This window comes from Oryctolagus cuniculus, chromosome 1, assembly GCF_051225735.1.
Source record: "Oryctolagus cuniculus isolate XC-2025 breed Fujian yellow rabbit chromosome 1, ASM5122573v1, whole genome shotgun sequence".
Taxonomy (NCBI): Eukaryota; Metazoa; Chordata; class Mammalia; order Lagomorpha; family Leporidae; genus Oryctolagus; species Oryctolagus cuniculus.
Genome location: NC_142867.1, coordinates 120,964,621 through 121,036,709, shown reverse-complemented (window position 1 = coordinate 121,036,709; position 72,089 = coordinate 120,964,621). Strand labels below are relative to the sequence as shown.

At 40.6% G+C, this 72,089-nt stretch overlaps 1 long non-coding RNA gene across 1 annotated transcript; it reads left to right on the top strand.

Annotated features, from left to right (window-relative positions):
• The first annotated feature begins 43,335 nt into the window (after positions 1-43,335).
• Positions 43,336-44,562, top strand: LOC149128597 (uncharacterized). The gene is made up of 3 exons (XR_016221689.1): positions 43,336-43,620; positions 43,709-43,758; positions 44,028-44,562. It is a non-coding gene; the product is annotated as an uncharacterized LOC149128597 (long non-coding RNA).
• Positions 44,563-72,089: the final 27,527 nt, after the last annotated feature.

The following is a 72,089-nucleotide window of genomic DNA, read 5'->3' as shown; positions in this document are numbered from 1 at the left end:
TGCATCTTTAAATATTGAGATCTACATGCCTCAGTGGGAACAGAACTCTCGTCATTATTACAGCAATGTCTGTGTTAAGAGGGAACATTCTTCAGCATTTCATTAACGTGAATCGGGCCTCTGTGGCCAGGAACAGTAGGTGAGCATCCCAGTGTAGGAAATGCCTTGTCCAAAATGACCCATTCTTTCATGCCCATCCAGGAGCACAGCTGGCCTGTTATTGCAGCATTCTTATTACTGTCGTCATCACCATCAGCATCCCAAATTAGCTAATTATTCACAGTGTGCAAGGCAAAAAGTGATATTCCTCTCTGGAAGCTTGTGAGAGAACAGAGCAGTAGCGGCCATGTGTTTTCAGAGCTCACTTTTCTGCATGATGGAAATAACTCATGAAGGCATGCGAGTGCACTGCACTTATTAAGGAGCTCCCAGTGATTTATCTCCCAAAGGCCACAATGATTTCTAAGACCCTGATATTTTTGCAGATTAGCAGCTATGGCCTTTTCTGAGCTCATATGCCTGCGTGAGGCTTTTAATAGTGTTACGATGATATGCATTTGCCACTTGAATCAATACTACAGATTCCATTCATCTGTGCTTGGCATCCTGTTTTCTACCTACCCTTGGTGACCTCCTTTTTCTGCTTCCATTCTCAAGCCTCCACAGACAATGTGCAAGGAATCTATTAAGTGGCCAGAATTAAGGAGGATTTATGCAAGTCTCTCTCCCGTTTCTCGGCTCTGAGCTTGGGAATCAAAGTGAGCGACACTCTAGGTCCACAGAGGTGGCCCTGCATGTAAGGTTTGATTCTCATTAATAGCAATAATAACCAGCAAATGAACATAGCTTGAGCATAAAGTTCTGGGGCTGACTTCAAACCCATGCCTCTTATGCCCACTTATGGTGACAAATTCACACATAATTCTGACATTGTCTTTTCTTCTAGAAAAAGTAGTTCTCATTTTCTCTCCTTCCTTCCCTTCTTTCTATCTTCCTTCTTTCTTCCCTTCATTCCTCCCTCTCTCTGATATTTCTTCTGGGATTTGTTACATTACAGGGGGATATCAAGAAGACACGGTAACTTTGATTCTCTACTTAAAATTAAGAGACATCTTCCTAGAAAAATCCATTTGTGCACATATGAAAAGCTTTGTGTGGGCTGCAGATGATTTCAGATTCCCTTATGTCCACCAAAGGACTCCTCAGGGATTCTATGGGCCCCAGGTCCCGGGAATGCCTCTGGAAGACCCTCAGCTTCTCACAATGACAAGTCATATCCCTCTAGAAGGGGGTGGTAGGAATAGAGAAAAGTTACATTTGCCAACTTTTTAAAAAATCATGCTTATTGAGATACAATTTGCATGCAGCTAAAATCCTCCCTTTGGGGGTATGCATTTTGAATGTAACTATCATCACACATACAGGAAGATGCATTACAAACCCTGCCAAGTTCCCATGTGCCCCACTGCAGTCAGTCCCCCTGCTCAGGTCCCAGCCCTGACAACCACCGATATGAGTTTTGTCTCCAAAGTTTTGTGTTTTCTAGAATGTCATATAAATGGACACATGGAGTATGTAGCCTTTTGTGTCTGGCTTAATTCATTTAGCATGAGGCTCTTTTACCTTCTCTGAGGGAAAAGATAGAACAAAATGAGAATTTTTGAAGGAGTTTGTCCCCTTAGACATGGGAGGTGATATTTTGAGGTCAGCCCCTGAGGCTTAGCACCAAAGGCATACAAGGAGCTGATAGCTACTCATAAGAAGGACACTCATCTATATCATGTATATGACCATATTTATAAGTAGTTCATTCCTTTCGCCATTGAGAAGCCTTCTATCCTACGGATGTATCACAATCTGTAATTTTTTACTTCTTCAGTAATGCCTTTTACTTTCATGAATATTGTTCTCTTATTTTAGCTCAAAACAGGCACAAATAGAAGTTCGGTATCCTTTGACTTTTTTCAAAAAGTCCTTCTTACTTCCCCAATGTGCATGCAGTAGAACCGACTTTAATTAAGCTGACACCTACTGACAACTTTAGAAGTGCAGGTCTGATCTGATTTCATCATCATTAAAAAAAATCATCTATTATTTTTCACTTTATGTTTCTGTGTGGGAGCAAACTGTTGAAATCCTTACTTAATGTATACTAAGCTGATCTTCTGTATATTAAGATAATCGAAAATGAATCTTGATGTGAATGGAAGGGGAGAGGGAATGGGAAAGGGGAGGGTTGTGGGTGGGAGGGACGGTATGGGGGGGAAGCCATAGTAATCCATTATTCGTACTTTGGAAACGTATATTCATTAAATAAAAGTTAAAAAAAAAAAAAAAAAGAAACGAAAAAAAAAAAAAAAAAAGAAGTGCTGAATATCTCATGAGGCATTTTCCTATTTAGCCCTACAAGCTTCCCATGAAGGAGGATTTAGTATTCCCATAATGTTAGTTCAGGAAACTGAGAGAGATGAACTGAGAGAGATGAACTGATTCCCAAGGCCCAGTTGATTCCCAAGCCCAGTGGCAAAACCCAAGCCAAGTTATGCAACTCTAGGTCCAGCGTTCTTTCTTGAATGCCCAGCACCCTCCACCAACTTTGGCCATTGGCTTAGGATGGAGAAGCATCTAGAGAGAAAAGATCATTTGGCTAGAGCCCATTTGGAATCTATCACCAGCCTTCCCATTCCTATCCATGCCCTCACCTACTCTCCGCACTGCCAATCAGTGGCTTTTCTCAGCCACAAGCAGGATTCGTTGAGTAATTCCTAAGGGTCACCAGAAACAAGCTCAGATCCTTCAGGAAAAAAAACTGGCAGGCTCTCCAGGGCTGAATGACTTTGCTTTTCCGTGGAGTGGAGGTAGGGGGTTTCATGGGCCCCCTCTAGTTCAGAGAGGATAATCTTGAGTCAATTATTCAGCTCATTTAAGTCCTCAATGGGACACAATAGATTTCCACCCTCTCAATTTCCCAAAACAGTAAGAGGTGTTGGGATCCAAGCAGAATTATGTCTCTGGGAGTCAGTCAAGCTCAGCATAAAATACACTCTTTCCCCTCACTTGTGTGGCCTGAAGGTTAACATTCAACCATCCTGAGGTCTAAGAAATTGCCTGCTTTGCCTGAATTAATGAACTCTAATGAAACAGAAATCCAGGTCAGTGTAGTTCACCCTCAAATCTTCAGCTCCCGCATTGCTGGCAGCTCTCCTTGTAATCATTAAACAGAAAGTCGTAGGCAGGCAACAGTGAAATTCATTGCTAATCTTGCCCCTCATCAGCCTATCTTCCTAAATGTTCTTTAATTAAGGTTTCTAAATGCTCTGTATCCCTTCTGCACCCAGGGTACAAAAACGAAGTTGACTGCTTCAGGGATGCCCAGCAACCAGAGGTGGAAGGCCTTTTAGGGATAGTTCTCATCCCAAACGTTTAAAATCAAAGATAAAATCCAATACATGGAAATGCATGTGAGCAACGAGCAGGGAGATGGGGACAGAGTGTTGGGAGGGGATTTTTTTTTTTTTCTGGAGGATTTCATTTTAAGAATTCTGAAGGCGTATCACTGGCTTTATCACGGCTTCTCCAACACACCAGGGAGTGAATGAAACAGCTGTCACATTTAAACACACACAGCGGTAATCCTCCACTGAGCACAATGCCAGGACAGAACAGAAAATCTATCAACACTTACAATGCATTCTATTTATTTAGCATCTCGTGCCCCTTCACCGAAAGTTCCATCTGCAAGGCTGAATCTGGGGCCACATGCCACCAGTGGCTTTTTGTGGTTCAGCAGCTACTGAGGAAGGGGGTGTCGGGAAGCGGTCAGATCCAGGAGGAGGCTGTTTAAAGACAACACGATCACAGCAACTGGATTTTACGATGACCAGAATTTTACAGCCAAATGGAGCCACAAACTCTTCACATCCAAGAGGCAAAGGGCATGTAAGAAATGCCCCTAGGGGTGCCCCGTTTCCTTCCTTACCCAAGATTTGTATTTCAAACACCAAGAGCTCCATTTCTCCACCCAGGAGCCCATCTTGGGGTCAGGCTGATCACAAGGGTCCAGGAGGGAGTGCAAAGCTGCTTCAAGGCTCTGTAAACACGCTGCCAGTCAGAACACTCTGGAGGCTGCCCCAGAGTTCCTCTATATCAAATAAGATCTAAATTTTACTTAATAAATATGGAACATCAGCAATGAGAATTGTACATGGGACATCTAGCAGGGAATTTTAAAATCACCTATATAGTTCTCTATAAGGAAGTCAAAGCTCAATGAAGTTGGGGCTGTCCTGAGCCCACACCCATATCCCTAGCTAAGGAGCAGACTCGCAGAGGCAGAGTGAGAATTGAAGACCCACTGCAGCCAGGCTTCATGGTTATTGTAAGGACTCTTCCTATGACATAATGAATGAAATTTGGGAAGTAGAATTGTTTTTCATATGGAGATATCAAGTGGAGAAATGACTCAAGTAGAGAAAATGGAGAGAAGGGGTGGATATTTGGTGCAGTGGTTAGGTCTGCACTTGGTAGGCTCACATCCTATATTGGAGTGCCTGGGTTCAAGTACCAGTTACTCTACTTCCAATCAAGCTTCCTGCTAATGCACAACCTAGGAGGCATCAGATGATGACTCGAATACTTGCATCCTGACCACCCATGTGGGAGACCCAGGTGCAGTTCCAGGCTCCTCGAATTGTCCGGGCCCAGCCCTCGCTGTTGCAGGTATTTGAAGGGTGAATCAGGAGATAGATCTCTGTCTGTCTCTCTGCTATGAAAATAAGATAAAAAATGTTTTTTTAACTTTTATTTAATGAATATAAATTTCCAAAGTACAGCTTAGGGATTACAGTGGCTTCCCCCCCATAATGTCCCTCCCACCCGCAACCCTCTCCTTTTCCACTCCCTCTCCCCTTCCATTCACATCATGATTCATTTTCGATTCTCTTTATATACAGAAGATCAGTTTAGCATACATTAAGTAAAGATTTCAACAGTTTGCTCCCACACAGAAACATAAAGTGAAAAATACTGTTTGAGTACTAGTTATAGCATTAAATCTCAATGTACAGCACACTAAGGACAGAGATCCTACATGAGGAGTAAGTGCACAGTGACTCCTGTTGTTGACTTAACAAATTGACACTCTTGTTTATGGCATCAGTAAGAACCCTAGGCTCTTGTCATGAGCTGCCAAGGCTATGGAAGCCCCCTGAGTTCACTGACTCTGATCATATTTAGACAAGGTCATAGTCAAAGTGGAAGTTCTCTCCTCCCTTCAGAGAAAGGTACCTCCTTCTTTGATGACCCGTTCTTTCCACTGGGATCTCACTCGCAGAGATCTTTCATTTAGGTTTTTTAGTTTTTTTTTTTTTTTTTCCCAGAGTGTCTTGGCTTTCCATGCCTGAAATAGTCTCATGGGCTTTTCAGCTGGATCCGCATGCCTTAAGGGCTGATTCTGAGGCCAGAGTGCTGTTTAGGACATCTGCCATTCTGTGAGTCTGCTGTGTATCTCACTTCCCATGTTGGATAGTTCTCTCCCTTATAAAAATGTTTTTAAAATGTGAAGAAAGACACTGATAAAGAAATCTACCATTGTCATCCTAGAAAAGTTTTCTGTTGGGCACAGCTCTGGGGCCATAGAGAGATTCAGAGAACAAGTATGGATGGCAAGAGAGACACACGGAGATTCTTCAAGGGACAGCAAACAGAGCAAGCAGATTAAAATCTACTACACAGGAGGCTGAGGAAAGATCAGTTAATTAATAGCCTTATAAAAACATGTTCGGCCTAATTCAATTATGGTCAAAGAAATCTAATTTGGATAGTATTTTTTCAGGTAGTTCACATGTGATTCTGTGACAGCCTCTGTAGGAGGCACAAAGGTGACAGGCACAGTGAGTGTGAATGTGAAATTGGGGAGCAAATTCATAGTTGTGCGACCTGGGAGAAACTACTAGATTCAGACTCAGAGAGAGATCTGAATCTGGGCTTTGGCGCATTGGAGACCTCAGGGAAGACCACTGCTCTTCTCACACCTTACACAACCAGAGTTTTTATGAAATCCAAATAGGAAGTGACAAGTCAAGAAGCTTAAAGAGTTCTGTTAGCAAGTCCAAACAGTATTAGCTTCTTTCCCCCCCAAAATTAGTATACAGTAATTTTTCACTTAACAATGAGAATATGTCCCAAGAAATTTGTCATTGGGCAATTTCTTAGGAGTGTGAGCATCAGAATGTACCCACACACTAAGATGGCTATGTCACTAGGGACCACCGTATATTCAGTCCATTTTTGACTGAAATATCATTACACAGGGTATGACTGTAGTATGTTTCAAAAGATTCATGGAAAAGGGAATTAAAAGATAACTTTATTTTAGTACAAAATAATTTTGAATCATTGCATACAGGAGATTTTCCAATAGTTCATGGAAAGTGTATATTATGAAAAAAATATACATGGACTTACAAAATATTTTGCATCAAAATAAACATCTTTTTTTTTTTTTTTGACAGGCAGAGTGGACAGTGAGAGAGAGAGAGACAGAGAGAAAGGTCTTCCTTCTCCGTTGGTTCACCCCCCCCCCCGCTGTGGCCGGTGCACCGCGCTGATCCGAAGGCAGGAGCCAGGTGCTTCTCCTGGTCTCCCATGGGGTGCAGGGCCCAAGCACCTGGGCCATCCTCCACTGCCTTCCCGGGCCACAGCAGAGAGCTGGCCTGGAAGAGGGGCAACCGGGACAGAATCCGGCGCCCCGACCGGGACTAGAACCTGGTGGGCCGGCGCCGCAGGTGGAAGATTAGCCTAGTGAGCCATGGCACCAGCCAATAAACATCTTTTAATTCCATTTTTCTTGGACATTTTTTGGGTTTCCACATATAAATAAAGAGCAGGGTATGCTGGAGAATAATCTCAAATTCATTCTGGCTGAGAAACAGGGATTGTGAAGCACAGGGAAATGGAGCAGAAACAAACAAAAGTATACACAGGACCAGGCTAAGGGGTGTAAGTTCACCAGTACATTCAGTAAGACTCGCTCGGGGGGCTGGCACTGTGCGGCGGTAGGTTAAAACTCCATCTGCGATGCCAGCATCCCAGAATCCAGTTAATGTCTTTTGTGCGCCACTTCCAATCCAGCTCCATGCTAATGTGCCTGGGAAATCAGCAGAAGATAGCCCAAATCCTTTGGCCCCTGCACCCCCATGGGAGACCCAGAAGAAGCTTTTGGATCCTGGCTTTGGTCGAGCCCAGCCCAGTCCTGGCTGTTACAGCAATTTGGGCAGTGAACCAGTGGATGGAAAATCTCTCTCTCTCTCTCTCTCTCTCTCTCTCTCATTCTCTCTATCTGTAACTCTGCCTTTCAAAACTATAAAAAAAAATAAATCTTAAGAAGAAAAGACTTGTTCACATCAAACTGATACTTGAGTTCGGCTGCAGGCAGAGGTGGGGCACCCTAGAGACCACCATCACAGTTTAAGTCAGATTTGTGAGATGCGACAGGGTCTGATCCTTTCTACTCTGCTCTGCATTTTCTTTTCTCCTTAGTATTTAACACTTCTTCCCTACCACATTATTCACGTATTTGCCAAGTAAGTTCCATAAGGGCATGAAGCTTGGTTTTATTCACTGATGGAACCCAAGCACCTAGAACAATGTTGGGCACCTGCTAGGCAGGCATGAAACAAATCTCCTCAAAATGAAAAGAAAGAGAGCTAGACCACGGTGTTCCCAGGGAGAAGGAAAGCAAGTGAATGCTTTGGACTGCAAGCTAACCAGCTTGTTTTCTGCTTCCTCTGAACAAAAGTGGACTTAAATGCAATTGTGAAAGATTGAGGTTAAAGATTTTCCAGCTGGGGCATGGTCAAGTTTCTGTTTCTGGTGCTTGTTGGGAAGCAGGGATCACGGCCAGAGCCTCTCTGTTGCTCAGGTGCTCAGATGTCCACACACAGGGGCTTTTGGACAAGCCTGGGGAAACAGAGCAGAGGGTGATTAAGATTCAGGCCAGTCTGTCCTCCCCAGGCTGGCCTCCCTGCATTGATTACCCCTCGAGGGAGATAAAAGTCACCCTCCCTGCCCTCAGGTGCCCCGTGCTGAGAACAGTGTGGCCCAGGCCTGGCTGGCAAGGCTGACGCACCAGGCTTTGTCTGTCCCTGGATCTTAGGCACTTCTCAGCACCACCCCCGTTAGCAGCTTTGGAAATGTGGAACACGTTGTAATCCTTAACTCCACTGTTTTGAAATGTCCCTTCAATGGCTATAATAATCATCTTACAAACAACCTAGAACAAGCTCTAATTGCTTCTAACGTTGCATTACGGCTGGGATGTGGGGAGAGCTGAGACATGCTGGCTGTCACAGCCCAGCTCTGATTATATGGTACCTCCGGGAGCATTTTCGTGCAGGAAAAGACAACAAGCCTATTGTTTTTTTCCCCTGTTTTTATGGTGAGCACAGTTTTGCAGAGCTCTCCCCACACCCAAGCAGCAAATGGAGAGGCAGTGGAGGCACCAGAACCTTGCCGTACTCAGTGAGCAATAAAGAATAATCTGATCTACAGACAAAGGTGTGGTAATGCATTCTTACTTCCCTCAATGACTGCCGGGGAGGACGTTTATGAGCCAGCTCTTGCTACCACTGAAAAAGTCCTTAACTGTTAATGACTCCTGGGTGTCGGAGTTCTGGATCAATGAGGGAATAAATGAAGGAGCAAGTGGATCACCGGCAGCGCTGACTCCTATGGAGATCCTGAAGTGTGCGGAGGATTTGCACAAAATGGCACAGGTGCCCTTCCTGCAATTCCAGCAGGCAGGCTCCGAAAGCACTCCCATTTGACAGATGAGACAACTGAGGCTTGGAAAAGTGATGTGGACCTTATCGATGATTATTACAAGCGTTACAGTGGGAGGGACAGGATTCCAACACTGAACCCTGAGTTGTTTCTGTTGTGCTATGTCACATGCTCAGAATCTCTGGCTTGGGGAAACAGGTTCAAATGTGCTGCAAGTGGCTGTCTCTGGTACAGCCATGAATACTGGCACCAGGTTTGACCTCACAGGTCTCCTCTGCCTCCCCAAGTGCTTGCCATCTACACTTCAGCTGTAGGGCCTTCTGCCTCCTCTAGAGGGTTCACTTTCTTACCTTTGGGCTGTGGCTAGGAAGATCTTGCCCTCTGCCTCTGGCAGCCTCTCTGTTTTGTCTTTCCAGTTGGTCCCCTCATTATCCAAAGTCACAGGAAAAGCTCTGAGCACTGGAAATTCCTTACAACAGCCCTGTGAGGGTCATAAAATCAACTACCATTGTCCATCATTGTATGGTCAGGGAAACCAAGGCCCAAAGGAGGAAAATCTCCAACAGGAGCTGTACAGTAATTTGATGGCAGAATCAGGGCCTCCACCACCTGCTTGACTGTGGAAGCCAGTTCTCTCTTGTAGACACCACCCCACCTGGATGGAACCCACTCCCTCGAGCTGGGTGCTCAAGTCCTAAGGCTGCTGGAGCACGAAAGGCTTCTCCACAACTGGAGAAGCAGAGACGGGTGACAGGGGTAGAATCTGGCAGAGCAGAGAGACCAGTGTTGGTCAGATTCTTGGCACCTTGATATACTGCTTTGCGTAATTTCCTATCCCAGGGAAAAATAAAATCACAATATTAAAACCACTTGCAGCGCCAGCACACCGGGTTCTAGTACCGGTCGGGGCGCCGGATTCTGTCCCGGTTGCCCCTCTCCCAGGCCAGCTCTCTGCTGTGGCCCAGGAAGGCAGTGGAGGATGGCCCAGGTGCTTGGGCCCTGCACCCCATGGGAGACCAGGAGAAGCACCTGGCTCCTGGCTCCTGCCATCGGATCAGCGCGGTGCGCCGGCCGGGGTGCGCCAGCTGTGGCGGCCATTGGAGGGTGAACCAACGGCAAAGGAAGACCTTCCTTCTCTCTGTCTCTCCCTCTCACTGCCCACTCTGCCTTTGGAAGAAATATCTATTAAGGTCCTTCACTCATTCTTTAGTCAGGTGATAGGGTTTTCTTGTTTGTTGCTGCTGAGTTGCAGGATTTCCCTATACATGCGCATTTGGCTATTAATCCTTGATCAAGTATATGGTTTGTAAATATTTTCTCCCTTACACTGCCGTCCATGTTGCTGACTGTTTATTGTTATCTTTTGATCAACTCTGCACAGCAAGCATGCAAAAGTTTTTGAGTTTCACATACTTCCACTTGTTGATTTTTGCCTCTGCCACCTGTGCTATGGTGTCCTATACAAGAAAATCATTGCCAAGACCAATGTTATGGACTTTTTCCCTATGCTTTCCTCCAGGAGTGATGTCCATTGTAGAATCATCCACAATAGTTATGACAGAGAAACAATCTGTCCATCAACGGATGAATAGATAAAACATGGTGTGTATACACACAATGGAATGCTATTCAGTCTTTAAAAAGAAGAGGATCCTGTCTTTGCAACCACCTGGATGAATCTGGAGAACATTATGTCAGTAAAATAAGCCAGAGACAGAAGAACAGTTACTGCATGATTCCACTTATGTGTGTCATTTAAAAAGCTCAAACATAGAAGTGGAGTAGAACAGTGGTTGCCACAGGTCAAGGATGAAGAGATGTTGGTCCAAGGGTGCAGACTTTCCATCATTAGAAGACGAAATTCAGGGGCTCTACCATATGGCATTATGCTTATAGTTCATAATATTGTATTGTTTACTCAGCATCTGTGAAGAGAGTAGATTTTCAGTTGCCTCCCCCAACAGAACTATAACTAATTGGGGTGATGGATGTGTTAATTAATTTGATTATAGAAACTATTACACAATGTATATCAAAACATTACATTGTATACATGCAGCATACAAAATTTTATTTGTCCATGATACCTCAAAAAGCTGAAGACGTCCTAAAACTTCTGACAAAAGCTGTAGCAACTAAGTCCTGCGCCCTGCTCAGTTGCATGTAAGAGTAGGAGGTTGTGAGAGAATAAACAGGACTTGCTCAGCTCCCTGTCCAGACGCCTCCACAGGGACTATTTCTGCAACAGGACCCAGGTCGTCTGGGATGTGTGCCCAGAGGTGAGGCCGTGTGCCCTGGCCTGGGTTCCCAAAGGCTGAGTTCGTTAGTGTTCACAGTGGGCACTGAGGGCTTCTGCTCCCTTCTCTGGGAGCTGTCTCATCCAGGCACTGTGGTAATTATCCACTCTGCTATTCACACACATTAGCCGTACTCCCACACTCCTCAAGCACTCTGTAGACGTTAACCCCTTCAGATGCTGTTATGAAACGAGGTAGAGAGGATTAGAAGCACTTAGGGAACCAGCCTTCCACTGGATGAGCCACCCTGTGCACCCACAATCTGTAAACTGGAACGCTGAAGTATGAAAGGCACCTGCTGTCTATAGTTTGACGGATTGGGAGTAATCACAAGAACAATTGAAGATACTGAGTTCTAGGCACATATTTCTCTCATTTACTCCATAAATATTCGTTATCTGAAAATATTCAGCTCCCAAGTAAGATCAACCGCTATGGTTTCTTGTTAAAATGTATTATTCACCTATTTGAAACTCTAAAGTTATAGTAAATCCCAGTGAAAATCTGAAAATCAAGTTGATAAAAGCAAACACAATACTTGGGGGTGAGGGGGGAAATATGTCTACAACTGACATGCAAAAATCTCAGCCTTGCTGCAAAATACCACCTCATAAATAAATAAATAAACATGAGAACAAACGACAACAGGAAAATCCAACTCGCTCCTACCGGTTGACACTTCCCATGGTGCACTGCAACGTCAATTTGTGTACACACCCACAGAAAGACTCGCATACTCCATGGCAGATCGCGGCAAACTCTGCATTTCCTTTATGTTAATTAAGTGAACGTGTCAAAACAATTACCTCGGAGATACAGGACTGGCAAGCAACTTCTCTCCTTTTTCAAGTTTCCTTTGAGCACCGTGATCAAGTAAGCTCTCTGCAGAATGTGGGGGCCTCGCTTCCATTCAGCTTCCCTTTCCAAAGGCCACTGCTGCAGTCCTCACCTGGGGACCACGGTGTTGGCAGCCCTACCCCACCGATATTGCGCGCGGTGAGAACTGGTGTCAGCGACGTGTGATGCCAGGTGTATGAGTGACAGGAGAGCAATTTAACAAACAATCCAGGGTAGCGTGGGCAACAACCCTTTTATAAATGAATACAAGCTGTTGGTGGCTGCAACGTCAAGACATCTTGTGAGAGTGCCGAATAAAAAAAGCAGTCAAGTCAGGTGAGGCGTTTGACACGGGAGCTATGAATGCTACAACAATCTATTACCGAGGGAGGCATCCTCTATTCTAGGTGTTTGTTTGTTATAAATCACTCGGTTCCTTTCTCCCACCATTAGTATATTTCCCTACAGCAAATATTATTTGCTGCATATTACCAGCTATGTTCGGCTGTTAACATTTGTGTCTAGAGTTAGCATTTTTATTCAGTTAATATTTTCATTCAGTAACACTCACCAAGCGTCAGTTTCACTCTCATCATATTTGCTAGAAATATTTTCTTCTGTTAACGTTTGTTTCTCCCTTTAAGTTTTTATTTGCTAGGTATTTTTATCCTGCGAGGACTGTCAGCTTCAGCTAGCGTTACAGGAAATTCTGATCACTTGCGGCAAACTGTTCTGAGTCAGTGGCTGCTTCCCAGGTGCAACGTTATCTCTGGGCCTTGTTCTGTGGCATCTTGAAAATGGAGCTAATAGGAGGTGAGCATTTGGCACAGTGGTCAAGATAACACTCGGGATGTCCACATCCTATATCAGAGGGCCTGGGTTTGAGTCTCAGGTCCATTCTGAATTCTAGCTTTGTGCTAATGCATACTCTGGGAGGCAGCAGATGGTGACTCAATTACTTGGGTCCCTCCAATCACAGGAGAGCCCAACCTGGCTTTGACCTGGTGCAATCATGGTTGTTGAAGACATTTGGGGAACAAACCAGTGGATGAGAGATCTCGTGCTCTTTATGTGTCTGAATCTGTCTCTCTGCCTTCCAAAGCAGTAAAAATTAATGAATTAACTTTAAAATGAGAGTAATAAGGGTATTATAAAGATAAGTGAATCAAATGCAGGACTTATCTGTACTTATCTATAAGTATATAAGTCTTCAAATAAAGGGATGGGAGAATTAGGGGAAAATAGGGTGGGAATCCCATGGAAATACATGGCATTAGGCTTATTATAAATAATAAAAAACTATTACAAGACAGCTATACAAAGATATGTAGGTACTTCAGAATTTTCATGAAAATAGAATGAAAAGCTAATTTTAATTTGCTACAAAAATGTGCAACCCACAAATAGTTTTTTCATAATATGAATTTTCCATAGCGTTTCTGTAGATCCTTGTACGGATACATTTCAAAAATTTTTGCACCAAAGTAAACTTATCTTTTCATTCCATTTTCTACAATTGTTTTTGAGCCCCATAGGATCTGCTGCTTCGGGAAATGGTGAGTTTTTTGTTTGTTGTTTGTTTTGGCAAAGATGTTAGAGAAGGGATTCTCAACCTTTCTTCTGGGCCCTAACACTGGGTTTTAGATTCAGGACCCTGGAACAAGCCTGAAAATTTTCACCTCTAACAAGCTCACAGGTGGTGCTGAGGCTGCTGGTCCCTGCCATCTTTGGGAACCTCAGACTTGAAGTCTACATTGACGTTGAACAGGCAGAGAAAGAGATTTCCCTCCTTTGTTCCCTTCCTCCTCTAATGTTTCTCTGTCCTTTCCTTTCGTGGTGGCTTTGGTCTTTTCAACACTCCAATCTAAAGCTTAGGCTCCCAGACAGCTGACACTGAGGCCCAAGCTGGGACTGGAGCCAGACGGAGCTGAATCTGAGAGGTGCAGACTGAGTGACATGGGAAGTGTGACTGGAATGCGGGGAAGGATTTCAACAAGACAGAAGTAGAAGGAGAACTTCCGGGTTCATTTACACTCTCGGCAATCCCTGGGACATCATGTCTTTCAACACTTGTAGCTGCGTAGGAGCCAGAGCCTAGTAAGAACACCTGCTCCTGGTCCCTGATACGTAACACGCTTCTCCATGGTATGATGTCGAGAACAAAGGACTCTTGCAACTCTGGCCCAGCTCCCAAAGCTGGCTCTCATTCCAACTGGCCGTTGTTCCTCAAGCCCTTCTCTGAGACCTCCTCTTATTGAAGATATTCCTGCTCTAATTGGATCTCTTATCATGAGATTGGCAGAAGGATTCCCAGATTAGATGAGAAAGAGAGTTGCAGAGAGACTTTCCCATTTTTAAGATTATTTGTTTCACACCAGGACGAAAACTGAGATTGCCATGGAGGTGACTGCTAGGACATCCGCTGGGCCCAAGACGTTGGCTTAGACACCCCCACGCGTTTATGAAGCTGGTCAGATGGTAAAGTTGGGTTGCTGCAGTCAGAATCTTTGAATCTGTTTTAAAATACAGAAAATTTTTAAAGAGTTTATTAATACATCTGATTCCCAAGGTCACAGCAAATGTATGGTAATCATTACAACAAATTCTCACTGATGTTTGTGTTAATGTGATTTTAATACAAAGAAAAGAGATCCAGAGTGGTACATAGATGCAACTCCAAGAATATAATGATATTTGCTTTCCTCCATCCCATACTCCTTTTTTCTTTTTGCTTTCCTTCTTTTCTAATGTTTAGAATACCATTTTTGACATAGAAATTTGTACATTCAGCTCCAGTCTGTGGTTTGTAATTCCAAAAATCGTATATTGAAGGTTGGTCCTGGGACTACTGGAGTGAACAGTGATCCCCAAAGAAAACCTGGGATTTAGCCAAGCCCAGTCCATGAGAAAAAACATGGTACCAGATGGGAATAGAGAAAGTGCAGCGATCCTGCAGATGTGAGGCCTGGGAGAGGCCTTGTGCTGAATCCAGAAATGGAGAAACAGAGAAGGAACAGAGCTGGTGGCCGGCTGCCTTTCCGAAGGGCACATTCTGGCATTCTGGCAAGTGCAATTACAGATCTGACCCTGGGCTTGGGATGACATTAGAAAGCTGTCAGCTTCCAATTAGGTTCTGGCAGACTATGCTTGAATTTGAGCTTAACAGAAGAACCCTTTCCCACCCCCACACATATTATTTGCTCACCAGTGTCTGCCACTTCCAACTGCACCACTACCCAATCCCCCCAAAGCATACACCCCACTGTCAATCTGCAGAGCTCCAGCTAAAATAACCAGCTCTCCCTGAAGTCAGACCTCAGGGTACTGTTAGGCTACTTTATTCCTGAGCATCTGGTGTCCAAGGGAGGATGGCGTTTGGCCGCCTGAGGAGACCAGCAAGAGTTACCAGGTCCCAGCTCCATCCTCATCATCTTGACTTGTTTGCTGGCATTTAATAAAACTGGTGCTAACTTCAGCACAACATCCCTTGGGTTTTTATTTTTTGCCTTTGTGTTATATTTTGCATTTTGCAGTTGGTTGACATCACTCAGCTGTCAAAATCATTCCTTGAGACTGCTAGGAAACATGGATATGAGGCCTCTGGGTATGTAAATTTAGTTTATCAGGGAAGAGCATAACTATTGGAGGGACAAAGGACAGCAAACTTAACAGTAAGAATTGGGAGGCAGGGAGGGAGGATGAAGAAGTGGTTATGAGGACAGCAGCACACCCTGAGAAAACCTTGCTTCTATTCATTTTGATGGAGATCCCCAGACTTTATAGAATGTTTTGGGAGGATGTGGGGGACATACATGTGTGCTTGAGATGAGAGATTCCTCTCGTTCCTCACTCCTGAAGGAGGTGGCCCTTTAGGTTCAGATCTTTCAATGACATCATGCTTTCCCCTCTGTCTAGAATTAGGCACACATGCTGATGTCGTGGGGAAAGCAGACTTTGTGCACTGGCTTCAGCATTATTTACTTCCTAGCTCTTGTTCTGGCAATACCATTTACCATTTGTGTAATTTTGTGCAAGTTGCATGGCCTCACTGCACCTCATCCTTGAAAGGAGGGAGATAAAACCCCCTTCCACAGTGTTGTGGAGAGCCAATGAGGCCGTGATGTTAAGATAACAACATCTCTGCCCAAATCCTCAAACTGCTGGGTTCCTCTTGCCTTTTTGCTGCCTCTTCCTTCCCTGAGAAAACGCCTATCTTTCCTATATCTGTTAAGAATGCATTAGGTTGTAAGTAACAGAACCCTTTAGTACCTAAAGTGAATAGAGATTTAATTTTCTCATCTACGGATCCAAGTGAAGGTTTTGCCAATGTTGGTTCAGAAGAGGCTCCAGGAGTCAAGGCTGTCCTTTGTGATTCCCTCAGTCTTTCCTCTGTGGAGCAAGACTGTTTTTGCATCCTCACATATCACATCCAAATTCAAATGAAAGCAGAGGTGGCAGCCGTGCCTTTCCTTCTAATTCAGAAACCTAAACGCCTTCCTGTTGCCCCTGGGAGACCTGACTTGTACCTCTAATCAGAATTTTTACTACCTTTGACTGCAAGGGAATTGGGAGATTATGGTATTTAATTTCCCCAACCACTGTATGGGAAGAGAAGAGGGAGTAGGAGGTAAGAAGTGGAGTGTCAGCCAATAACAGGATCTGCCACCATGACCAACAGAAATGAAGACTATATTTTTTTCTCTTTTTGTTTAGCAAACTGATAGCTATCATTTGAACGTGTGCTCTGCACCCAAAATTCATGTTTCATAAACCTAATCACCAAATAAGCATGTTGATGATATTGGCAGGTGGGACCTTTGGGAGTTAATTGGAATTAAATGAGGCCCCTCTGATGGGATTAATAGCTTCGCATGAAGAGGAAGAGAGATAGGAGTTGGCATGCCTCATCCCTCTTGCCATATAATGCTTTCCACCATGCAATCACACCGCAAGCAGGGCTCCATTAGATGTGGCCTCTTACCCTGGAAACTTCTAGCCTCCAGAGAGGTAAGGATGAATTTATTTTCTTCATACATAGCCCAATGATAGCTACAGAAAATAAATGAAGTCACCAGTAGTTTAGTATATCCATTGAGTATAGCTAAACACATATCTGCAAGTACAGGAGACTGGGCAGCTTTCTAGAATCTCAATAATTATTGCTCATGGGAGGAGCAGCTCCTGTCAAGAGCAGACATTAAAACTTTGCACCAAAAGTGTTGTCTGCTTTGTGGTTCCCTCTCGTTGTTGTGCTTTTTCCATAGCAATAATGAGATGAGCTGAATATTTTTGTCTCCTCAAAATTCGTATGTTGAAGTCCTAGTTCTCAGCATTATGGTACTAAGAGATGGAGCCTTTGACAGGTAATTTAGGGACCAGTGCTCTTACGAAAGAGACCTCATGCAGCTTCCTTGCCCCATTTACCCAGGTGAGGACACAGAGGGAAGGCACCACCTAGGCACCAAGAAGCACTCCCTCACCAGACAGTGAACCTGCTGGCTCCTTGATCTCGGACTCCTCAGCTTCCTGAACCATGTAAAGCAAACATTTGTTGTTTAAACCACCAGTGTATGGAGTCTGGCAGACTGCTGCGATTTGGATGTAGTGGGATTCCCAAAGATTCGTGCAATGGGAGCTTGGCCTCCATGTGGCAGTGTTGAGATGGTGGGACTTGTAATGGGTGGGGCCTCGTAGGTACTAGGTCCTGTAGCTCTGCCTTTATGGATGCATTAACACCATCTCTCAGGGGTGGGTCCAGACTTACTGGACTGTACTACTTCCCATGAGAATGAATTGCTGTAAAGGAATGTCGACTTTCTCAGCTCTGTGTCTTGCTTTTTCTCTTACCATGTGACCCCTGCTTTGCATGTGCTTCTGCCACATGAGACCATCCACCAGGTGATGCCATGGCCAAGGGTCCTTGCTCAGCACCATGTGTTTGAGCTTTGCAACTGCTAGAATCATGAGCTAAATAAGCTACTTTTCTTTACAGAAGAGCCAGTGACAAGCATTCTGTCACTGCAAGACACCATGCACTAAGGCTGACCAAACTGATTAAAATGAAAAGTCAGAATTTATTGCATTTTGGCTGTAGGTGGGCACTGTGCTTAGTGTTTTAAGCAGGTCATTTTGCTTAATTCCTCAAAACCAGGCAAAAGTACCCACCTGAAGGAATTGAAAACATAGTCTTTGCGGAGTGGGAGACTCAAAGAGAATCCAGGGCGCTTATCAGAAAGGCAGGTGAGTGGGTAGAAGCAAATACGCTTTGTAAATAATTAAGTAGTAAAGAGCTGGGGTGTGGATGGGTAAGAGCATTGAATCTAGAGTTAAACAAAACTGGGTGATAATTTCAGTTCTGCCATGTATTTCTACAGGTGAGGCACTTATTACATTTTTTTTCTCTTGTGCTTCTATATTCTCATCAATAGGATGGGAATAATAATGGTAACCATGTCACCAAGTCTCCATATACATAAATAATGTAATAATAGCAAATATTTTATAGCATGTTTTAATTTGCCAGCCCTGCACACAAACACACACACACACAAATCCTATGAAGAACAATTGTTTTACAAATGAGAAAACTGGCATAAAGATTTTAGTTGTATATTTTTATTCTAATTTTTTTCCTTTTTGGTGTATTTTTTATATCAAGGCAACAGATTTCATGTATTTCATGCATGTAGTTTTAGGATCAAGGTACTTCCCACTCTCCCCTTCTTTCCTCCCTTACTCCCATCATTCTTCTTATTTTCTTTTAAAATTTTAATTAGTTTTTAACAGATTCAACATAGTTTCTAGACACAATTCTGAAACTATAATGATATCTCCTCCCTCTCTTCCTCCCTTTGTTTTCCTTCTAGCCTCTCTCCCTCTCTTTTCTTTATTTTTCTTTTTTAGTTTTTTAGATAACATATTTTAAATTTACATTACACTGAAAAGGCTTAATGCTTCACCAAATAAGGAGTTAAATAAGTAACAATCGAAGAGACCCTAGTTTAGTGGGAGCATTGACAACAGCTACAAACAATAATTGCACAGAAAAATGACCATTTTGCCCATATACAGTAAGTTTTAAAGTAATCACAGGTCACTAAAGCTATAGTAGTATAACATTCTTTTTTTAAAAAACATTTTCTTTATTTATTAGCGAGGTTGATTAACAGAGAGAGGTCTTCCCTCCACTGGTTCACTCCCCAAATTGCAACAACTGCTGGAGCTGAGACAATCCAAAGTCAGGAGGCAAGAGCTTTTTCTGGGTTTCCCACATGGGTGTAGGGGCCAGAGCACTTGAGCCATCTTCTGCTGTTTTAACAGGCCGTAGCAGAGAGTTAGATCAGCCAGGACTAGAGCCAGTGCCCGTGTGGGATGCTGGCGATACAGGCAGAGGTTTATGTAGCCCACTACACCACAGCACGGACCCCGGTATTGTAACATTCTTAACCACCAGTTTCACAAAGATACAAAACAAAGTTTTGTGAGCTATGTTTGCAGCAATTATTTTTGTTTTGTTTTTCTTTTTTTACATTTTAGTTCCTACATATAAGGGAGAACATGCAGTATTTGTCTTTCTGTGTTCAGCTTATTTCACTCAATGTGATGTCCTTCCGTTGCATCCATTTTGATGTGTATGGTAGAGTTTTATTTTTTTTATATCTGAATAATATTCCATTGCATATAGATATAGATATATTTATAAAACATCTTCTTTATCTGTTCTTCTGATGATGGACACCCTGTTGATTCTAAATTTTGGCTATTGTGAACACAGGTTCAGGTATCTCTTTGATACAATGTTTTCATATTTTTTGAGTAAATACCCAGTAGTGGGATTGCTGGATCACATGGAAAGTCTATTTCTAGTGTTTTAAGAAATCTCTGTACTATTTTCCACAGTGGCTGCACTAATCTACATTCCCACCACCAGTGGATAAGTGTTCTCCTTTGCCCATGACTTGCCAACATTTGTTATTCACTGTCTTTGGATTTTAGCCATTCCGACAGGAGTGAGGTGATATCTTATTGTGGTTTTAATTTGCATTTCTCTAATGGCTAGTGATGTTGAGCATTTTTTCATATATTTATTGGTTATCTGTATTTCTTGTTTTGAGAACTCTCTATTGAGGTCCTTTGCCCATTTCTTTACTGGATTGATTGGTTTTTGTTGTGTTTTTAAGTTGCTGATATATTCTGGATATTAATCCTTGTCAGATAGGTAGCTTGCAAATATTTTTCCCATCCTGTTGGATGTCTCTTCACTCTAAAGATCATTTCCTTTGCTGTGCAGAAGCTTCTGAGTTTGATGAAGTCCCATTTGTCTAGTTTTTCTTTTGTTGCCTGTGCTTTGGGGGACTTGTCTAGGAATTCATACTCTGCATCAATGTCTTGGAAAGTTTCTCCAATATTTTCTCCCAGAAACTTCATACTCTTATTTCTTAAATTTACATCTTTGATCCATGTTCAGATGATGTTTGTGTGTGGTGAGAGATATGGAGCTAATTTCATTCTTCTACATATATACATCCAGATATGGTAAAACCATGTAAATAGCAATGTTTATATGACTTGGTTTAGCAAAGAAATTTTGGACTAGGTTTTTTTAAGATTTATTTATTTATTTATTTATTTGAAAGTCAGAGTTATATATATAGAGAGAGAGAGAGACATACACACACACACAGAGAGAGAGAGAGAGAGAGAGAGAGAGATGATATCTTTTATTCTTTGTTCACTCCCTAGGTGGCTGCCTCGACCAGGGCTTAGCCATGCGAAAGCTGGGAGCCAGGGGCTTTATTTGGATCTCTCATGTTGGTGGTAGGGGCCTATGCACTTGGGATATCTTTTGCTACTTTTTGTAGGTAATTAGCAGGGAACTGGATCAAAACTGGAGCAGTGAGGTCATGAACCAGCGCCCATATGGGCTGCTGGCATTACAGGTGCTTTACCCACTATGCCACAATATCAACCCTTGGACTGAGTTTTCTTCATTCTGCATTGGACATGGAGCAGTCCCAGTAAAGTGATCTTGGAGGTCATGCTGCAAACTCTTTGGGGGAAATAACATTAAATCTCTCTTTATATCTCTGACTTATCCCTAATCTCCAGTCCCTGCCCAGTGATAATTAAAATAAGCACAGTAATAACAACTGACCAACTGATAGAATGCTTATTAAACACCAGACACTGTAATAGTCCTTATAGGAGATAGATCATTTAATCTTTACAACAAATCTGTGTCCTAAGTCCTATTATTATCTTTGTTCTTCACATGGGGAGACTGAAGCAGACAGGTTAGATTACTCATGCAAAGTCACATTAGTAATAACTTGGGAATAACTTCAATAATCAAATTGTAGAATCCATGCTCTTTTTTTTAACTTTTATTTAATGAATATAAATGTCCAAAGTACAGTTTATGGATTAAAATGGCTTCCCCCCCCACTAACTTCCCTCCCACCCACACCCCTCCCCTCTCCCACTCCCTCTCTCCTTCCATTCACATCAAGATTCATTTTCAATTATCTTTGTATACAGAAGATTAATTTAGCATATATTAAGTAAAGCTTTCAACAGTTTGCACCCACATAGAAACACAAAGTGTAAAATACTGTTTGAGTACTAGTTATAGCATTAAATCACAATGTACAGCACATTAAGGACAGAGATCCTACATGAGGAGTAAGTGCACAGTGACTCCTGTTGTTGACTTAACAAATTGACACTCTTGTTTATGGCATCAGTAATCACCCTAGGCTCTTGTCATGAGTTGCCAAGGCTATGGAGGCCTTTTGAGTTCACCGACTCTGATCTTATTTAGACAAGATCATAGTCAAAGTGGAAGTTCTCTCCTCCCTTCAGAGAATGGTACCTCCTTCTTTGATGACCTGTTCTTTCCACTGGGATCTCACTTGCAGGATCTTTCACATAGGTGGTTGTTGTTGTTGTTGTTGTTTTACCAGAGTGTCTTGGCTTTCCATGCCTAAAATACTCTCCTGGGCTTTTCAGTCATATCTGAATGTCTTAAAGGCTGATTTTGAGGCCAGAGTGCTGTTTAGGACATTGCCATTCTATGAGTCTGCTGTGTATCCTGCTTCCTATGTTGGACCTTTCTCTCCCTTTTTTAGAATCCATGCTCTTAGACACAAATCTACACTACCTCCACTCTGAGCTTCTATACCGACTACTTCCTTGGGTAGAAGGAACAAGATGAGTATAGCAAAAAAAAAAAAAAAAAAAAATTATAAGGAAATTTGCTCCTTCTTATGCCATTAGTAAAAACCCTTTAAAATTGGATTGCTACTGGAATCCAGCACTAACAGTCTGTCTTATAGGGACAGAATCATGTATTCAGATATGAAGACGCCAATCCTCATTCCTTCTATAACCAGCAAATGAATCTACCTCTCATTTACTAAGAATCTAGCATTTTTAACCTGCTCCACCTTTTAAGGAAAAACAAATTCCTCAAGTTCACTTCCCAGTGTCACTGGCTTTTCCTTGTAAATTGCCCCTTAATTCCTACAGAGGGGGCTCCTAGCTCTTCTACAGCAGAGAAGTCTCATCAACAGTCCTACATACTTACTTCTGCCTGCTTCCCGAGCAGCAAATTTCTTCTCATTGTCAGTCTTTCCAACTCCTTGATCACTGAAGTGGCCCTTCTCTGATTGTGCTCGGTTCTGTTATAGAAAATGCCTGGGGACCCCGAGGAAACATAGAGCACTCAGTCAGTAAGCATCCTTTACACCCTCTGCCTCTGTTCCATCAAGTCCACCCCTGTTCCAGATGCTTTTGCTGACATCTGATATAGGGAAGCATGGCATCAGAAATACAGAGTGTGTGCTCCAATTTCTATTTCTCTAATAATTAAGTGAAAGAAGGAAGTGGAAGATTGCTGGTCAAGAGGAGCTTTACCCTCAGCCTAATACACTTTAATAGCCAGAGCTCCAAAATTGGTAATCTTGAATTCACTTGACAGGCAGAATCAGAAAGGTGAGCTAATTGACCCAAGGACAGTCAGTGATGATTGGCTCAGGGTGTAAGCTGGACCCACACTCTCTCTGCTATACACCATTGGCAGTCATGATACTGAGAAACAGAAAGAAGGGAAATATGCTGATATCCAGTCCTGTGTTCATCAACACTAAAAGTAGCTGGAGAAGATTGCTTCCACTTTGCACAATCCAGAGCTTTGTTTATCCTAGAGTCCCACCCACCTCTGCCATTCTTTAGAGACCTTCACAAACTTGACCTTCTTCAGGGCAGGATGTAAGGTGCCTGAGAACCTCCTAAGACAATGCAGCCAAGCCTCCCTTGATTATGTAAAGTTGTCAGGAGGAACAACCATCTTGAGGAAGTGAAGAAGGTTCTGAGAGGAGATGGAGTTCAGCAGGTTGGTTGTTCATGGTTTGTGTTGCAGCCATTCTCAAAAAGAAAATGTCTCCCCTCTTGTTTTATGCGTCAAATAACCGTTACAGCTATGTGTCATACACAATTCTCAGACCTTTATTCATCCCAATTCATTTAATCCTCAAACAACCCTATGTCCCAGGTATTACCGTTAATGTAATTTTTGCTACTTCACAAACTAGGAAAATAAACTACCAAGAGGTTAAGTTGCTTTCTTGAAGCTGCCCAAACAGTGAGTTGCAAAGCTGGGATTTGATCCAGGCAATCAGGCTCCCAAGTCTGTACTCCAAATCACTGTGGAACATTGCCTCAATAACCCAGTGTTAGGGGGATAAAAGTATTGACTAGGGCTCTTCAAGAGTCCCATAATCAAGAAAGGAGCCAAGAAACCTGAAGTAACACGTGGACATCTCTGTCTGGGTCTGGATTCTGACAACCGGAATCAACCTCATTCCTCAAACCTCTCTTTCCTCAGACTCCACATCTTGTGTTTAATTATAAAGCCTTTTTGCCCTTTGGACACTGTACCCAGGTCTGTGTCATTCTATCCTCCCTAATTTCCCTGTGCCCATGAGTCTAAATCCTATCTTTGCCTTTCATCCTGTTAGGTTTGTTTGGCCATAATCACCACTCCCCCAGTATTTCCTCTTGGTAGTTTTTCCATCCACTGAACCCCACCCTGTGGCTTGACTGTAAATTCCTACTTGCCCATGCTATATTCAGAATTGAGCCCCATCTCTCCTCCATTGCAAAGTCCCATTGCAGTGGCCCCTACATCTACCATGATGGTCCTGAGCTTTAACTAGTATCACTGAACCTTTTATTTAACCCCACAGGCTAGAAAATGGAAGTACAGTTTTGCCCACCCTGACTTCTGGATACTGCCCTTGCTAGGATTTCCTTACTGCCAGTTGAGGAAATCTGTGATATGGTCATGAGCCAGTTAGCTGGATACATTCCTATGATCTGGGCCAGAAAGGTGCACTGTTTCAGTCTCACCACAGGATACAGGATCTGTCTGTAGCGCAGACTTCACCAAGTGGATGCATCCAGCTTTAGGTCTCAAACCATGATTTGATGGTGACCTAACGGCTGATGGAAGTATCACCTTGTAACCTACAGATATGAACTTTTATTACGTGTCCATAAAAGTTTTGTAGCTGGTGCTGTGGCTCAATAGGCTAATCATCCGCCTGCGGCGCCAGCACCTTGGGTTCTAGTCCCGGTTGGGGCGCCAGATTCCATCCCGGTTACTCCTCTTCCAGTCCAGCTCTCTGCTGTGGCCCAGGAAGGCAGTGGAGGATGGCCCAAGTGCTTGGGCCCTGCACCCCATGGGAGACCAGGAGGAAGCACCCGGCTCCTAGCTTCAGATCGGCGCAGCGCCAGCCATAATGGCCATTGGGGGGTGAACCAACGGAAGGAAGACCTTTCTCTCTGTCTCTCTCTCTCTCACTGTCTATAACTCTCTCTCTCTCTCTCTCTCTCTCTCTCTAACTCTGCCTGGCCAAAAAAAAAAAGTTTTGTAAACCACTCTTTTAATTAAACTAATGCTATTCATAGATTAGGTGCAATAGAATTATAAACCCAGAGTAGTAAGGGCGGGGGGAGGTAAAGTTAATTTTTGGTAATTTGAAGCAGCTTTGTTTTCTGCTAAGGATTTGAGATGTTCTGTTACATTTCTGATCTGTGTTTTAAATTCTTCCGTTATATCTACTTTTATTTTTGTGTCTGCAGCTTTTATTTGCCTAAAGAATGTATTCAGCTTTAGAGATAACTTTATTCATTGAGTCTAAAAGGCCCAAGATTGGGCACAGAAGACAGGTAATGGAGCTCATTCTGTTAAACTGACCCTGATCTCCAGGGGGAGGAACAAACTATTAGCATGATAATTATTTAGCATAGTTAGTGTTGTTGCTTGAATCTTGAAGAAAAGCAAAGGATTTGAGCCATCTCATTCAATTCTCCAGCAACTCTAATTGTCACAAAGCTCAGTTTTAATTAGGTGACTCTAGCCTCTTTGTCATTTCTATTCATTACTCCCAAGTCTGCTGGCTGAAAAAACAAAAAACAAATATACTATCCTGCCTCCATGACAAGTCTTCAAGTGTCCAAAGACAAATCCGATACCTTTAATGTGAATTGTTTCCTTTTCAAATGAGTATTCTCTTTCCTTGAGACATTCTAGTCATTAATATCATACAATTAAAACCTCAGGGGATAAATATAAAAAAGGTGTCCTTTCTCTTGTAGGGAAACATTCCATTGATTTTTTTTCTATTTTTTTTCTTTGCTTGTGAGCTGACATAATGAGGCTAGTGTAGAGGAAGATGCTAAGTGTGGGGAGACACCTGCTCCTGAGCCTGCATGGAAATGCTGTGTGGTTCTTCCCCAGTTGATAAGCTCGGGACTCAGCCTTCTACACAATGTTGAAATTGGAACGGATCAGCTGGATAGCAGTATTAAATGTCTAACATGGCAGAAAGGCGCCTGCTGCTCCACAAATGCCAAGTGGCAAGCCAATGTGTTGGGTGACGGGACTTAGAGAGGCAGCCAGGGATACATAGACAACTGAATGGATTTCGAGCCTGTGTCCAACTCCAGAGAGACACTTGGTAGAAACTTAGAATGATAATGCTAATGATCATTGAAATAATAAAATGAATAAGCACTAATAAGTATTGGGTCATTAGGATGAGTTACTACATGTATTCACTTCTTAAAAACAAACAAGCTTTGTGATGATCTAAATTTCACTAAAGAGTAGACAGAGATTAGTAAACAGTATAAGTGGAATTCCATCCCAGTTTGTCTAAACCCAAATCCCTCAAGCTTAACAATTGTACCATATTGGATCAACACTTTCTAGAACTAAGAACATATTCCTAATCATAAAATGCTGTAGTATTAGATGAGTGGAGAGTGAATCAGATCAACAAAGAAGAAAACCAATGCATAATCTCAGTTCAAGAGAGAAGGCGAGCCCTGGTACAATCGGGCATAGCTGCAACTGAGGTTCATGCAGACGCCCAATGCACTTCAGACCTCAGGTTTAGTGACAGGAAAAAAATAAAATAAAACTGAAGCTGATACTTAGAAATCTGGCAGTGGTGATAGGACCCCCAGGCACAGCATGCCTTTGGTTCAGGCTGAGGTGTCTTGGGCATAATATTGCTCTCAGCCAAGATCAGAATTGAATCAGGAGCCCAAACCCTGAATCTGCAGCCAAAGCAAGCCAGGCTGCAGGGAACTGGTGACTAGCAAAGCAAGGCAACAGGGCAGAGGGTTGACCTGCCCTGGAATATAGACACTGGGGACCAGAGCATCTTGAACTGTTGCCCTCTTACTTTCTCCTCAAAATAACAGAATACAGCCTGCGTCATGATGCTTCTCCAGTGTCGCTGTTATCCTCAGGGGCATCCAGCTTGGCAGTTTTATCTGGGCATTTTTCACTTTCTTCCACAAATTTCATTTTAAAGCTTTTTGGTCAAGTCAGGCAATTCTCCTCCCACATTCCCTGCAATATGAACACTGTCTCTTGCCAGGAACTCCTTGTTCTGGAAAGCCATGGTCCAGGAAAACAAATCCTGCTTTGACACCATCTATGTAGCCAGCTGTTCCCTACTCACATCTTACTTTGCCTGCCAAACTTACAACCTCTAATTGGAAAAAGCAACACTTATTATTCCTGATGTTTGCTTTTATAAAAAGTCTTGTATCTGGAACTTCAAAATCATTAAAGATACATGCAACCAATTTTTCTCTGATTACATCATTTAGTCTCATACCAATCAGCAGATAAATAAGAGTAAATGAGTTTGATGTGTTTTGGGAAGACTCTCCATTTCTGTACTCCCTTAGATATCCACTCCTGGGATCATGAGGAGCCTGACATATCACACTCACTTCTAGTAATTTGTTTATCCTGAAATAGAAAGTGATTGACAGTTACAGCCCTTCTGTTCCTTTTAGAAGATTTAAAATCAAGGCACTTTATATATGTGTATAATGGGCATCCCTTCCTGAAGACACTACAACCCTGCCCTGGGAAAGATCTTCACCCCTAGCACTAAGTATAGAAGAGTTCTACAATATGGTTCTTCCTGTGTTAGCTCATATTGGGCTTGAGATAGAAAACAGGATGGAATTTGAATGAACAGAAAGGATGGGAGAAGAGAGTCTAACTTACTAACACTAGTGTATGTATGTGCATAAGGGTATTTTTAAATGTTCATGGAAATTGGAATAAAAAATAAATTTGTTTTGGAGCTAAATTTTTAAAATTTATGCTTATTAGGGGCTTTTCCAAAAGGTAATGAAAAACTTTAGTATGAAAAATCATGCATGAATTTTAAGAATTTTACACTGAAATAGTTATGTTTTAATTCCATTGGCTATGAATTTTTTAAATATCCTTTTGTGTGTGTATGCATGTGTGTGTGTGAGAGAGAGAGAGAGAAAGAAAGAAAGCAAAAGAAAGGAAGAAAGAGAAAGAAAGGAAGGAAGGAAGGAAGGAAGGAAGGAAGGAAGAGAGAGAGAGAGAGAGAGAGAGAGAGAGGGAGGGAGGGAGGAAGGAAGAGAGAGAGAGAAAAGAAAAAGGAAGAAAGAGATAGCATAGCTCGGTATGTCTGGCAGACAATGAAAATCTCTAGCCATGCTATGAAACTTCATAATTAACAAGAGTTGAAAATAAGATGGTTATAATGGGTATTCATGAATGATTTTCCAAGCTTGCACACTAGTTGACACATCAGACTTTGCAAATAGCTGAAGAAGGATGTCTAATTTCTTTTAAGTAGGAAATTCATTTGATGAAAGCAATGTTTTATTTTTTAAAAGATTTATTTTGAAAGGCAGAGTTATGGAGAGAGAAAAAGAGAGAGAGGTCTTCCATCCACTGGTTCACCCCCCAGAGAGCTGCAAAAGCCAGGGCTGGGCCAGGCCAAAGCCAGGATCTAGGCATTCCCTTCAGGTCTCCTACTTAGGTGGCAGGGAGCCAAGAACTTGGGCCATCTCCCATTGCTTTGCTAGGTGCATTAGCTAGGAGTTGAATAGGAAGTGGAGCAGCCAAGACTTAAATTGGTGCACATATGGGATGTCAGCCCTGCAGGCAGTGGCTTAACCTGCTGTAGCACAGCGCCAGCCCCTGAAAGTAATGTTTCTGAAAGACTTCCATTCAGGAAGCTTTAGCAAATTTCCAGAAATCTATTTTTCACACAGTAGGATTCTGTGGAGAGCCAAACGCCAGCAGATGTGGTGGCTGAGGAAAGCCTGCCTTCTTAAAGACAGACGCCTTTGTGCTATGACCTAACGTGGTAGAAGGGTAAGAGGAATGTTTCTGGGGTCTGTTTTATCAGGGCATTAATCACATTAACAACAGCTCCACCCTCACGACCTAATCACCTTCCAAATGCTCCACCTCCTAACACTATGTCTTTGGGGGTTAGGATTTCAACATGTGAATTTGGAGAGACTGAAACATTCAGACCATGGCAGGGAGTATATAAAATTAAGTTTCAATTCTAGAGAATGATTGGAGAGAAAGAGACTATGAATTATGGAGCCACTGCAGTGGGACTTTCACACAGAAGTTGGACACGCAGGATGAAGATGTGATTGATGGTGGCGGATTAGTATTCCTTTTCTCTCTGCACGAATACGGAGAAAAACACAAGGTATACGAGATGCATCTGCTTCAGTCAGATGCTTTCACTCCCCTTTCTCAATGGGAGAACAAAGGCACATTGGGAACAGCCTCTGTAAACTGTAAGATGAAAGATTATCATCCACCGGATGGTGCTATGGTGTAGTAGGTTAAGCCTCCGCCTGCAGGGCCAGCATCACATATGGGTGCTGGTTTCTGTCCATACTGCTCCTCTTCCGATTTAGCTCTCTGCTATGGCCTGAGAAAGCAGTGGAAGTTGGCCCAAGTCCTTGGGCCCCTGCACCTGCGTGGGAGACTGGGAAGAGCTCCTGGCTTCTGGCTTTGGATTGCCCCAGCCCCGGCCTTTGAGGCCATCTGGAGAGTGAACCAATGCATGGAAGATTTCTCTCTTTGTCTGTCCCTCTCTCTGTCTATAACTCTGTCTCTCAAATAAATAAACAAAATCTTAAAAAAAGTCATTAAAAAAAGGATGTTATCCAGTTCTTTAAGTTATGTGTGTAGCTCAGGGCTGTAGTGGAACAGCACTTTGCAAGTTTCTTTAATGATTCTTGGACTTGGTCTCTGATTGGTGTTTTTGTGAACTCCACTAATATCATGATTGAGGAAATCGCCAAGTGTTTCTGGCTTTTCCAGAAATGAAGTGTCCTGCACATACGTTTGTATGTCAGCCCATCGTGCAATGGATGTTGGCTTGAAACCATCACAAGCTGATGAGACCAAAATAGCATGTTACTGGGAGGTGTAACTCCCAAGAGAGGGTTCCAAGAATTGGCTTCTCAATCTGGTTTATTAGTCCATAGCACATCAGAGCTGAACAAATGGACCATGGGCTTCCAGGGCTTAGTAGGATTCACAAGCAATTACTGGAGCTCCGAAGGCAGTGCACGCTATTAAGGAGCGTCTTATTGAAGAATGCTGTGATGTCGCAGGAGCTCTTGGAGAGTTGTGCTTCTCCTGCAGGGACACGTGTGGCCCCGGGAAGAGGGCTGGAAAGGGCAGCCGTCACACGGCCATCCTCTCATCTCAGGCTCTCACTCCCTCAGAACCACAGCCAGAAAATTGGACATTTATTGTGTAATTTTTTGATACTTCAACGTATACCAGGAGGTTTTTGGAAAGTATGAAAGAAAAGTGCTTGGAAATCAGTTGCATCCTATAAGCTGAACTGGCTAAGACGTTTGTTGTTGTTGGGATTTGTTTCGTTTTGAAGTGGGAGGCAGTGATACAGATGGTGGAAAGCAGAAGTCTTCCAGTCAGTCAGACCGAGGTTCTTACCAGCCCTGGGTCAATTTTCTAATCAGGGACCACTGGATGAACAAATGAATTGCTGCACCTCAATATCTCCATCTATGCTATGGGAATAATGACTTGCTTCAAACTTGTAAGCATTAAGTGAAGTGATATATATATATATACACATCACCTACCATGTCCAAAAATGAAAGTCAGTACATCTGCCCCCTCAGTGACAGCTGCTGGACGAGAGTGGGCCTCCCAATTTTAGGAGCTGCCCTTGAAAAATCTGTACACATAAAAAAGTCTCAAGCTTTCTCTGTTTGAAAAGGATTTAAAAACAGAAAGGCAGATGGAGGAATTGTGTGCACACACACCCATTTATCAAGTTACTCCTTGCTCTGGTTTAAATATTAGTTTGAGTGTTGAATGCCCCCTAAAGGCCTATGTGTTGAAGGCTTGGTTCCACAGTCTTATGTTAATGGCACTAAGAGGGCAAAGACTTCATTCAATTATGGTGTTTGGAGGTGGGGCCTTTGGGAGGCGGTTGGAATGGATTGCACCACTAGGGTAGAGCCCCATGACTAAATCCTGGTGGTTTTATGGGAGACCACATAGACACAAGCAGGTGTGTATGCTCCCTCACTGTCTGCTTCCTGGCTGGCCACGTGACACCTACTCACCTGCCCACCATGCTCCACCATTGTCATTCTCATAAGAGGCAAACCAGTGGAGACGTCTGATCCTGAACTTGAACCTGCAAAACTGTAAGCTACATGAATCTTTTTCTTCTTATAATGTTAGCTTCTGTCTGGTATTTTGTTGCAGAAATGAAAAGCCGATTAATGAACTCCTTTTAAAGAGTAGAATCTGAGAGGAAGCAAGGAGAGACCAGAAGTAATTCTAATGGATGTGTCTTCCATTATCTGCAAGAAAAGAAATGGCAAGAGTATGAAACAAGTGCTCATTCTAAAGAATAATACAAATAAGCTGAGATGATTTTTCACTTAACATCATCCATATTTTTCCATGTCATTATGTTTTTTGTGAACACAGTTTCTAACAAAACAAACATTTCTACATGTGGATGATTTATTTAGCCATTCTCCTACTATCGGACATTTAATTTTTCTGGTGTTTCATGATGATAAATAACACTTTGGTAAATATTTTGTCATATAAGCCTTTGTCTGAATTTTTGATCATTTCCTTAGGATAAATTGGTATGAGTAAAATTACTAGATCAAAAATGATCTTAGGATTCTCATTACATTATACCACCTATGGCAATAATGGAGGTAAAGTTCCATTTTCAATAGCACCAAATGCAATTCATAGTCTCACAAGCTCCTTCACAGAATAAAATATCTATTTTGTAAAAAGCAGTATGATTTTACTTAAAATAAGAAGATATAGCTTACCATTTAGGTCTGCATTTGATTCAGTAAATTTTTCTTATGTTTACTAGCTGAGAGCAATTTTTCTCTTATGAAGGTCTGCTCAAGCCCTTCGCCCAAATATTAGAGTGCCAGAGTTTTAGTTTATTTCATAACATTTTTGCAGGACTTTTGAATGTATTAAGTAGAATTTTGACAAGTAGAGAAGCCAGGATATGGCAGTGATATCAGACTTGCTATAATTGCAAAATTCAGCTAATGGAAATATTATGAACAGAAATATGCTTATTGGAGCTCTCAAGTAATATGTAAGTACAGCAGGTAGTTTAGCCGGATAAGCATTCATCTGAGAATGTACTGAGAATGAAGATTTTAAAATTGTTTGTAACTATAGTGTAAGTCTTCTGAAATGTCAGATTGAGAAATTGAAGTCTCATTCAGCAATTGGTGGGAAAACATTGAAGTTTCTTATGTGAGCTGAATCAGTGCTTTTTTTTTTTAACTGTGTCTACATTTTTAACAGTTAAAATACAAATTGCATCCCATCCTGGACCAATTAAGTCAGAATCTCTGGTGACAGAGACTTGCAGTGCTAAGCAGGACTGAGACAAATCATTTGAAAGAAATTGTAGCTAGAGCAAAGTTTACCTCATGACAGGGAAGGGTGAGAGAAAGGGAGGGAAGGGGAGGAGAAAGACAGGAGGGGTTGGAAAAAAAAAAAGAAGGAAGGGAGAAGGAAGGGAGGGGATGAACAGAACAGACCAGAGACCTACTAAAGGAAAGAAAAATTTCTAGGAGGTGATTGTTTAGGAAGGCAGCAGTAAGGCCTGATTTAGGGTCATAGCAGTGGGAGACAATAGAGGTATGGGTGCAAGCCATAATGCATACAACACATTGATTTGGCAATAACTGAGAAAGAGGATGGCAGGAATAAAGTGTGAGGTTTGAGAAAGAGTAAACATCAAAGTGATCAGTTACCAAGACTTCCACAGAGAGGCAACAAGAAATCCATGGATGGATTTCCAGGTAGTGGTGAAATTTGAAATAAGGGTAGAAGCAAAGGAAACGGGAACATCTAAGAAGACACGGAGATGTGGTCTCAAGCACTATAGCTAAGAGAGAAAAAGTATTGAATCACTATTGTTAACATATAAAAAAGAAGGGGAAGCTGAGGTAGAATCTTCCTGAGGGTCCCGTTTCTCTGAGTTAAAGGAAGAAGGTATAAAACTGAGGAGAAAGATTGAATGATCTGAAGGCAGGGTTGAGTGTTGACAGGATGGAAATAGAGACCCTTTCATTTCACTAGAATAGCAGCTCTATTGTGAAAGTAGGCTAAGAGTCTGTAAGTGATTGAGGAAATGGGAAAATCAGTAGAAATGATTCCTGGGAAAGACTGAAAGGTGAAAGGTTGTGGAAACAATGTCTGCATTTGTTGCTGTGTTTGGGTTTTTGAAGTGATACTTTACAAGATAGGTCAGCTCTAACTACATTTGTGTCAAAGAGATAGGAGTTTCTGGGTAGGAACAGGAACAATGGAACAAAGGAAAGTTGGGGGAGAAACTAGGAAAGTTGGGGAGAAGGCAGGTGGGAATAGAATGGTGAGAAGGTGTAGAAGGGTAGGCATCAAAAACGAGAGGGTCAACCCATCTTCCCAGAGAATAAAAGTGGGGAGGGTGATTGAAAGCACAGGGAGACATCAAACGCAGACGAAAAAACTGGGGGAGCCAGGGATAGCTAAGGTTAAACTTTGCACTAAAAACAGAGGTTGAGTTATTAGCTGACAAGGCTGGTTGTAGGAATAAGTTGAAAGATGCAGAGACACAGACAGGAAATCATGAATAAGTCAGGCAACAGTAAAGCTCAAATTAAGGTTTTAGTACAAAGTTGTAGAGCACCAGGTAGCAAGGATTTAAAGTCCTGCCTTGGTTTGTTTACTGTTACTACATCAAAATATCTGAAGTTGGGTACCTTTATACAGATAAGATGCTTCTTTAGCTCCCAAATTTGAAGACTAAAAATCCAAGATCATTTGGCTCCATTTGTTGGGCCTCTGGGGTGGGGGATTCTGTCTGTCACAACATAGCAGGTGGCATCTCATGGCAGGAGCATGTACAAGAGGGAGACATCACGTGGCAGAATGGGAAGAAGGAGAGCAGCGAGGATCCGGGTTTGCTCATTTATGACAACCCATTCTGAGCAAACCACTCCATTCCTGTGAGACCTAACCTACTTGGTGATATCAGCATCAGTCTCTCCATGAGGGTGGTCAAGACCCAGTCATTTTCCCCGAGGCTTTCCCTAACAAGGTTCTGTCACCCTTCAATATCATTACATTGGGGACCAAACTCCCAAGCACATGAGCCTTTGGGGGACTAACCTTATCCAGAACACAGTGAGCAGTAGTCAGCACTCTGAGTTTGAGAGGAGAAAAGCTAAATAGAGAAGGGTAGCCAAGTACATTAGTTATCTATTGATAAGTAACAGGTGGCCCCCAAACATAGCAGCTTCATGTGTCATATTTTACTGGCATGGCTTAAGAAGACTCCTTCATGGGCAGCAATCAAGATGGGTGGCCTGAGCTGAGCTCATATGGAACTTGACAGGATGCAATTCCTACCACACTGCTGAAATAAGGTTCTCCATTGGTTTCATGCTGCATCCAAGGCTCCCCCCACCCCGCCCCCATTCTGAGCTATGTGGCTCTCTCTAGTATGATGGCTTATTTCATCAAACATACAATCCAAGAAGACAATGGAGGTAGTCAGCTAGTAGGACACAAGTCACAGCTTTTTGTTATCTGGTCATAGAAGTGACATGCCATCACATTTCCTATTTCTACTGGCTAGGATGTACTTAGTCCCGCCCAGACTCAAAGGCAGGGAATTGCACAAGAGATGGGAATTCGAGAAGAAGAGACTACTTTTAGTCAAATCAATGGCAGCTTATTTGATTCGTATGAGAGTGGATAGAATTTAATGAATGTTCTAAAAGGTATCCATGTGTATTTCCTTAAATCCATTCTTATTCTATTTGCAAGTTATGCTATGTTCTAGAATTATATTAAAATTAACTTATCAGGGATTTTAAAAAGATATTTATCATGACAAATAGTTTGCTACAGGCATAAAATATCAAGAAGGAAGAAAGACCATAAGTATACAGGAAAGAATAAAATAAGGAAGAAACAAAGGAAAATACAAAATTTAAATCTTTGGGGTAGAGTTGTCCGGGGTGAAGATGAGGTTTGGATTCTGATGGTGCTTGTCCTGCAAGGCTCAGAGATTAAGTGAAGATATGAGCAGGTGTATGAGAGGGTTCTTGGATGTCATCTGTGATCAGGAAAGAGGCTATGGCCAGGGACATGAAGTATAGCAAATCTTGAGAGTCCACTTGCGGGATAGGCGTATGTCCTAGTGGTTAGGATACCAGTTGTGAGGCTCATATTCCATGCCAGAGTGCCTAGATTTGAATCCCAGCTCTGCTCCCAGTTTCAGCATCCTCCTAATGCAGACGCTGGGAAACAAAGGTTAAAGCTCTAGAACTTGCATCCCTGCCACACACACAGGAGCTCTAGGTTGAGTTCCTGGCTCCCAGCTATGACTTGCTTCAGCTCCAGCAATTCCAAACACTTGGGGGAGTAAACCAGCAGATTAAAGCTCTATATTTCAGGGCCAGCACTGTGGCATAGCAGGTGAAAACCACGACCTGCAATGCCAGAAATCCCATATGGGCACCGGTTCGAGTCTCGGCTGATCCACTTCTGATCCAGCTCCCTGGGCCTGGGGAAGCAGTAGAAGATGGCTCAAGTCCTTAGGCCCTTGCACCCATGTGGGAGACCTGGAAGAAGCTCCTGGCTCCCGGCTTCCGTCTAGATCAGCCTTGATTTTTATGGCCATTTAAGGAGTGAACCAGCAGATGGAAGATCTCCTTCTCCCTTCCTCTCTCTGCAACTCTGCCTTTAAAATAAATAAATCTTCTTTTAAAGCTCTCTATTTCTTTCTGTGTACTCAAATCTGTATATTTGCAAGTATCTACTTGTGACAGGCACTGAGCTAAGTGCTTCACATACACTTACATTGATGACAGTGATGATGATGGCATTCAGCTACTATACTATTAGGTTGTTCCAGAAAGATTTATAATTACAATTAATCCTCTCAATAAGTCTATGATAATATCATTATTATTATTCATTTTTAAAACGTTGAACTTAAGGATTTCAGACCTGTCCAAGGTCACAGAGCAAGAAAATGGCACAATAATGGTGGTAATCTAGATCATGGTAGTATGAAACACATTTATGCTTTTAATTATCTTGCTGCAAACCCTTTTGTTTTAAAATTTTATTTAAGTATACAAGCTTCAAGTATTTCATTATATACAGATTTGGGAACATAGTGATACCATCCTACCCTTCCTACTGCCCACACTCCAACCCTTCTTCCTCCTCCCTCTCCTATTCCCATTCTTAATTTTTACAAAGATATATTTTCAGCTTACTTAATGATAATCAGGTTAACCCTACACTAAGTAAAGAGTTCAACAAATAATATGAAGCAAAAACACTAATCCTCAACAGAAGAGACAAGGGCTGTAAAAAATCATAGAATACTAAAATGCCCTTTCACTCCAATACATTACATTTAGGTACTCTACTAGTTATCAGATCAGGGAAAACATATGATATCTTTTGGGGGACTGGCTTATTTCACTAACTATAATGGCTGAAAATAGTGTGGGGAACCTGAAGTCAGTAAGGAAGTAAGTGTGTAAATTTAAAAACAGGATATTGTGAGATGAACATATTTTTAAAGATAAAAAGAGGAAAAATTCAGGTGGTCTGATGAAAGTTGGCAGATAGCTGTTAAAGACAGAAAGAGGGGCCGGCACTGTGGTGCAGTGGGTTAATGCCCTAGCCTAAAGCGCTGGCATCCCATATGAGCGCCAGTTCGAGACCTGGCTGCTCCACTTCCAATCCAGCTCTCTGCTGTGGCCTGGGAAAGCAGTAGAAGATGGCCCAAGTCCTTGGGCCCCTGTACCTGTGTGGGAGACCTGGAAGAAGTTCCTGGATCCTGGCTTCGGATTAGTGCAGCTCCGGCCGTTGCGGTCATCTGGGGAGTGAACCATCGGATGGAAGTCCTCTCTCTCTCTGCCTCTCCTCTCTTTGTGTAACTCTGACTTGCAAATAAATAAATAAATAAATCTTTAAAAAAAAAAAAGACAGAAAGAAAAATGGTGAATAGAGGAAAAGGAAGAATGGTGACATCATTTAACCAAATAATTATATCTGACCTAGTTTTAAAAGTATAGGAAGGGGTTGGTACTGTGGCACAACAGCAGGTTAAGCCATCACCTGCAGTGCTGGCATCCCATGTGGGCAGCAGTTCAAGTCCCAGCAGCTACACTTCCTATCCAAGCTCCCTGCTAATGTGCCTGGGAAAGTGATGGAATATGGTCCCAATACTTGGGCCTCTGCTACCCAAATGGGAGGCCTGGATGAAGTTCCAGGCTCCTGGCTTTGGCCTGCCTTAGTCCTGGCCATTGCAGCCATTTGAGGGATAAACCAGCAGTTGGAAGATCTCTCTCTCTCTCTCTCTAACTTTGCCTTTTAAACTGGATTAGGAAGGATGTAGAGATACAAATTTTCATGGGGAGATAGAAAAAACAATCTCACAGGTCACAACAAAATATACTTCTATAAAGTTAAGATGTTCTAAAAGATCACTTTTGTGGGTTTTTTTAAAGATGATAATTTATTCATGGATACAGGAGGTCCTCAAGAGAACTTTTCTTCTCAAAACTTGGTGTGCATTAAATTAAAGACAAGAAAATCCCTCCTCTTGTGATGCTTGCAATTTAAAGGGTAGGATGACCCTTAAATTTATCGTCCAAACCTGGACATTTTTAGAGTAAAAGGGAATATCTTTAATAATTTACTGGGACCACAGACACAGACTAGAACTGCTCCAAACGAATTGCAATTTATGTTCATCCTACTAATGGACAATAAATAAGTAAACGAACAAGTACAAATGCAATTATAAGTTTGGGCCGCTTTTAAAGGAAGCAAAATTTATTTGAATAGGATCATCAAGGAAGGGCTGTCTGTGGAGGTGACATTAAAAAAGACTGAAGGATAAAAAAAGAAAGATTCATGAAAGAGGGAACAGCAGCACAGTAGCTTAATAAGCCCTAAGCTGGGAAATAGCTCACCCTGTCCTAGGAATTGACTGGGGTACAGTTTCTGGGAGCACACCAGTAAGGGGAACAGAGTGAGGGGGGCTGGGCAGAGGAGTCAGTGAGGAGGTGACACAGGATCTTGTTTGTGCAAAGGAAGCCCTTGAAGGGGCTTTAGTCACCTAGTGAGCTTATCTAAGTTACATTACACTTGTGGGGTTTGGCTGTTCGGAGCAGCAGTGAAGTCTGAGACAAATGAATAGTATACAAATAAACTGGAGGTAACACAAGCAGACCTGCTCATGGCTACATGTAGGTGTTGATAGGAAAGCCAATCAGTAATGACTTCCAGCTTTCTGCCATAATGCAGTGGGTGGCGATTTCTGGGATGGAGTAGATTCTCAGAGAAAAGCCATCTAAGCAGAAAACATGAGAGCACCAACTCCCAAAGTCCAAGATGACTCAGTTTCTCTCCTGCAACTTGAAAGCAGGAATGAAAACACCCCATTATCAGGTCATGTTCTTTGGCTAAAAGCTACAAAATGGACTCAAGATAGCTTAGGCAATGGTGATACGTGGGGAAACCAGTGGGAACTCAGAGGCTCAGGGAAGCTGCAAAGTCAGGCTTGGAAACAAGCAGAAGTCGTGGCCAGAACAAAGGCAGGATCCACGTGACTGATTAGAGCCAATTTCTAGAAGGAAATGCAAGGGCAACCATGTCTAGTCTTTTCAAATCTCTGTTCCAGGAATTGCATTTAGGAAGAGGGTGTTTGATAGGCCGAGATTTCATTATGTGTCCTTCTCTTCTTCATCGGAATATAGCCAAGGGGGAAATGTTAAATTATTTATGTGAAGTACGCAATTCAGTCCCTGGGCAGTCAAAGCCTGAATCTGACCTGTGCACAAGGGACTGCAGGTAGTCGAGATGTACAACTGAAATTGTCCATGGGCCAACAGCAATCATGCATCCACCTGGCCACCTGGGAAACTCTGAGATGAGGAGGGGATTAGAGGGTTAGACTCTTCCTGAAATGCACTCAGGAAGGTATGAACACAAGGACAAGCTCCTGTTTTCCTGGATGTAAAGAGGACTAGCCATTTTCCACAAGCCACTTTACTCCATCCTGATATAAAAATAGCCTGCATACTAGCACTTCCATCAGACATTTAATTTCCTTTCGGGTCTGCATTTGGTGATAATCCAGGGGAATTAGTGAACCTGGGTCCTCTTCACTACACTGGGATGATTTAGCTAATGATCTGTTAATGAGCTGTTAATCACTTATTCAAATCGGGGAAGTTGGGTGACTGAACAGGTGCTGAACCTGGAGGAAGAATCTGCTGCAATAAAACCTTCCAATTTCCATTTCTCTGGGAGGGCGCACATCCTTGCTCACTCCTCATGTATTTTTTTTTTTTTCTTCCACTTCCTAGCAGGATCCTGGATAGACTTGGCTCCTGGTGTCTCCTGGCATGCTGATAGCCAGGGTCTACCACTCTTGAATGTTACATCTCAGTTAGTGATGCACACAGGAACGACGGTGTCTCCATAGCTTGTTATGTCAACTGAAAAATCACTGAACTTCAGAAAAGTAATGAGCTATCTATCAAGTCTTTAGGCAAAAACAAGTTGAAAATTCTAAACAACCGTACACTACCTCATTTAACCAGCCACAGAGTGACGAGAGAAGATGAGGAGCTGCTTTCCAGATGCTGTGATGGAAAGTTAGAGAAGTTAAGAAAATTCCCCAAGGTCATTGACACGCAAGTACCAGAACTGGATTTCAGTCTAGGTGTGACTGACTTCTTGTTCTACATACTTAACTTGGGCCACATGACCTCTCCAGGAATTTGAAGTAAACATTTTATATTATTTCAGGGGATGGCGCTGTGGCACAGCAGGTTAAAGCCCCAATCTGCAGCACCAGCATACCATATGGGCACAAGTTCAAGACCAGGCTGCTCCACTTCCAATCCAGCTCTGTGCTATGGCCTGGGAAAGCAGTGGGAGATGGCCCAAGTCCTTGGGCCCCTGCACCCACTTAGGAGACCTGGAAGACGCTCCTGGCTCTTGGCTCCTGGCTCCTGGCTTCTGATCGGCACAGCTCCGCCTGTTACAGCCATCTGGGGAGTGATCCAGTGGATGGAAGACTTCTCTCTCTTTGCTTCTCCTTCTTTCTGTGTAACTCAGACTCTCTAATAAATAAATAAATAAATCTTAAAAAATATTTGGAATTGATGCTATATATATACAATGCATGAAATACGTACTTGCTCCTCAATGAGTATTCATTCATGGACAAGGGAAAACCACCTTCAGAAATCCTTGGATTGCTTGTTAAAATGAGGATTCCTGAGCTCCATTTCAGATCTGCCAAATGAGAATCTTTGAGAGTAGGCCCCACAAATTTATACACTCCCCAAGTAGTGTTTATGCACACTAGAGTTTGTGAATTTTAGTCCCTCGCTGATTTGTTTTACTATTACCGTGGCCAACATATTTAATAAGATTAATGACCTGTTCTCTCTGCCGAGAGGATTTTAGAGGCATAACATTAGAATATGAAATATTCCAGTATGACATAGGAACAAAAAGGAAGGGTTCTTGGAGGCCAGTACACATATCAGGAGAGACACCACCTGACCAGCTGCTAGGGAGACATAGGGAAGAAACACACAGAGGTCTATACTGGCCTGCATTTATTTCAGAAAAATATAACAATGAATATTAATTGGGTTCATCCTGACTCAAGAAACAAAAAAGCAGTTTAGCATACTTTCTGTAACTTCTTGCTATGAATGCCAGGAATGATATAATAAATGTTTAAAAGATATGTGAAAAACAACTTTAAGAGTCATTTGGCACTTGTACGGATAATTTTTATCTTTGATAGTGCCTTGAATGTTTTGTGTGTATATGGGAGCCTTGTGCATCTGAGAATCCCCCACATGACATTTTATCCTTGATGGTTCTGGGTTAATAAAACATCATTATATTCTATTTATGAGCCAGCATAGGGATGCAGGGATTATGTATTAAATAAATATAATTATGAGTCCAATAAGACAATTGACCTTTATATTAATGTTCTGGCTGCTCTTCCTGGTTAAAATGAGTGACTTTGGATCAAAATCCCTTCTCTTATACATTTTCTTATCTTCAGAATGAGACTGCAAGTTCCTACTAGGTGTCTATTAAAAACATGTTATGAGACTAATAAAGATGTCTGTGAAAAGAGAATTCTTATATATCTCTGCTTTCTAGATTTAAGATAATAATTCTATTTTATTATTTTATTATTTAAGGTAATAAAATTATTTTTGCTTAAGTGGCTGATCATCAGAACTCATGAATGACCTCATACCAACTGTAGAATTGCTTTTTAAAAAAATTGAACATCGGGGCTGGCACTGTGGTGCAGCAGGTTAATGCCCTGGCCTGAAGCGCAGGCATCCCATATGGGTGCCAGTTCTAGTCCCGGCTGCTCCTCTTCCAATTCAGTTCTCTCTGCTATGGCCTGGGAAAGCAGTAGAAGATGGCCCAAGTCCTTGGGCCCTGCACCCGCCTGGGAGACCCGAAAGAAGCTCCTGGCTCCTGGCTTTGGATCGGCGCAGCTCCGGCCGTTGCGGTCATCTGGGGAGTGAACCAATGGATGGAAGACCTCTCTCTCTGTCTACCTCTCTCTGTAACTTTGCCTTTCAAATAAATAAAATAAATCTTTAAAAAATTGAACATCAAAATTTTGACATTATCATAACAAAATTTAGCACTGCTTCACATCTTGACAGTACCTTTAATATAATCCAAATAGAAGTATTAGTTAAGCCTCAAAATATCTGGATGAAATAGGAACCCTTTATGTCATGACATAACATGGACAAAATTTGATCATTGATACAAAATGAATAATCAAATGATTTAAAATAAGCACATATTTAAATAACCCATAGCTCTTAATAAAAAAAAAAAAAGCTTAACTGCTTTGTTTTTAAACAATTAGAATTTAACAAAGACATTAAGAAAATACAATAGGTAACTTCAACAGAACACAAAATCTATCTTTGGTCATCCCAAGAATTAAGTAAATAAAACTTAAATTAGTTAGCACATGGAATTATCCCATAACTTGGAACAATTTTAACAGAGTCAGAACTAGGGAAGAGAAAAGTTAAAAATTCTAATGACCTTGTGTTGTTATCAGACACGGTGATTATCTTAATGAAAAAGTCTCAGAGGCCTAAAAGGGTTAAATGTTTGATAAAATCCTACAGGTGTTTTCAAAAATACTGTGTGGAATAAGCAAGTGCCTATTCTTGTTGGTTAATGAATTTATAATTTTAAACACGGCTATTGAAAGCCTTTGTGATCCACAGTTTTGTATTCTCCAAACCTTAAAAATCAGATTTACTGCTCATGAAGTTAAAACAGTGTTGGTTCTGTGTTTAAATGTGCCCTTTCAGATTTCAAAGGACCTCTTCTTCCTTGACCTCTATTGTGTTCAATACTCTGGGACAGTTCTGTAAGCAGATAAAACCAATAATGTACTATAGTTTCCAACTTCAAAAAAGTATGGTTAATTCAGATTACTAAGAGCAGAAAGTAATTCTAATTGGTTGATGCTAATAAAAAAAAAGACAGCTAAAGATCTTAGGAAGCTGTTACTGAAGCTGCTTTATTATTCTATCATGTATGTTATGTTACATGTGTGCACATACTGTACATCTACATGGGGAATTTATTTAGAGTTCTATTTTAATTGGCTTATAGATAAAATACCACTCATAAATTCAAACTGCTAAGTTAATCAAAGATACCTTTTTGGTTTGTGTGACCTAAATTTCTGTACCAGATGTTATAAATTTGTTAACTTGGGTTTGCTGGTCAAACAAGTTTCACTTGTGTTAGATATTTAAGCAATGTTTCCAAATACATAATACTCTTGCATTGAAATTTATAAAAGGCATTGGACTTTCAGGTAAATGTTTTCCTACGTTGTTAATTAGCAGTTAAAATTGTTTGCTAGTTTTCATTTGATATTGTTGTCAGTAAGCGATCTACAAAGCCTAACCTGTTCCCTCATTTCTCTATTCTCTTAAATATAGAAGTTAATTCTATTCTGAAGAACTCTCTAGAATGTACAATTTGATCTTTAGACCTTATAAAAGGGATGGCTAACATTTTTTTCTGTAATAATAGCATAGCCAAAATGAGAACTTAAATTATGATTCCACAGCTAGATTTACTTTGCCATGGGCACAATAAACAGACAAAACCTCCCCTTTTTTTTTTTAACCACCCTAAGGGAGAGTTTTACTAATGACTTAAAATTTAATAAACAAGGTGGTCATCATTTTTGACATAGCTTTCCCCATGGGCATTTTCTATCTCAAAGAAAACCACTATCAGCACATGCCTGTGACCACAGATTTCTAGTTTAGGCCACCAAAGATTGAAGTCAGAGCACCCCCTTGGCTTGCATTCCCTTAAAGGTTTCCTCTGGCCTGTGTTAACAAAAACCAGGACGAAGAGGAAGCTAGGCTGCAGAAACAATACAAAGATAGGTAGCAGGCCAATTAATGGCTGTTTTACACAGTGATCTGCCATCAAAGAGACCCAACAGGCCAGTCCATTGCATTTGGTTTCCGATGTGGGAAACCAAGGCTTCAGCAGAAGTCAGCTTATGAAGAGCCCTGGCAGCTATGCCAGCCAAGAGTTGAGTCACTGGAAATGGACCTGCCCTGCAGTTGAAGGGCTCCAGGTCAGATCCACAGGCCTTGTTCACTTTAAGAGGAAAAGCCAAGCCCTTCACTCGTCCCAGCTTCCAAAGTAACCACTGCTGTCAAGGGGATGGCCAAGCAGGGTCAACAACATTGCATGCAGAACTGTGTATTAACTAAAAATGTTTTCCTTTTAGGAATGCCACTTACCTTCTCTTCAAGCCAGCTTTGCTCCCAAGCCAGCCAGGTAATGCAAGTCAACAGGGTGACTCCTTTATGATGTACCGCACGTGAAGAGACGTAGATAGGTCTGAGCCTTGTAGCTGACAAGGTCTTAAGCCCACCTGAATGTTTTCAAGCCCTTTTTGTCAGTTTAGAATTTGCCTCTCAATGAAAAAAACGTGCTCATAGTTTAAACACTTTTCTTAGGGCCTCTAATAATGACTCTGTCCTAAGTTTTAGATCCTGCAATTTTAGATCCTGTGTGTTTAAACTGCTTGTTAAATTCCTTTTCAGACTTGAAGTAAAATTCTATGTGGCCATGCACATGAAACCTCCGATGGAAGCCGTTTCTGCAGACGGCGCTGCATCCCCCTGGAGAGGCCACCTCCTGCTGCAACCTTGTCTTGACTCCGTTCCCAAAGACACCTCTTTTCAGCATGAAGCAGCCAGAGTGATCATCGCCCCCCGTTCCCCTAACAGATGTTAGGGCTTCCATCTGGGAGGGAATGTGAGGGGTCAGATGGGTTAATAGATAGTCAGGGGATTCCAGCAGAATTTGGGGTGTAAAATATTTGCTTCCTTCCCTAAAACATTATCTCTAGCAAGAACAAACAGGCCGCCCTCCTTGCTTTGGAATCCCCAAATTTACCACGAGACTAGCAAGGGAGCTCCTTCAGAGCTCACAGCTTAATGTGAAAACAAGTTACCTATCCCACCTTTAGCAGGCCAGACAAGACAGAGAATTGTAAATGAGATCTTTTGGTGGTTTCTGTCCCCTCCTGGTAATGGAAAGCCAATCTGTCCAGTTTTTTTTTTTTTTTTTCCTTTGAAATTGTACTTAAAGCCTACTGCCACCAGTCTCCTTTGGGTTTTCCTCTCTTGGAAGCCCCTCTGCGCACCGCTCTGGCTGGCAGTCCTTGATTCTAATAAATACTTTTAAATCTAAAAAAAAAAAAAAAAAAAAAAACATTTGAACCATTACACTGACAAGTTCTATGGAAGAACTAGAGTCAAGGTTACTTTTTGGAAACAAGACTGCATTTGCTGTTGTTTGTTTTCTTTACTTTTTTGCTTTGTGCTATATTTTTTCTTGACTCAATTATCTTCAAACCATTCACCAGAAAAGAATCTAAGTAAGAGATGAGTGACATTGTTAAACTTCTTTTTCTGTTAAGCCCTATATTTTTCTCATTTTTTTTGACAAAGGGGATGCTTGAGTCTTACTAACCAACCAATTTTGTTTAAAAAAAAAGAAAAAAACAAGGAAAGAAATGGGTAAACCTACCAATACAACAATATATGCTGAACTGTTTATTTTCTTTTTTAATTTATTATCATTTATATAAAGAGATAGATTTCATGTAGTTTATAGATTTGATTCTAAGAAGATAATAACAATTTCCTGCCCTCCTTTTCTTCTCTCCCTCTCCCCTTCCTTCCTTTCTCTCTATTTAAAACATTTTTTTTTCAGTAACATACTGCTAATTTACTTCATAGTCACAGGTCTAACGCTCCACAAAACAAAGATTTCAACAGGTAAAAACTAGAAAGACCACTGCTCAGCAGTCATATAAACAAAGACTATAAGCAATAATCAAATCTCAAGATGTCAATTTCACTCAAATACATTAAATTTGTTTTGTACTCTATATATTAGTTACCACAAATCAAAGAAAACATATGCTATTTGTCATGTTGAGTCTGGATCATTTCACTAAGCATAATGGTCTCCAGTTGCATCAGTTTTATTGCCAAAGACAGGATTTTATTCTTTTTATAGCTGAGTAGTGTTCTATCATGTATATATACCATGTTTTCTTTATTCAGTCATCAGCTAATGGGCACCTGGACTGATTTCATGTCTTAGCTATTGTGTATTGAACTGCTGTAAACATGGGGTACAGGTAGCTTTTATATGCTGATTTCACTCCCTTTGAGTATCTCAGGAGTGGGATATCTGGGTCATATGATAGATCTATTTAGTTTTCTAAGGAATCTCCAAACTCTGTTCCAAAATGGATGAACCAGTTTACTTTCCTACCAACAGTATATTAAGATACTTTCTTCATCATATCATTGCCAGCATATGTTATTTTTTGATTTTTGAATGATAGGCATTCTATTTTTTTGAAAGATTTATTTATTTATTTAAAAGTCAGAGTTACACAGAGAGAGGAGAGGCAGAGAGAGAGAGAGGTCTTCCATCTGCTGGTTCACTCACCAGATGGCCGCAACACCCAGAGCTGCGCCGATCCGAAGCCAGGAGCCAGCTTTTTCGAGGTTTCCCACATGGGTGCAGGGGCCCAAGGACTTGAACCATCTTCTGCTGCTTTCCCAGGCCACAGCAGGGAGCAAGATTGGAAATGGAGCAGCTAGATCTCAAACTGGCACTATATGGGATGCAGGCGCTTCAGGCCAGGGAGTTAATCCCCTGTGCCACAGCACTGGCCCCAATAGCCATTCTAACTGGGATGAGGTGATAGCACATCTTGGTTTTTATTTGCATTTACCTGGTGGCTAATGATCCTAATCATTTTTTATTTTGTGTCAGCCATTTGTATTTTTGTTCTTTGAAAAATTTCTTGTAATTTTAAGGAAACAAAATATCCACATTTTATTCTTTGAAAAACATCTCAAATGTTTGTCTGATACACATTTTTTAGATATTTTAAACTCATCTATTTATCTTGATTTTTTTAATTTTTTTAATTTTTTTAATTTTTTGACAGTCAGAGTGGACAGTGAGAGAGAGAGACAGAGAGAAAGGTCTTCCTTTGCCGTTGGTTCACCCTCCAATGGCCGCCCCGGCCGGCGCGCTGCAGCCGGCGCACTGTGCTGATCCGATGGCAGGAGCCAGGAGCCAGGTGCACTCCATCCTCCACTGCACTCCCTGGCCACAGCAGAGAGCTGGCCTGGAAGAGGGGCAACAGGGACAGAATCTGGCGCCCCAACCGGGACTAGAACCCGGTGTGCCGGCGCCGCTAGGTGGAGGATTAGCCTAGTGAGCCGTGGCGCCGGCCGATCTTTTTTACTTATTTATTTGAGATAACATTTTTAATTTACATTATAGTAAAAGGTATAATGACTTAAATAAAGAGTTCAAAAAACAATGTAGAAAAAACAACCCACTTAACAAATGGGCCAAGGACCTCAGTAGACATTTTTCAAAAGAGGAAATCCAAACGGCCAACAGACACATGAAAAAATGTTCAGGCCTACTAGCAATCAGGGAAATGCAAATCAAAACCACAATGAGGTTTCACCTCGCCCTGGTTAGAATGGCTCACATACAGAAATCTACCAACAACAGATGTTGGTGAGGATGTGGGGAAAAGGGACACTAACGCACTGTTGGTGGGAATGCAAATTGGTAAAGCCACTATAGAAGTCAGTCTGGAGATTCCTCAGAAACCTGAATATAACCCTACCATTCAACCCAGCCATCCCACTCCTTAAAATTTTCCCAAAGGAAATTAAATTGGCAAACAAAAAAGCTGTCTGCACTTTAATGTTTATTGCAGCTCAATTCACAATAGCTAAGACCTGGAACCAACCTAAATGCCCATTCAACAGTAGACTGGATAAAGAAATTATGGGACATGTACTCTATAGAATACTATATAGCAGTAAAAAACAATGAAATCTGGTCTTTTGCAACAAGATGGAGGAATCTGGAAAACATTATGGTGAGTGAATTAAGCCAGTCCCAAAGGGACAAATATCATATGTTCTCCCTGATCAGTGACAACTAACCGAGCACCAAAGGGGAAACCTGTTGAAGTGAAATGGACACTATGAGAAACAGTGACTTGATCAGCCCTTTTCCTGATTATTGATGAACAATTTAATACTTTATCCCTTTTAGTATTTTTTGTTCTACTTAATACTATTGGTTGAACTCTGTAATCAGCACACAATTATCTTACAAGTTTAAATTTAACTGAAAAGTGATCCCTGTTAAATATAAGAGTGGGAATAAGAGAGGGAGGAGATGTACAGTTCAGCACAGTTCACAGTTGATCATAATGATAGGATTAAGAGTCAAAGGGATCACATAAATTAGACTAGTGTCTACTAATACTAACTTATAGAATCAAAAAGGGAGAGAACAATCCAACATGGGAAGCGGGATACACAGCAGACTCATAGAATGGTGGATGTCCTAAACAGCACTCTGGCCTCAGAATCAACCTTTAAGGCATTTGGATCTGTCTGAAAAGCCCATGAGAGTATATTAGGCATGGAAAGCCAAGACACTCTGGCAAAACAAACAAACAAACAAACAAACAAAAAAAACCCAAAAAACCTAAATGAAAGATCTCTGTGAGTGAGATCCCAGTGGAAAGAATGGGCATCAAAGAAGGAGGTACCTTTCTCTGAAGGGAGGTGTGAACTTCCACTTTGACTAAGACCTTGTCTAAATGGGATCAGAGTTGGCGAACTCAAAAGGCTTCCATAACCTTGGCAACTCATGACAAGAGCCTAGGGTAATTACTGACACCATAAACAAGAGTGTCAATTTATTAAGTAAACAACAGGAGTCACTGTGCACTTATTCCCCATGTAGGATCTCTGTCCTTAATGTGTTGTACAATGTGAATTAATACGGTAACTAGTACTCAAACAGTATTTTACACTTTGTGCTTCTATGTGGGTGCAAACTGTTGAAAGCTTTACTTAATATATACTAAATTGATCTTCTGAATATAATGCTAATTGAAAATGAATCTTGATATGAATGGAATGGGAGAGGGAGTGGGAGAGGGGAGGGTTGCTGGTGGGAGGGAAGTTATGAGGGGGGGCACTGTAATCCATAAGCTGTACTTTGGAAATTTACATTTGTTAAATAAAAGTTTAAAAAAAAGAAATCAAAAAAATAAAAGTAGAAATTATCAAAGTTGAGCAGGAAAATAGGCAAAAGCTGTAAACATAATCAAATGAAATGATGTTCAACTTCATTCATATAAATTACACTTTAAAATAGTCTCAAAATTATTAATACTATGGTAGAATATGTTTCCTGTCAATTTGTTGGACAAATATGGTTTTAAGATGCCAACTTCTTGCATTTTTCCCCAGAACCATAATAGAAATTGTATTTTAATCTTTAATCACATCATCCAATAATACTCCCATGAAATCATCTCAACAGTCTCTTTAATACTATAAGTATAAATTATCAAGGAATTAAATTTTACACTTAAATTTCTTTTCAGGATCATTAATTCCAGTTAGATTAATAAGAGCTAGAGTTCCAGATGATTAACCAGAATTCCTAAATAAATCATATTTTAAAATATGTAAAGAGGCTTGGTTAAGGGACATCATTTTCCTCTATGTTAGAAAATTCTGCTAATCTCCATCCTTAAAGATAAATGCATTTATTACATCAATCAGAGAAAGGAGTGGGGTGAAATATATGAAAGTTATTAAAGGAAGGGAGATGGATAGCAATTGAGACAACAGTTTGTTTTGCAGCCTCTGAATCCATTTCCAGAAAAAAACACCCTTATCAATTTCTAGGGAATGGTTTGTTCTGTCACTGTGGATGCAGTGTTAACGTTCTTTATGACTCTCTCAGAGCCCATGCAATGACACCAATCTAAATAAGGGAGAAGGGAAGGCTTAATCACACCTGTCACTGACCAGTTATTAACATTTTCCAACAAGGGCATTAGAGGAAAAATTCTGAGAGGTCAATTTGTATTTCAAGAGTGGAGCCAAAAGAGAGAAAACTTACTTGAAAGCAGCGTGCTTATGGCAAGAGCAGGTGTGTTAAGTCCACATCAATTTGCTAAGCCTCTATCAAATGTCTATGTTACACACATCACTCTTGGTCCTTGGTCATTCAAGAAGTTCATTGTCCAGCAGGCAAAGCTGTTAAGGGAAAATATAAACTGAACAAATATTTGTCAAAGCAATTTGAATACACATAAACACAAGATACAAAGGAGGGCTTGATGAAATCGTTCTGGAACAATAAAAACAATGAAACTTTGATTTACGTGCCTGACTGTGAGAAAGAGACCGTCTGACAAAAGAGACAAAAGAGGTGCAAGGGAAGTTCCAGGCAGAGAACAAGCCTGGGCAAGGCTCAGAAGTGCAGAATAGCATGGGAAAAGATGGAGGACATGGTCCTGTATCAACGAAATGTAACATTGATATGGAAAGAGGGAAAAACTTAGGAATAAGCAGCACCTTATTAAGCAGGACCTCATATTGGGAAGCTATTCCAGGAGATTTTGAAGAGTGGTTATATGGTCAAGCTGTATTGGATAAAAACTGCCAAGAAAGCTTTGTGGAGAAGGGATGAAAAGGAAGTACTACTTGTTGAGTTCTTTATTACTGAAGGGTTAAGCTTGTGATTATAAAGAACATTGAAAGTGTGTCATTGTAAAACTTAAAAGTAAGAAAAGTAGGAGGGAGAGTTGGAGGAAGGGAGGGTAGAGTGGGAAGCACCACTATGCTCTTAGAACTGTTTATATGAAGTACATGAAACTTGTTCACTTTTTATAATTGATTTTCAGAAAAAAGGGATGAAGAATGGAGAAATGTTGATGGGTTGGAGACTGGGATAAAAGTAAGAGAGAATAGTGTTGTACATTAAGGTAGTAGAGGTGAAACCTGGGTTATAAATGATGGTAGAATTTGAAGAATATGTTTTAGGATTTCTAAGTCTTTGTATTGTTTTGATATAGAATGGGTGACTATTTGGATGTAGGCCCAAGGACTCGACTGTGCCATCACCACATGGTCCTGTGTAATCCCTTATTGTGTTACCCAGTATCCCATTGACAAACCCTTCAGCTAAACCTTCAGGAACTGTCCATGCTGCAGTATGTGTGAAGTATTGTGAGGGGTCAGACAGGTTAATAGCCAGTCAGGGTGGTCCTGGTGGAAATTAAGTGTGCAAAATGCTTGCTTCCCCCAAAAGTTGTCTTTAGCAAGGTCAAAAATGCCTGCCCCATTTCTTAGGAATTTCCAATTTTACCTTTGTTAGGTAGGAAGTCAGATTTAGCCTATGTGTGTGTGGAGGCAGGCCTGAGGATCAGCACCTACTGGGAAGCTCCAGAAGCCCAGCATCTTGCACTTCAAAGTCTGGCCCAGACCCTGATAACCTCCCAGGTGGTCCCAGCCCTTCCCCCACAAGGAGAGCTCCCAGGAGAATTCTCTCTCGGACCGAATGGGTTACCTGATCTGATAACATGGAGCAATAAAACCCTCTCAGACACCCTAATGGAAGCCCCCCTACTCTGCCTGGGAGCCAGCAAATCTGAGGAGGAATTTGATAATTTTCATCTTAACAAACCTTTCCATCAGGACTCTCCATCCTTTGTCCTGGAGGAGAGGGGGAGGTAGGTAAACAGACTCCCTTAAAAACCTAGGGAGCCCAGAGGGCCCAGCTCCCACCTGGCCTGCCCAGAGGTATTCTCTCCATTCAAACATGTAGCCTGGCTCTCCCCCAGTCCTAGCGACTGTGCGCTCTCTCTCTCTCTGTCCCCAATAAAGCCTTATCACTCCACTCTGTCTTGCCTCTGAATTCTTTCTTGCATGAAGACAAGAACCCCACAGTTTCCATAGCCTTTCCTCCAGTGACACCACAAGAATAGCGAGGAGTGGTGATTCCTTCTGAGCTCCTAGCTTACTTGTTTGTTTGTTTTTTTAAATTTTTTATTTAATAAATGTAAATTTACAAAGTACAACTTTTGCATTGTTGTGGCTTTTTCCCCATAACCTCCCTCCCACCCACAGCCAACCCATCTCGCACTCCCTCTCCCATCTCACTCTTCATCAGGATTCATTTTCAATTATCTTTATATACAGAAGATCAACTTAGCATATACTTAGCAAAGATTTCAACAGACTGCACCCACACAACTGCGCAAGATATAGAGTACTGTTCAACTAGTAATTTTACCATTAATTCTCATAGTACAACACATTAAGGACAGAGATCCTATGTGTGGAGCAGGTGCACAGTGACTCCCGTTGTTGATTTAACAATTGACACTCCTATTTATGACATTAGTAATCACCGAGGCCCTTGCCATGAGCTGTCAAGGCTATGGAAGCCTCTTGAGTTCATATAAGGTCAGAGTTGGTGAGCTCCTAGCTTACTTGTAAAACAAATTGGATATCCCACCCTTCTGATGGTTCTTTTGTTTTATCATGAGCAAGCCAGACAGAATAAAAAGATTACAAAAAAGATCTTTTGATGTGTTTGTCCCTGACTTATAACTAAATATCAAGCTCATAAATTTTTTTCTTCCCCAAAATTGTGCTCAAAAACCCCGGTACCACCGACCCCTTCGGGTTTTGCTTCTCTTGGAGCCCCCTCCAGGTCACTCTGGTTGGAGATCTTTGACTTAAATAAATCTTGTTTTTAAATACTTTTAAATGCTTTCTCTATGCCTTGCCAGCTTGGAAATTCTTCTTCCATGTGAGACAAAGAACCGAAGTAATCTTTCCTCTGCTGCCATTTCACTGGTAACAGTATATACACATTGTTAGTAAAATGGCACAGTCTTATCTGTGATGCCATCTATGCCCCAGACACCATCCTAGGCTCTAGACCCTGCTGCCCTTGCTGGAAGCCAGGTGAACAGATGGCCCAAACACAGGTGTCAGCTCCAGCCTCCACCCTAATGGGATTCATTGCTCCTACTTCCCTGCCCGCCCCCTGCAAAGGTTTAACAGGACCTATTCCCAAACATGTGCTCACTCTCTCTTATGCTCCTGCCCACTCCCCCTGCCCCTCAGGCTTCCCCCACCTGACAATACACCTTTCCTCTAACTCTGGTGTTTGGTGTGTTTTATGGCAACCTTACACACATGCATTTCTTACCCCTGGCCTTCTTCAGAACACTATCCACCTTGAGGCCCTTGAAAATAATGGGTGATGGTTTTCTCCCATGTTGTAATGGTGGACAAAGAATGGGTGCTCAGCATGCTGTTTTCCAGTTTCCTCCATTTCGTTGAAAATGACTGGGTTTCATTTTTTTTACTGCTGTGTAGTATTCCATAGAGTACATATCCCATAATTTCTTTATCCAGTGTTCCATTGATGGGCATTTAGGTTGATTCCACGTCTGAGTTCGTGAACTCAAGAGGCTTCTATAGCCTTGGCAGCTCATGACAAGAGCCTTGGTGGATTACTGACATCATAAATAGCAGTGTCAATTGTTAAATCAACAACAGGAGTCACTGTGCACTTACTCCCCGTGTAGGACCTCTGTCCTTAATGTGTTGTACTATGAGAATTAATGGTAAAACTAGTCTTCAAATAGTACTTTACACTTGAGTGTCTGTGTGGTTGCAAACTGTTGAAATCTTTACTTAGTATAGAGTTGATCTTCTGTATATAAAGATAATTAAAAATTAATCTTAATAAAGAATGGATAGGAGAGGGAGTAGGAGGTGGGATGGTTTGGAGATGGGAGGGCTGTTATGGGGGGAAGAACAGCTATAATCCAAAAGTTGTACTTACAAAAATTATATTTATTAGATAAAAGCTTTCTATTAAAAAAAAGAATGGATGCTGTGTTTCTGGTTCCCCATGGCTTCTTGTAAAAATCCTTAAATTTCTTTAATGAATTTAATTAGAGAGAGAGAATCGATCTTCCTTCTACTACTTCATTCCCCAAATGCCCACAGCTGTAAAGACTGGGCTAGACTGAAGCCAGGAGCCAGGAACTCCATCCAAGGTGGCAGGGACCCGAGTACTTGAACCATCACCTGCAGCATCCCAAGATATGCATTAACAGGAAGCTGGATGAGCAATGGAGGAACTGAGCCTCCAACCAGGCACTCCAATGTGATATGCTGACTTCCAAAGCTTCAACCTGACTGCAGCACCAGATGCATGTCCCCCACTGTGGCTCCTCATTGTTCCTCCTGTTACAATTAAGTCATCTCCTGTGGGGGCTCTGCCCTCAGACTAAACCTTTCTCTAGGTTCTACTATCTGTTGACCTCCAGTTTATTCCTTCTCAGCCATGAAGCAGTGTACACTATGACTTTACAGTCATGAAATATTCCATTCCATTCCCCTTACAGCCAAGGACAGCTCTGCCAAAATTCTAGCATCAACTCTTATTACCTCACATTCCCCAAGGATGATTTATTGAACACTTTGGTTCACTTCCTTAGCCTCTTCACCTACAAATGGCCTCTCTAATGCACTCCAGTTTACTCCTTGAACTTGGTTCACTCCACAGTCACTAACTCAAGTATGCACTTCTCTAAACTAAACTGTTTCTCTTTCCATCTTGCTTATTAAATTACTCCTACTTCGATCTTACAGTTACCTCTTCTGTTTTTATATTAGGAATCCAGAATTTCTTGCTTCACTAAAACTATCTACAAGTAGACCTTTAATCTGGAGGTTAAGATACTGATTAAGATGCCTGTATCTCACATCCAAATACTCACGTTTGAGTCTCTGCTCTACTCTTTATCCCAATGTCTTGCTAATGCAAACGTAGGGAGCAATAAATAATGGTTCACATGATTAGGTACCTGCCACTCTTGTGGGAGACCTAGAGTTTCTGGCTCCCAGTTTCAGCCCCACTGTTGGCTGCATTTGGGAAGTGAGCCAGCAAATAATAGCTCCTTTTGTCCATCTGTCTCTCAAATAAATAAATAAATAATTTTAAAATAAGCAAGCACTAAATAAATAACATCACCTCTAATACATAAAGTCTATTTTTTTCTCAATGTTTTCCTCTCCTCTTTCAAACCCCTAACAGTGAGTGAATCCAAGTGAACACGTTCTCTCTGCCTACATCCAAGATGCTGAGCAGAGACCAAAAATAAAAAAAAAAATTAAAAAACCATCACCAAAAGATTAATTCCCCATATTCTTCTAACTAAGATGAGTTCTCCACATTGAATGTTAAGTCTATAGTTCCATTATTTAACTCCTGTCACTCTACAAGTTTCTACCCCTGTTTCACAGAGGAAACAGAAGTTATCAGACAGGAGCTCTTTCATCCTCCCCTTCCCAGACATAAGCATCTACATCCTCCTCCATTCTCCTCTGTTAAGATGGAGAACTTGTGCAAGTTCCTGCTCCATATGCCCTTACCTTCATCCCTTCCAACCTTCTGATTCACACAGCACTATTTTTAACCCTGCTCTCTACAAGTTAACATCTCCTCCTCAATTAGATCTTTCATGAACATTTAATCAAGATGAATTTACTCTAGGCTAAGCAACAAACTAGAAACAAAATAAAGTACAGCAAAGCCCTCTCTTAAACCCCACATTTATCTCCAACTAAAGTGTCATCTTTATCCTCCTCTTGAAAAACACATCAAGGAGATGTTCCTCCTCCCTGTTTGTAATTTCTTCAAGTCCAGCTGGCTGGCAAATTTTGTAAACACAGTTTAATTGGAACATAGCCACATCTATTAATTTATGTATTGTCTGTGGCTGCCTTAATCCTGCAACAGCAGAGCTGAGTAGTTGCGACAGAGACCATATGGCCCATGAAGCCTAAAATATTTACTATCTGACCCTTTATAGAAAAGAAAAAAAATAGATATTTTTATTTATTGCATGGGAAACATAAAGTAGGAGCATTATGAGTTCAACTTTAAATATTTTCATCCACTTAATCTTATTTAATTTATGTATTAACTTAGATTCAGTGCCAGGCACTTATCTAGGCTATTAGGGTATGTCAAAGAATAAAATAGACAAATCACCACTGACCTTTAGGAGTTTGTATTCTTGTGAGAGGAGAAGCACAATAAAAATTATGTGCAATATAGAAGAGAATTATATGTAGTGTCTTGGAAACTGAATATGAAAATATTCAACATAAATAGAGAATAGCAAGGGGGGTTACATTTTACCAAAATAACTTATCATTTAGGCAAAGACCTCCTGCTAGACTCATGTCAGTTCTTAGGGAACTTTTCCTACATGACTTTCTCTGCCAGCACCTTTTGTTCTTCTGCATATCTCTGGTCTTAGATTCAGGTTGAATATCATGCTATGTAAATGGAAACAGAGAAAAGTAAGGGGGATTAAATTTTACTAAAATAACTTATCTTTTAAATCCATCTTTTCACAGACTTTTTGAAATACTTGTATTGTCAAATGCTATAAGTAGATTGTATTAAATAATGGTTGAAAAATATAGAAGACATTACAACAAAATGCTAAGAGTAGGAGCCATATTGTGGTAGGATGAAAAGTGAATGGAGAAGAGGAGGTGGAATAAACTGTGTGGGGAGCAATCCGGACTGGACTAAGTTACTGAAATTAAGACTTATTCTATGCATCTGCTCTCCCACAATATGGCGCTGGGAGAGAAGTAAACAGCTTCCGCACAGCTGCCTCCAGTTCAGCTAATAAACTGTAGGACTTGCTCCTGATTGGAGAGCAGCGTACTCGGCGTGTGGGCAGCCGAGTTAGGATTGGCGGAGGAGGACTATAAAGGAGGAGAGAGACGGCATGCACCGGGAACATCTATGGGGAACATCTAGCTGAAGGAACACCCGTGCAGCCCCCGAGAAAGCCGGCCGGCGGTGTGCCGCTCCCCTGCGGAAGTGGGGAATGTGGCCAGGGGGAACTGCCCTTCCACGGAGGTGGAAGGGATAGTAGCCAACCCGGGAAGAACCAGCAGCAAACCCGGGGAGGGCCGAGCAGACGAAAGAACAGCGCAGGGTCCTGTGTCGTTCCTCCGCGAAGAGGGGGAGCGACAAACTGTATGAAAGTATTTTAAGAATCGGGTTGGGAAAGAAGGAAAAGGCAGAGGCATGATAAAATAAGGGTAAGCATTAATTGGTTTAATTTTTAACTTTTTTAAGTGTATTTTTAAGGAATACAAATTTCTTATTTTTTAAAGATTTATTTATTTATCTGAAAGTCGGGGTTACACAAAGAGAGAAGAAGCAGGGGCGGGGGCGGGGGAGAGAGGTCTTCCATCCACTGGTTCACTCTCCAGAAGCTGGGCCGAGCTGAAGCCAGAAGTCAAGAGATTCTTCCAGTCTCCCACATGGGTGCAGGGGTACAAACACTTGGGCCTTCTTCTACCGCTTTCCCAGAACATAGCAGAGAGTAGGATCAGAAGTGGAGCAGCCAGCACTAGAACTAGCACCCATATGGGATGCTGGCTCTTCAGGCCAGGGCTTTAACTGGCTGTGCCTCAGTGCCAGCCCCAGGAATACAAATTTCATAAATACAACAACTTTAGGAATACAATTATTCTTCCCACCATACCCACACTCCCATCCATACTCTCTCCCCTCCTCCTGCTCCCCCTCCCCTTGCCAGTCCCATTCTCCATTAAGATTCATTTTTCAATTAACTTTGTACACAGAAGACCAACTCTATACTAAGATTTAAAGAATTAGCACACACACACACAAACTGTTTAATAACTAGTTTTATAGTTAACTCTCATAATACAACTCATTGAGGAAAGAGGTCCTGCATGGGGAGTTAGTGCACAGTGACTCCTGTTGTTAATTTAACAATTAATACTCTTACATATTACATCAGTGACCACCTAGGGCTCTTGACATTAGCTGCCTAGGCTTTGAAAGCATTTTGAGTTTGAGTCCTCAAATTCTGTCATTATTTGGACAAGGCCACAAGCAAAGTGGAAGCTTTCTCCTCCCTTTGGAGAAAAGCACATCCTTCTTTGATGGCCACTTCTTTCCCCTGGGGTCTCACTCACAGAGATCCTTCATATAGAACATTTTTTACAACAGTGTCTTGGCTTCCCATGCCTGAAATGCTTTTATAGGCTTTTCAGTGAGAACAAGAAGCCTTAAAGACTGACTCTGAGGTCAGAGTGTTAGTTAAAGCAGTTGTCATTCTATGAGTCTGTGTGGACTGCTTCTCATGTTGAAACATTCTCTCCTTTTTAATTCTATCTATTATTATTACCAGAGACTTGATCCTATTTATATGATCACTTTGACATTTAATCCCATCTGTATGTTCATATTAACACTTTATATGATCACTCTAACTATTAACATGGCATTTTAATCACCAAGCTTAAAGGTATTTGGAATCCCATGACAAGTGTTTAAACTCTACCCTTAGAAGTAAATCCATAGGAATGTTTGCAGGGAGTTGTACAATTACAAGCTTCCTCCTCTCTTTCTTATTCCCACTCTTATTTTTTACTGAGATCCATCTTCAATTGATTTTATATACATATGATTAAGTCTATGATAAGGAGAGTTCAACAAATAGTATGAAGAAAACAAAAATTGTTCCTCAACAGTCAAGACAAGGGCTGTTCAACTCATTGCTTCTCAAAGTGTCCATTTCACTTCTACAGATTTCATTTTATGTGCTCTATTAGTTCTCACAGATCAGGGAGAACATATGGAATTTGTCCCTTTGAGACTGGCTTATTTCACTAAGTATGATATTTTCCAGATTCATCCATTTTGTTGAAAATAACTGGATTTCATTTTTTTTTACCACAGTGTAGTATTCCATAGTGTACATATCCCATGATTTCTTTATCCAGTCTTTGGTTGATGGGTATTTAGGTTGATTCCATGTCTTAGCTATTGTGAATTGAGCTGCAAGAAACATGGAAGTGCAGATAACTCTTTTGTTTACTGATTTCATTTCCTTTGGGTAAACTACCAGGAGTGGGATGGCTGGGTCATATATTCAGATTTTTGAGGTATCTCCATACTGTCTTCTGTAGTGGCTTTAATAGTTTACATTCCCACCAACAGTGGATTAGGGTACCTTTTCCTCCACATCTTCACCAGTATTTGTTGTTTGTTGATTTATGTATGAAAGCAATTTTAACCGGAGTGAGGTGAAACCTCATTGCAGTGTTGATGTGCATTTCCCTGACAGCTGCTGATCCTGAATATTTTTTCCTGTTTCTGTTGGCCATTTGGATTTCCTCTTTTGAAAAATACCTTTTTAAGTCCTTAGCTCATCTCTTAATTGGGCTGTTTGTTTTGTTGTGGAGTTTCTTGATCTCTTTGTGGATTCTGGTTATTAATCTTTTATCAGTTGCATAGTTTGCAAATAATTTCTCCCATTCTGCTGGTTGCCTCTTCACTTTCCCGAGTGTCTCTTTGCCATACAGAAACTTCTCAATTAGAAATAATCCCATTTGTTAATTTTGGCTCTGGCTGCCTTTACCTCTGGGGTCTTTTTCAAGAATTCTGCTTGTGCCAATGTCTTGCAGGGTTTCCCCAATGTTCTCTAATAATTTGATGGTGTTGGGTCATAGAATTAGTTCTATAATCCATGTTGAGTGGATTTTTGTGTAAGACATAGGGGCGGTGTGTTGATTCATACTTCTGCATGTAGAAATCTAGTTTTCCCAACACCATCTGTTGCAGACTGTCCTTGCTCCAGGGATTGGTTTTAGCTCCTTTGTCAAATATGTTGGTTGTAGATGTTTGGATTGATTTCTGGTGTTTCTATTCTGTTCCATTGTTCTATACATCTATTTTTGCACCAGTACTGGGCTGTTTTGATTATAACTGCCTTGTAGTGTATCTTGAAATCTGGTATTGTGATGCACCCGGCTTTGTTTTGTTGTGTAAGATTACTTTATTAATTTGAGGTCTCGTGTGTTTCTATACGAATTTCAGCATCATTTTTCTATATCTGAAAAGGATGTCTTTGGTATTTTGATTAGTATTGTATTGAATCTATAAATTGATTTCAGAAGAATGGACATTTTGATGATATTGATTCTTCCAATCCATGAACATGGGAAGTTTTTCCATTTTTTTGTATCTTCTTCTATTTCTTTCTTTAATGTTTTGTAATTCTCATTGTAGACCTCTTCGACATCTTTGGTTAAATTTATTCTAAGGTTTTTGACTTTTTGTAGCTATTATGAATGGTATTGATCTTATTAGTTCTATTTCAGCCATGGCATTGCCTATGTATTGACTTTATATCCTTCTTTTACCAAACTCTTCTATAAGTTTTGATAGTCTCTTAGTGGAGTCTTGGATTCCCTATATATAGAAACATGTCATCTGCAAATAGGGATAGTTTGATTTCCTCCTTCCCAATTATATCCCTTTGATTTCTCTTTCTTACCCAATGGCTCAGGCTAAAACTTACAGGATTATATTGAATAGCATGGTGAGAGTGGGCTTCCATATCTGGTACTGGATCTCAGTGGGAATGCTTCCAACTTTTCTCCATTCAATAGGATGCTGGCCGTGAGTTTGTCATAAATTGCCTTGATTGTGTTGAGGAATGTTCCTTCTATACCCAATTTGCTTAGATTTTTCATCATGAAAGCATGTTATATTTTATCAAATGTTTTCTCTGAATATATTGAGATAATCATATGGTTTTCATTCAGCAGTTTGTTAATGTGATGTATCACATTGATTGTTTTGCGAATGTTGAACCATCCCTGCACATCAGGGATAAATCCCGCTTGCTTTGGGTGGATGATCTTTCTGATGTGTTGTTGGATTCAAGTGGCTAGAATTTTGTTGAAGATTTTTGCATTTATGTTCATCAGGAAAATTGGTCTGTAATTCTCTTTCTCTGTTGCATCTTTTTAGGTTTAGAAATTAAGGTGATGCTGGCTTCATAGAAAGAATTCCCTCCCTTTCAATTGTTTTGAGCAACGTGAGAAGAATTGGAGTTCTTTAAATGTCTGGTAGAATTCATCAGTGAAGCCATCAGTTCCAGGGCTTTTCTTTGTTGGGAGGGCCTTTATTACTGATTCAATATCCATCTTGGTTATGGGTCTGTTTATGTTTTCTAGGTCTTCATGGCTCAATGTAGATAAGTGGTATATGTCCAGGAATCTACCCATTTCTTCTAGGTTTCCTGATCAGTTGGCATACAGCTTTGTAGTAATTTCTGATGATTCTTTTTCTTTCTGTGGTGTCTATTGTTATACTTCCCTTTTATTGCTAATTTTATTGATTTGGGTTCTCTCTCCTTTTTTTTTTTTTTTTTTTTTTTTTTTTTTTTTTTTTTGGCTAGTTGGGCTAATGGTGTGTTATTTTTCTTTATTTTTTCAAAAAAAACCAGCCCTTCATTTTGCTGATCTTTTGTAATTTTTTTTGGATTCAATTTTGTTGATTTCTTCTCTAATTTTATTTCTTTTCTCCTACTAGTTTTAGGTTGGGTTTGCTATTGTTTTTCTAGATCCTTGAGATGCATTGATACCTCATTTATTTCATGCCCTTCTAATTTCTTGATGTAGGCATGAATTACTATAAACTTCCCTCTTAACACTGCTTTTGCTGTATCCCATGAGTTTTGATATGCTGTGTTGTCTTCATTTGTTTCCAGAATTGTTTTTGATTTCTCTTTTGATTTCTTCTATGGCCCACTGTTCATTCAGGAGCATGTTGTTCAGTCTCCATGTGTTCGCATGTGCTCTAGAGATTCATGAGTTGCTGATCTCCAGCTTTACTCCATTCTGGTCTCAGAAGATGCATGGTATGACTTTGGTGTTTTGAATTTGCTGAGACTTGCCTTATGGCCTAGTATATATTCAGTACTAGAGAATGTTCTGTGCATTGGTGAGAATAATGTGTATTCTTTTTTTTTTCTTTTCCAGTTTTTTTTTTATTTAATAAATGTGAATTTACAAAGTGCAACTTTTGTATTGTTGTGGCTTTCCCCTCCCCAACCTCCCTCCCTCCCGCAGCCTTCCCCTCTCCCACTCCCTCACCCATCCCACCCTTCATCGAGTTTCATTTTCAATTACCTTCATATACAGAAGTTCAACTTAGTATACACTAAGCAAGGATTTCAACAGGCTGCACTCACACAACCGCACAAGGTATAGGGTATTGTTTGACTAGTATTGTTGTTTTTAAGTTTCATAGTAAAACACATTAAGGACAGAGATCCTACATGGGGAGCATGTACCCAGTGACTCCCGTTGTAGATTTAACAATTGGCACTCTTATTTATGGCATCAACAATCACCCAAGACTCTTGCTATGAGCTGTCTAGGCTATGGAAGCCCCTTGAGTTCACCAACTCTGAACTTGTTTAGTCAAGGCCGTATCACAGTGGAGGTTCCTTCCTCCCTTCAGAGAAAGGCGTCTCCCTCCTTGATGGCCTGTTCCTTCTGCTGGGGTCTTGTTCACCAAGATCTTTCATTTAGATTGTTTTTTGCCACTGTGTCATGGCTTCCCATGCCTGTGAGACTCTCATGGACCTTTTAGCCAGATCCGAAAGTCCCAAGGGTTGATTCTGAGGCAGGAGTGCTGTTTTGGGCATTTGCCATTCTATGAGTCTGCTGTGTGTCCTGCTTCCTCCGCAGGATCAGAGAATAATGTGTATTCTGCAACTGTAGGATGAAAAGTTCTGTAGTTATCTGTTAGGTCCATTTGGTCTATTGTGTCAATTAAATACGCTGTTCCTTGCTGATTTTTGTCTCGTTGATCTGTCCATTGCTGAAAGTGGGGTATTGAAATCCTCCATTTCTACTTTATTGGAATCTATGTCTCCCTTTAGATCTCTTAACATTTCTTTTAAATATCCAGGTGCCCTGTAATTGGGTGCATATATGTTTATAATAGTTACATCTTGTTGAATTGATCCCTTAATCATTACATAGTGCCCTTCTCTGTTTCTTTTTGTCATTTTTTTTTTGTTAAAGTCTGCTTTGTCTGATATTAGGATGGCTACACAAGCTCTTTTTTAGTTTCTGTTGGTGTAGAGTATATTTTTCCATCTTTTCATTTTTAGTCTGCATGCATCTTTGTTGATAAGATGTGTTTCTTGTAGGCAGCAAATAGATGGGTTTTGTTTTTAATCCAGTCAGCCAACCTGTGTCTTTTACCTGGATAGCTGAGCCCATATACATTTAAGATGACTTTTGATAAGTAATGACTTTGCCCTGCCACTTTCCCAAAAAATATTCCTATTTTTTACTTTCAATTTCCTTTGAACTTTTACTGAGAGGTTTTCTTCCTTTACCTTCTTTCATAATGATGACCACCTTTCTGTATTCTTTGTGCAGCACATCCTTAAGCATCTTTTGTAGGGCTGAATGGGTGGTGATAAATTCTTTCAATGTCTGTTTGCTGTGGAAGGTTGTTATTTCACCTTCAATCATAAATGAGAGCTTTGCAAGGTATAGTATTCTGGGTTGACAGTTTTTTTCCCTTAAGACTTGGAAGCTATCTCGCCATTCTTTCCTAGCCTGTAGGGTTTCTGATGAGAAGTTCACTGTGAATCTAATTGCAGATCCTCTGAAAGTAATCTGCATTTTTCTCATGCACATTTTAGAAACTTTTCTTTATGTTCTACTGTGGTGAGTTTGATTACAATGTGTCATGGTGAAGATCTTTTCTGGTCATGTCTATTAGGAATTCATGTGCTTCCTGTATTTGGATATCCCTTTCTTTCTCCCAATCAGGGAAGTTTTCTGGTATTATTTCACTTGAAGGCCTTCTAATCCTTTCTCTCTTTCCATAGCGTCAGGAACTCCCAGAACCTCTAAGTTGGGTCATTTGATAGTATCCCATGGATTCCCAACAGTGTTTTTTAGTTTTCTAATTTCCTCTTCTTGTTTTTGGCCTGACTGTATAATTTTCAGTGCTTTGTCTTCTAATTCAGATTTCTTTCTTCTGCTTCACCAATTCTGTTTTTAAGGCTTTCCACTGCATTTTTATTAGTTCTACTGAATTCTTCATTTAATTTTCTCTTTAAGATCTCAATTTCATGGGAGACATTTTCTTTCATGCCCTGTACATATTTAAGTAGTTTGTGCATTTGCTTCTGATTACTTCTATGTAATCTTATGATCAATTTTTTGAATTCCAATTCTTGCATTTCTCCAATCATCTTCACAATCAAGTATTGAAGTGTTGTGTTTCTTTGGGGGCATCATGTTGTCTTCCTTATTCTTGTTCTTGAATTGGTGCATTTGTTGTTCGACATTTGTGGAGATACTTGTTGGTATTTTTTTTTTTTTTTGGCTGTGGTAGCTTTTATCTTTGTACTATGCCTTTGTTGATAAGTGGAATGTTCACTTTCAGTAAATATCTAGAGGTTTGTAGTGGGTGTGGCCAGGGAGCTCTGTTCAGTTCTCCAGGGTGAAGGCCATGTCTAAGTTGACACACCCAGATTTGGCACAGTAAATCTCCTCTCTCTATTTTTTTAATCAGAAGGGAAATTTATTCTGCTCAGCCTGAGCTCCTCTCCTCAGAGGAGACCAGTGCCTGTGTGCTAGCCCCAGTGGGTATAATATTTATCTTCTCTGCCCCAAGGACCACACAAAGGATCTGTGCAGTCCTTAGTATAAGCTCAGATTCTCCAGCAATGTCCCTCACCAGGTAACCAGGAAGTCCTGAGCCTGTGGAATCTCCTACAGTGACTGCCCAAAGTCCCAGCCACACCCTGAGTCCTCCCACACAGCCTCAGTTTTTTTCACAATCCTGTCACACAACTCTCCCATGGTCATGAGCTCCTAGCCCCCATTAGTTCTCCCCACCAGAGTCAGGAGTCTACTCAACTGGTTGATGGGCACAGACATGAGCTGGTACAGCTGTAATGCATGTCCAAAACAGCACCTGCTCCCTCAGCTTGTTACAGGATGCTGCTGTGAAGTGATCGGGGAGAGATTTGAAATGTGTCCCTCTTTTGTTTCTCCTCTGGTTGGGCAGGTACACTATCCTCCAGGGGGCTCCAAGCCAGATTCCCTCTTGGCTCTTCCAACAGCTTTATTGCCAGTGGCTTGGGCTGCTGCAATCTGGTCTTACCTCACTTTCCAACATTGATGCATAGGCTTTCGACTGCTGGAGTACTGAGTTGTGGGTGTCCACACCCTCCACATAGGTCCACTGTATCCCTCCAATTTGCATGGAGTTTCCTTTGCTTTTTTCTCCTTAACTCTTCCCTGAGACTGCACTCTCTGCTACACTAGAGCAGAAAGCTCCCTCCCTACTCCATCATTTTCAGTTTATTTCTTGTTCACCATTGCATTGAGTCTCTAGCCTTTTTTTGAATTGGTTTAATTTATTAAATTATTCTTCCAAAAGAATTTACGTTATTAAAGCATAGTAAAATTATTTAAATATCATCAGGTACCAGCATGTTTTCTTGACCCTGTGAGGGAGATACTATTAAAACAGGTTTTCAGGTAAGGGCAATAAGTTATTGAAAGGTCAAGTAACTGTCTCCCAAATCTTACAGCAAGTAAATGGTGTGACAAGGATCCTTACCCAGATCTGCCCAATACAAATAGCCATGGTTTAAACACTTAAGGCAGGTGTTCATCAACATCAATAACCTACTGTTCCCTTCACCGTTTTTGCCTTAAATCCTCAGTGATAAACCATTTTTATCATTGTTTACTTGATATTTTTATTTCAATCTATTTATTTCCACTATTTATTGGATTCATGTCAAGGGGTTATTTTTGCATAAAAAAGCACATACTGATTGTGCTGTATCAAATACTCAATATATTAAAAACTCATTACATGAATGTTACACAAGTTTACTTAGACATGGACAAACATTATTAATGAAATTTACTTAAACAATTTAAGCTACATTTACAAATTTCGTAGAACTGATTCTTTAAAATCTTTCACATACCTTAAATAGCATGTGAATATATATATATATTTACATATATATATTTAGTTATAATGTGCTTTATATATTATCTAGAAAAGTCACTGCTCACTTTGCAACCCATTCTACATTATAACTAATGTAAGTTTAGTTCATTTTGTCATTATTTATGCACTTGGTTTTATACTTATCTAGACTGTAATTAAATTTATTGTGATAACTTTTAAAAGTTTTCTTAAATTTATTCAAATATTTCCCCAAGGTTGTGGTGATTTTACCAGACCAAAAAAAAAAAAAAAAAAAGATACACAATGCCATTTCAAACCAACTATGCTTACAGAACCTGGATTCTAAGTTTAACAGGCTCGTGGTCAAGGTGCAACATTTGGTTAATTTTTTTCAAGTGTGACTCAACCTAAGTCAATAATGTGACACTGATCTTCATTTTCATATCTAAACTTCACTGTCTATTTTATTAAGACTTTTGATATCCAAGTATCATTTCACTTTAAATATTTTGCTTCTTGGGACTTAGTCCCAGAATGATGTTCTATTGGAGTCTTTGTTATGTAGCATTGTGGGCCTATCAAAAGGTTTATGAAAAATGCATATTCTGACAAAAATGTGTGTAGATTTCAATTTTATGTACCAAAATAATTTTATCCTTTAATTCCACTTTACGCAAACTTTTTGAAGTATCCTAATATTTACCTTCCATTGTTCTGCTGTCAAAATATATTTATTCATTTTTTGTCATTATTAAAAACAAATTTTTGCCTTAATAATGTCTTATTCCAATTAGAGTGCCAGTTGGAGTTGGTAGGTCATAGGAGAAATGGAATCTAACACAACACACATTTAGACTTCTTTCAGGGGCATAAGGTACTTGACTCACGTATTATCCTGAAATAAACTAAAATTTGGTACAAAGTGATAATGTGTGCTCATTAACCAACCGACCCTTTTCTAACTCACAATCCACCAACATATGTATGATCAGTTTTACAGATGAGTTCTTAATGAGGCTTTGGTACAGTTCCCAATTTCTTTAGGATTATATGACTTAGTCCAAGTTTCCAGTAGTTGCTAAATTCTATCTACATAGATAAAGGCTGTGTGTATGTGTGTGTGTGTGTGATTATGTACTTAGAAGAAAAAATGAAATACTCACACATAATAACATTTGTCTGATAATTAAACCAGTAACATCAAATTTTTTTGCATTTTATTTTTACCTTATGTACAAGCATCCTAGCCTTCTAAAACTTTTATAACTAACCTATTTTCTCTTTAATATTCACCTAATGTTTCCCAGTAGAGCTTCAATAAGCCAGTTTCTTTATCCTTTATGACTGCCATTGATACTCTCAGAAATGTGTGTTCTTCTCTGTCAATAATAGCCTTTTTCAGAGCTAGACTGATCTGATTTTACCACAGGTTATTTTCCTAAAAGTCCTGGCTCTTCTTTTTGCAGGACATGAAAGACCAAACTTTGGATGCTAGGAATGAACACGAATGTTGGTGACAGGCAAATGCTGTGGCTAATGTTGAATCCTATTGACCATCAGGAAACTTTATACCAGTACTTTAAATCACTACCAGTATCATTTACCTTTGGTAAAAAAAAAAAAAAAAAAAAAAAAAAAAAAAAAAAACATAAAAATAGTAACAAATAATTGAGCCTAATATGAATCCTTTAACACATATATACATTCAACCAAAAGATACAATGTGATGGTGATGTGAAGAATAGTGACATGAGAGCTTTGAGGGAATAATTTCCAGTGCAATGACCATAAATGCTAGAAATTACTTTTAAAACTGCCATTTGGAATCTCTGGAAATTGTCATAAAGTTATGTTGCAAATGAAGACCCATTTATTCAGGAAAATCTATTAGCCATTGGTAGGAATAGTAGAAGTTATGGCACTTGAGTCATGACAAGTTCACTCTGCCCCCTAGCCTAGAACAGCATGATGGAAGCCCCACTCTATGTGGGTGCAGCCTACATGACAGCTGACTCTTCTGCATCTCCCAGACAAGCTCTACAGTGATTCCCTAGAAGGAGTGGTCCATGGACGTTACTCATTACCCACAGCTTCCTGTTGCAGAAGATAAATCCCAGATAAGGGCGACCAAGAACTCAGTAAATCATTTTCTCTACCCAGAAAGAATGGAGTCAATATATCCTAGGCATATCCAACTGAGGAAACTGGCCCTGATTGTCCTTCCTTGAATTTCTTTGTAAAAAAAGAGTGTACATTAGGAGAATAATCTCGAAAACAGAAGAGGTTACTGTCCAAATGCAATAACCCAAGCATGAGAGAGGGTATCACTTTGGGACAAATGGGCCATTGTGCCTATGTTCAGTTCCAGATTGATGGCTTAAACATTTTCTGAGATAGAGAGGAGAGCCATAAGAGAAAATTCTGAAAGTCCTTCCAAAGGAAAAATTGTATTTTAAACAGAATATAAGGATTGTAAGGAAGTTCAAGCCTTAAAATCAATGGGGTTTTCAGCATATGAAAGAGTTACCTATACCCCCATGTTCATTACAGCTCAATTTACAATAGCTAAAAGATGGAATCAACTCAGATGTCCATCAACTGAAGACTGAATAAAGAAAGTATGGGATATATACACTTTGGAGTACTACTCAGCTGTAAAAAAATGAAATCCTGCCATTTGCAACAAAATGGATGCTATTAGAAACCATAATCCTTAGTGAAATGAGCCAGTTCCAAATAGACAAATATCATATGTTCTCTTTGATCTATGGTAACTAATAGAGTGCCTAAAAGATAATCTGTAGGAATGAAATTGACACTTGATGATGTAATGATTTTGAACAGCCCTTTCCTTGACTTCCTTTATTGTTTAGGAACAATGCATTTTGATTTTTTTTTTTACATATTTCTTCATACTGTTCGTTAATCCCTCTACTTAGTATAAGGTTAATCCTGTGAGCATAAATCTTTGTAAAAAATAAGAATGGGACTGGGTGAGAGAGGAGGAAGAAGGGTAGGAGTATGGATGGGAGGGAGGTAGAGTGGGAAGAATCACTATGATCCTAAATTTGTGTGTATTCTACTTAATACTATTGGTTGAACTCTTTAATTAACACACAATTATTCTTAGGTGTTTAAATTTAACTGAAAAGCGATCCCTGTTAAATATAAGAGTGGGAATAAGATAGGGAGGAGATGTACAGTTTGGCACAAGCTCAATCTGACTTACCCCAAATGGTAGAGTTAGAAACGTGCCAGGGGATTCCAATTCAATCCCATCAAGATGGCAGGTACCAATGCCATCTCACTAGTCAAAGTGATCAGTTTCAGTTCACAATTGATCATAATGATAGGATTAAGAGTCAAAGGGATCACATAAACAAGACTAGGGTCTGCTAATACTAACTGATAGAATTAAAAAGAACAGAATGATCCAACATGGGAAGCAGAATACACAGCAGACTCATAGAATGGCAGATGTCCTAAACAGCACTCTGGTCTCAGAATCAGCCCTTAAGACATTCGGATCTGGCTGAAGAGTCCATGATAGTATATTAGGCATGGAAAGCCAAGACACCCTGGGGAAAAAAAAAAGACCTAAATGAAAGATCTCTGTGAGTGAGATCCCAGTGGAAAAAACCGGCCATCGAAGAAGGAGGTACCTTTCTCTGAAGGGAGGAGTGAACTTCCACTTTGACTATGAATTGGAGTTGGCAAACTCAAAAGGCTTCCATAGCCTTGGCAACTCATGACAAGAGCCTAGGGTAATTACTGACACCATAAACAAGAGTGTCAATTTGTTAAGTCAACAACAGGAGTCACGGTGCACTTACTCCCCATGTAGGATCTCTGTCCTTAATGTGTTGTTCAATGTGAATTAATGCTATAACTAGTTCTCAAATAGTATTTTACACTTTGTGTTTCTACATGGGTGCGAAGTATTGAAATCTTTACTTAATATATACTAAATTGATCTTCTGTATATAAAGAGAATTGAAAATGAATCTTGATGTGAATGGAAGGGGAGAGGGAGCAGGAGATGTGGGAGGGTTATGGGTGGAAGGGAAGTTATGGGGGGAAAAGCCACTGTTATCCAAAATCTTTACTTTGGAAATTTATATTTGTTAAATAAAAGTAAAAAAATAAATTTATATTCCTTTAATAAATTTTTTTAAAGAATCAATGGGATTTTGATGATATTCAGAGTATATCTGTAGTTCTATGGGAGTGATTTGATAAACTATAGTCCAGAAAGCATCATGAAAAGAAATAAAAACTAAGAAGAGCTCTTCTGATGTCAAAAAGTAACCCACAGATTGGCTTCAAAAACTATCCAGGGGCCAATGTTGTAGTATAGCGGGTAATCCACCAACTATGATGCTGGAATCCCATATGGGCCCTGGATGGAGTCCCAGCTGTGCTACCTCTAATCCAGCTTCCCGATAATAGCCTAGGAAAAGAAGTGGAAGATAGCCCAAGTACCTGGATCCCTGCCACCCATGTGGAAGACCCAGGTGAAGCTCCTGGTTTCTGCAAGGCGCATCTCTGGCCCTTGTGGCCATATGGGAAGTGAATAAGTGGATGGAATACTTCTTTCTCTCCTTCACTCTCACTCTTGCTCTGTGTGTCTCTCTCGCTCTCTAACTCTGACTTTCATATAAATAAATAAGTAATCTTTAAAAAACTTACTCCTAAAGAGGATCTCAAATTTGGACAAATCATGACGCTATATATGCTACCCGGGCGTTGTCAAAAACAATAGGACAATTAGCTAGCAATCAGTGGAGCTTAAAAGTGGGTGTAAAAGAGCCAAGTGTAAATTCTGGATTTGACAGTACAGAACCCGAGATGAAAAATGTGCTACCGAGGCAAAACAATACATTTGAACAGGCAAAAGAAAGAGTCAGCAAACTTAAACATATACAATACATAATATGAAGGACAGAGGAAAACAGAATGAAGAAAAGTTAACTGAATCTCAGAGGAATGTAAGATACTATTAAATGCACTTAGATATTTGAAATGGGATTAGCAGAACTTTAGAAGAATCTAATAGGAAAAAAATATTCAAAAAATATTTTAAGAAACATCTGAAAACGTTACAAATTTGGTGAAAAGCGTTAATTCATATATCCCAAATCTTCAAGCATATTAAATATAAAGTGACCTATACAAATGCAAAATGGTGGCTATATTGGAAAAAAGATGACAAAAATGTTAGAAAACATCAAGAAATAAGCAATTTGTCATGTATGAGGAAACCCCAATACAATTCATACCTTCCTTCTTTTCAGAAATAACATGGCCAGGAGGCAGATGGCAATGCTGATAGGAAAAACCTGTCAGTGGAGAATGTCATAAGCATAAGAACAACCTTTTAAAAGTAAAAGCAAAGTAACTAGTACTCAAACAGTATTTTACACTTTGTGTTTCTGCGTGGGTGCAAACTGTTGAAATCTTTACTTAATATACACTAAGTTGATCTTCTGTATATAAAGAGAATTGAAAATGAACCTTGATGTGAATGGAATGGGAGAGGGAGCGGGAGATGGGAGGGTTGCGGGTGGGAGGGAAGTTATGGAGGGGAAAAGCCACTGTAATCCAAAAGCTGTACTTTGGAAATTTATATTTATTAAATAAAAGCTAAAAAAGTAAAAGCAAAAATAAAAACAGTCCCAGATACAACCTGATAGATCTGTTGCCAGCAGACCCACCTTAAAACAAATAAACAAAGTTGTTGAGACTCAAAGTACAAAGGACCAGCTCCCAAAGAGTGATTTTAATCCACATGACAAAAAAAATGGAGTTGAGTAGAATTTTGTCTCCCTAAAACCCATGCAGCTACTTTAATGACTAAAAGTTAGTGGTTGAGTTACCAAGAATGGAGACTTGATCTAAAGATGGCATCTGAGGAGTGGAAGTTCTTGGATCATTGGTGCATGCCCTTAGAGGGTGATTCTTTCGAGAGATTTTAATATTTCAGTTCAAACTAAGTCTAGGCTCGCTCTCACCTACCTGTCTCATGATGTGATCACTGCCACTGTGACTGCCACACCCAGCTACCATCAGACACAGGACTGTGGGCTGCCCTCCGGTAACCTCCCCTGTAAGTTGAAGAAAACCTTCTCTTTCTCGAAGTCCCTCTCATATATTTCAGTCCAAGTAACAGAAAGTGGAATAATACACAGAGTATTAGAAAAGTTAATTATAAATTTTAAAAGAAAATATAAATGTATATGTCTTCTCCTTTCTTCTCCATCTACATCTATAAATTTTTTCCCTCCCATAACTTCCTGAAATTTATCCCAGAAAAGCAAAGTATATTTAAAAAATAAAACCAAGAAAAAACAAAGAATTGTTATACTATATCAACAGAGGAAGGGGAAATATGACCATCTTTACATACATTGAAAAATCATCTGACACCATTCAAAACTCTTTAATATTTTTTAAAAAATCACGTGACAAACTATGATTAGAAGAAAACTACCCATCACTAGTATCACACTTAATGGTGGAGATAAGAGGACATTTTCTCCCCAAGTTCAGGGAGAGTTCTTTCCAATACTGTATTGGAGATATTAGCCAGGACAATGAGTCAAAGAGAAGAAACAGAAGGCATCCAGATTTTAAATGAAGAATTAAGATGATGTCTATATACAAGTAGCATGATTTTTTTTTTTTACAGGCAGAGTGGACAGTGAGAGAGAGAGACAGAGAGAAAGGTCTTCCTTTTGCCGTTGGTTCACTCTCCAATGGCCGCTGCGGCCGGCACGCCGCACTGATCCGATGGCAGGAGCCAGGTACTTATCCTGGTCTCC